Source organism: Numenius arquata, chromosome 9 (assembly GCF_964106895.1).
Source record: "Numenius arquata chromosome 9, bNumArq3.hap1.1, whole genome shotgun sequence".
Classification (NCBI taxonomy): Eukaryota; Metazoa; Chordata; class Aves; order Charadriiformes; family Scolopacidae; genus Numenius; species Numenius arquata.
The window spans coordinates 9101031-9172114 of record NC_133584.1 but is presented as its reverse complement, the minus strand read 5'-3'; the positions used below and the strand labels follow the sequence as shown (position 1 = coordinate 9172114).

General features: G+C 44.4%; 1 protein-coding gene across 1 annotated transcript; it reads left to right on the top strand.

The window, feature by feature from the left end:
• The first annotated feature begins 15053 nt into the window (after positions 1-15053).
• TIPARP (TCDD inducible poly(ADP-ribose) polymerase) lies at positions 15054-41092 on the top strand. Its single transcript, XM_074153639.1, has 6 exons — positions 15054-15466; positions 17611-18611; positions 33151-33319; positions 34955-35136; positions 39030-39305; positions 40354-41092. Exons 2-6 carry the CDS (start codon positions 17674-17676, stop codon positions 40799-40801), a joined length of 2013 nt encoding a protein of 670 aa, XP_074009740.1. The 5' UTR covers positions 15054-15466; positions 17611-17673; the 3' UTR covers positions 40802-41092.
• The last annotated feature ends 29992 nt before the right edge of the window (positions 41093-71084 follow it).

Sequence of the window (71084 nt, the reverse complement as noted above, 5' to 3'; positions counted from 1 at the left end):
TCTTTTTAAAATTTAGTTAAATAATTCTTCCCATTTAACTTAGCCAATTACTCTTCTTACCTTACAAGAAAAGATACGAGGTGCATACAATAAGGAAATGCTAGCTGGAAATGAAGATAAATTTATATGATAAAAAGTCATAATTCATTATGATAGAGTTTTATAACGAGTTTAAGTGCAGTAAGACTCTGCTGTTTGACCTTGTAGTAAATTTCCAAGACCAAACTGAGAGTGGATTTTCATGATGCAAAGAGTATTGAGCATAGCGTGTTAGCAGAATGATATTGGTAATATGTCATCTACAGGCAACTATGGGAGTTACGCTTCTGCTAGCAAGACCTTCCTTCTTGGCTTGGAAACACACCTACAGCAGGGATTCCCAAGCTGGGTTATCCAACACATCAGCTGATCTGAAGTGCAGGAGCTCTGAATACCACCAGAAGCACCCGTGAGTACCGATCGATGGCAGCCGTGCCTGTGTGCAGCCGGGGAGCCAGCCGTCCCCCCCATCCATCCTCTGCTCCTCATTGCACGGGCAGTGGTACCCACCCACAGTCCGGAGCGATGCCACAGGTCATATACCAGCGATGGGTATTCCATCTCAAGATGCATGTGTGTATTTCACTGGACTTGCATACATGCCTGACTTCCACTGATTTATTTCTTTTTGATGAGTATCTGTTACATGAAACATACGGGTACCTCTTTGTTCTAATGCCTCTATTCCTTTTGCCCCACTTCTCTGGGTTATATCAACCTGTTCTGCTGTTTCTGGCCTCTACTGGTGGGAACTGCTGCTTGCCCGCTAGATGGCATTCTGAAATCTGTACCGGGGATGGTACTCACCCAGGAGTGGAGATCAGTCCTGTTTTCTCTGTAAAACGTAGTAAAAATAAATGCAATGGAGGTAACGCCACTATTTGATCAATGTTACCAGTCATAAGAATTTTGCTATTAAAGAACGTTGTTGGAGTTGTGTAAAGTAGTTGGAAGTCATAGGAAAGATTACGTTTAAGTTTGTTTCAAGATTCAGATGTAATCATTGACTCTGTTTTTGCACAGATTTCTTCCTTCCGCTTGTCTGGGTAAACTTGATTTGTGTTGTGGTGTAATTAAACCTAACTTTTTGTTCTTGGTTTGGGTTTATATGGGAAGGATGCTGTCGTTTTGGAACAAAATCTTCCTGGTGACCATCTGTCTTTCCATTAAGATGAAGTATGGCATTGTTCTACGCCGTGAAATGATGAAAGATTTTCTTGAAAAAACAAATGAGCAGTTCGCTTTTTTAAAAATCCTGGCACTGGCAAACTGTAGCTTTAAGCAGAACCCAGCATACAACAAAACTGTCACTGAAGCTTCATACTCACTTTAAGTATGTCATAGTTGCTTCCCCAAAAGTAAATTGGGCCACTGATTTTTGTCAAAATAATTCAAGGTTTTGTTTAAGTGCCTAAATCTGCACTGTGCTGACTGCATCTTGTCTGAATCCTCATTCAGAAGCCGTTGGGAACATCAGGCATCAAAATCAGAGGAACAATGGCTCCATGACCCAAAAGCAAAAGTTCTGATAATATTAGTGCTGTTATTTTGTAACTTATGAAGTACGTTTCTTACCAAATTTCTTTTTAAAACACAAAAGCAGTGATAAATATTCTGGAAATGAGAGGGTTATCTTTACTGTAGTTGCTTTTTCTCTAAATCTCTAAGCTGGACCAAGCTTAAAATTTTAAATGAGGGCAGTGCATTTCCTAGCAGGACTTTTTTTGGTCTATTTTATTGTTGCCACTTACCTGTGTGAGGTGTAGATTCCAAAACACATTTGTGTTGGATTGAAAAGTAGAATCTTCAAAGCAGGTGATTAACAGTAAATAAGTCTGCTCTTCATCAAGGTTCTATTGGTCATCTTCTGTGCTAATATTAATCTTAATGTCCCAAGGTCTAAAATGGTTTTCATTAGTATGTTTATCTTACAAAAGAACAGACCGAACCACAATCCTAATGAGTCTATAACTTATTACTAGGGGGTTTTCAGTTGGTTAATTTGTGCCATCTCTTCCTTTAGGTGTTGAAATCCTGAAAGAATCCCTTGTGTGCAGAAGGGGAAACTCTTGTAAGAGAGCACAGATAGGGAGCAACGTCAGGTGGGTCAAGAACAGAACCAGGAAGCTGTTGTGGTGGCTCTTTCTGTCACCGTAACAGTGCCTGGAATATGTGCTCTGGGACTGAAGAGCCGTGAGTCATTGGAACTCCAGTAGCAAATGGCAATACAGTGATATGGAGTTGTTCTGACCAGGTAATGGTTCCTTTTCTCCCGTGTGTCTCCAGGAAGTGCAGGAATACCATGGATGTAACTGATATCTGGGCTGTGTGGTGGGAGGAGTTGGGTATTCCCAAGGTGGGTGCCAGAGGTTATGTAGCTGTACTTATGTAGCTAACAGTCTTGAACATCTTGATTGTTATGGGTCATTGGTTAGTAACTTTCTGAACGTCTGTTTATTTCTCTCTCTCCCTCTTTTTATTTATGCATTCCATCAAATTAACATAGTACAGAATCTTGTGTAGCAGTTCTTGCAGACTACATTTGCTATGTTTCTTCACGTTGCATACAGTGACCTTTCTGGCAGATTCTGATTACGCTTGCCCAGCTATGCCTGCCTAAACCCTTGGGAAGACACAGAGATTGTTTCCGCGAGTAAAACTTCTCAACTGTATTGAAAATTCTGTGTTGCTTTGAGCTACGGTTCTTTCTTGGCATTGCTCTGCTGAAAAGTTTGCAACCTCTTACAGCTTGGTGGTGTATACAGTCCTCCTAATCTAATTCAAAGGCTCTTGATAACTGGCTTTTAGCTTGCAAAACCTGTGGAAAAAACTCCCTTGAGATTAATACATTGTGTGTGAAAGACCGTTTTTGCTGTCATCTAGTGTTAATACTAGGACATTCCAGTATTTCCTATGGCTAAGTGAATTGCTCTGTTGTTAGTTACTGTAGTAGCTGACATCTTGTTTAACAGAAGAATTCTTAAAAACCTTCAGACAGAAATGTGTCTTTTTCAAGACAGTGATCACTATCACATTCCAACAGTACCAGTTGTATCAAAAAGAAGTACTAACTGGCAAGAATCTTCTCCGAGTCCCACAGAAAATAATATTTGTAATTAAAATACATGTCACCCAGTGGTGATTATAACTGATCTCTGTGTTCCTGTACAATTCATGTTCGTAAAAGTAATGTAGAACATTCTGTGCTGTGTGGAATTACAGTGCACGCCCTTAATATCTCTATAACAAAACAAATGTTCTCAACATGGACTTTGATACACCCTCTCTGCTCTTTGCTTTTGTAACATTAGTTTGTCAGAGTAAATCTTCAGAGATACATTTGAGATACCTGATATTTTAAAATTGTTTATTTCAGCCGGTTATAGTATGTAAGACAGCAATGAGTCCAGCTGTCTTTCAGAAAAGGAGAGTCTCATTTCTTTGATGTTGTGTCTAGATGCTTGTACATGTTTTTTTTCAATAGTACTTGTGGTGTATATTCTATTATACTTGGGGGGTGTATATGTTTCCCTCTTTTTAAGTTAGCCCAAAAAGGATTTTGTGCCTTTGGCCTTATGTTGGTATTTACCCTGGATTTGATGTTTTACTGTGGCGTTGAAGTATCTGTGGAGTTTCTTGCATGTTTTTCAGTTCATTATCTATATGCTAGTACTATATGGATTTTAGTTTAAATCATACCACGGCCAAGGGAATGACCCCACTCATATGAAATTCCCTTTTCATGTTCCATGTCCAACTACATTGTGAATCTACATCCAAAGCTAAAGCATAAACTTGGCTGACCTTGCAGCCATTAATTTTACTGCCTACTCACCAACATTCCGGTTTTGTTTGCTTCTCTAAAAGGGTTTTTGTTAAGTATAGAAGCAATATCTATTATTTGCTTTCGGTAACTATTTCACTGCCAAGTCCTCTGGGGGTGATCATTTCCTTTTGCCCTTACTTAATTATTCTAGGTGAACCATTTCACTTCACATATCTGGATGACCTCTGTTTACTCTGTTGTTTTACCTTAAGTAATTCACTGAAATTGAGAACACTTCCTAGTAGTGTAGATACAGTCTAAAAAGTTTGTGACTGCAACTTAATCTTGCAGCTGTCTATGGCAATTATTGGGGAAAATTGTGTATTCTCCTCATTCATTCCAGAAGAAATCTGGACAGATTTCTTTCCATGTTTCCTCTTACATGGAGGAAACCTCCTTCTCCTTCCCAACACCTGTTAGTAGGGAATAAATTCCATAGTTTTGAAAACTGCTAGGTTTTCATGTTCACATCTAAATCTAAATTCAAACTAACTTTCTCAGTGGCATTCGTTCTAGAGTCAGTGGAGTAAAACTATGTCCAAGAATTAAATTAGAACAGAGCAAAAGCTTCACTGTAGTTAAGATTGAAAAACCCCTCTTTGTTCAAAATTGAACTCTTCTGGTATTCTGAAATCCCTGTGTTTACTTGGGTGTTTTGAAATGTATCATGCAGTAAGGAATTAGTGTTCTGAATTTTGGATCAGCTGATCGGAGATTGTTGAAGTACAAAAGAAAAACCTTCTTTGAATAAACATGCGTGACGCTCATAAACTGAGCAGCTTCTGCTGTCTTAGTGTGAACTAGGTGGATGAGAAGCTTTTAAATTCTTCTATGTGCTCTGCTTTTTTTTGAAGCATTCTGTGGTGTCTGAGGTTTAAAATTGGAGACATAATCTGGCTATATTATTTTTCAGCCAAATCAGTTCGTTGATCTGTTTTAGAACGTAGCCCCCAAAAGAGCACAGCTATGACAGCTGGAGGGGCAATCTGGGGGCTGGAAAGGAATGGCACTGTCTTGAACCAGTGTTGTTTCCACACACAGTTTTGAGAGGATAGCTTTCTTATCTGGGTGTGAATCTGTGACTCTCTAAGGGGAGAACGTCTGAGTTATCCTTCTCTGTGTTGGGAAAAGGAAAGATAGGTGCAATTGTCACTGAGGTGAACAAAGCAGAGTACATTATCCAGTGCTGTTGCTTCATGAGCTGTTCTCTTTTACCTGCTGAGAGCACCACACTGAAAAAATGGATTGCTATGCTCACCTTTAATTTCTAAAAGCTGGAAATTGCTGGATTTCTGTGACACTTACTGTATCTGAAGGGAGCTCAGTGTAGCATATGTGACCCATTTTTGGTGCCTTGAAATGGTCTCATCTGCTCCAGTTTCCTCCTTTAGCATTTTCAGAGTTTTGGTTTATAGGTTCTTCTGTGTGTAGGCCAAATGAGTGAAATAATGTCTATTAATAGATTCTCAGGGGGCAGACTTGCTCAGCATTTATCCCAGATAGGGTATGGAACTGACCGCATGTTTGAAAAGAAGTATCAAATGCAATATTTGGAAAATAACTAAACTCTACAGGTAAGAGTGAATCTAATATTCAAGATTTGGGGCATCTGTTTCTCAAACATCAAGGCCTGGTTCCCAGGTTGCTTTGAGATCTGCAGGCATATCCTGCAGGTAATCCAAATAAAAGCATCTGAAAGCAGGAAATACAAAATTAAGGTATTTTATTTCATCTTTTTGCACATCTTTCACTTTTTGTTCTGGTCAAGCACAGAATCCCCTGTTTTGGGTGCTGTGGAGGTTTGTGCAAGTTGAGGCTGCACATGTATGTGACAGCTGTGATCCAAGGATGGCAGTCAAGCCTTTTGTTGTGTGGAGGCCACTGGGGAACTGTAACTTTCACCTGCTCAGGAGTACTCTTCTAGATGCGCAGCTCTGAGTGTGCCACCTAACATGGAGATGCTGTAAGTTTTCTTACAGGTGACACTGGCGTTTTGTGATGTGGTGGAGAAATACAGGGTGAAAGTCCCTCTGGGAGCTGTGTCTTTAATGCTTCAGCACAAGGGCTGCACGAGGGGAGGCTGAGGAAGTTGAATGAACGAGCCTTTAATATAAGCAGACCTACCACGTTGTGTTTTGTTTCTGTGAAGAAGATCAGTAGGCAGGAGGATGGCAAAATGAGCTAAGGGCGTGACTTGAGGCGGTGAAGCACTGGTGTAGGGCCCAGGTTTGTTGCTGGTTTCATAGTGAAGTCTGGAACCATCCATTTAGTTGCTGCCTGTGATTATATATTTACGCACAAAGGATGCCAGGCAATCAGAAACAATCATTTAAGTGTGGGATAGTCAGCTTGTGTCTCTTACACAGCAAGCAGATTATAAGCGGTTCACATGTAGTCCCCACACTAGGGATATATCAGGTGATCTGCAGTGGGATTATGCCAGTCCAGTTCAGCAGTCAGAATCCCTGTTAGTGGGAGGAAGTCAGCCAGATGGGATTTCTGAGTCTGAAATGTGTCATCCTGGCACCCATCCACCCACTACTGCTCCATCCTTTAGCAGCGTGGGAGGAGCTCATGGTGGTTGGTGTCACTTTCCACCTGTGAGTTATCTCTGGGGTTTCACATTCCTGTACCCTTGAGTTCAGCAAACGTCTTCTGGATCTTAGCTGTAGGAAAATTTTAGCCTATAATGTGTAGTCAGAAAAGTTGGCCATCCATGTGTTGACGGCTCCTAAAATGCTAGTATCTAAAGTAAGAAGGATGAACTAGAAACTGAAGTAGGTGAGTGAATAAAAGCGGCTATTTGTGACTACTTCATCTTCTGAATGTTTATTTGTAATCATATGTAGCACAGACTAGCCTTGAACATAGCAAACATTTGAAATCATCGTGGTAATACCCATTTCACTGTAATGTTTTCTACAGAATGAAGTATATAGGAATCATATCCAGCCAGCTTTAGAGCTTTAGGTAGTGATTGAGCTCACGTATACTTAATAAAAAGTCTGGAGGTAAGAGGAAATCCAATTAATACTAATACTGAGGATTCTGTATGAGTCAGGCTGGGTGTAGCAGTGCTAGCACTGAGAAGAACATCCCTTCCTAGCTGGGACAGCAATCTCACCCAGCCTGGCCCTCACAGGTATCTGTCGCAGGGAAGCAGGTCCACGTACGTGCAGGTGTGCTCTGCAGCAGCAGCATTGGATCCAGGGAGCCTGGTGTGGAGCTAGACCTAATGAGTAGGACAGGAGCCAGGCTAACTACGGACAGCCAGTCAGGTGTCTGCAGTGGTCTGCTTCTTCTCCAGGTTGGATCTACTGGGCTAATGTAAAGCCCATGCTATGGGAAAGCAATTCAAAACTTTTGCACAGCTGTATGGAACTCTCTCAGCAGCAGCATAGCTACATGGCCATGGTGATCTTGCTCATAGTGCAGATTTGAGCTAGCTTTGGGTAGAATTGATCCAGGTTCATCTATTTCATGCCATATTGGTGTCGATTGGAGATAAATCCATCCACAGAAAACAGAATTAGCTTTGTGTTTTCTAGCTAGCCAATCATGGCTAGACTCAACCTGGACCTATACAGTAGAGGAAATTCTTCCAAGTAATGTTTTTTTTCCTAAGTTAAAAAACCTTAGGTACCTTCATGAACAGAATTAATATAGCAAGGCAGTATCCTATATCCTTCTGGAATGCTGAATTCAGCAACACGCAGATTGCTGAATTCTAGAAATAAAGCATTTATAGTGTACTCTCGCACAAGAATTCTTCAGTAATGGTCTTTCAAATGCATATACTCGTTCTAAAACATAGAGCATCTCTCCTACTTATAGTCACTTAAGGCTATTTTAGACAAAGAACATTTGCTGAATATAGCAATCATTTTTCTGTTTTCTGCATATTATCTAACGCTGTGGTTTTATTTATGTGTTCTGCAGACTATCCATCCAGCTGCTCACAATACCCACATCAGGGAGGCTTTGGGAGTCAGCACTGAGACAGCCTGAATGCCATGCAGTACCAAAGGAAGACATGCAGGATTTCTAAGGCAATGTGTGCATCTCTTCTGGCTGGTTGATTACCTATGTATTAGGCAAAATGAAGGACTCATCCCATTTTCTTCCAGGTAGTTTTATATCATTAATCAGGGTTAGAAATTTACTGTGTTGCTACAGCTGATCTGGAACTCTGCCTAGCTCCTTGGATGCACATGATATGTTTGTGAATAATTTCCATTATTATTGCCATTTTCAAGAGGCACAATTAAGTTTGAGGATTTGAACATTAACAGTATTTCCTCAGTTTCAGATTTTTGTTCATTTCCTGCATCTTTAGAAGAAAAATGTTATGTTGAATTTGCTGTTAATTGCTTCCATTCATTTATTTTACTTTTAATTTAAGCTGTGAAGGAACTATTTTTCTCCTTGCTGTTTGAATCATGCAGAGAAAGGGAAGTCAAATTTATAATACTTCTCCCTTTTGTATTATAAGACTTGACCTTTTCAAGAGACGTCTACTGAGATCTTTATTCACACCTTCAGCTTTTCAAGGGTATTGCAGGTTTTTGTAGAATCAGTGTTTTACTGGCTAACTAAAGGTTTGCTATAGTGAGCAGTTCTTAGGTGTTTTCAAATGTAAAATATTATGGTACTGTTACCTTCCAGGTGTCTCTTTATAATTTATTGGAATTTTTGGTTGAAGATTGGACATTATTTGCATGTAGGTACTGAACTACCCATGTGTTAGATAGAACTAGCTGTTCATTTTAGAACTGTTGAAATTTTAGTTGGCCAACAATGTATTATAAAGGAACATTCCCATTCTGTTTAGTTTAAATAGGACTCAGTGTAAGGAGTTAAACCAGCACTGCCATCCGTACATCACTACTTACCTTGTGGCGGGATCCATGTGTTCCAGAATCATCAAAGTTTTAGAACTAACCTTCAAAAAAATCTCAAAATGTATATGGTATTATATGAATCAGTTTGTATTGCTCGTGTTAGTTAAGGAAGGATGCTAAGTGTTGCCTTGGCCTTAACTAAGCCTACATGGCTTACACTGATTTAAGAGATTTCCACAAGAGGGTGCACCAGTTCAACAAAACTCCATATAAACCAAATGAGCGTGTCCCCATTGTGTACCTATTTACTATCATTTTATGTATTAACTCATTTATCTAAATCAGCTTCAAAATTGGATGGATGCTGTGATCGGTTTAATGTCCCAGAGCGTCTCCCCGGTCTGTAAGAGATACATGAATGGATGCATGATACTCTCTGGGTGAGCAAGTCAGGAAGTTTAATTTTGTTTGCAGAAGTCACGTTCACACTGATAAAAGGCTGTTTTCAGACCCCAGTCACAAGATGCTGTTTAGACGTCTGGAGTTTTTTAGTGAAATATGTTACCTGTTCTAATTTATGCCTGATGCCCTGCAAATGCTCACTACATGCATTTTAAGAATAAGGGGTTGGAATTTTTTTTTTTTTTTTAGTTTTAGTTTTGAAGCATCATTAATTTTCCTCTCAAACTGGTACAACACTGGATAATACAGCTGCAGAAGAAAACTCCATCTAGAAAGATGAGTTCTTGAGAGACTGCTGACTGATACAATGCATGACTGATACAATGTTTTTCTGTTTCTATTTTGTGATAAAATTATTTCTTGTTTCATAAGGTGGACGGGAACTCTTAGTAATGCTTCAGCTAAAGATGTATAATGTTACTGTACTGATATGCTAAAAGCATTCAAGTGTTCTGCTGCATGTGTAGGCCAAAGTTCTAGGTTTGTTCCTCTGAGACTGCAGTCCTAGAATAGTAAGATATCTCTGCAGAAATGATTAACAAGTTTTCCAGGAAAAAGGCCTGCTTTCGAATCACGCAGTTCCTGTCTGAATACATGAATTATAAATCACTTAGAGTGATTACAGAGATAAGATTTATCTGATAGTCAGCCAAATAACTAAAGTGTGGTGATATTCAGATATGTAGTATATGATTTTCTTTTCTGAGAAATGTGTGTTTTGTTAAACTTTCAGGCTTTACTAAAGAAGAGAAATATAATGATGTACTTTAAAACCTTTAATTACTAGTACAAGATACTAAAAGAAGGTGAATTTGAGACCAAATTGAGATATTACTGTTTTTTGTTACTGCTGGCCACAAATGTAAAAGTTGGGTCTGGATTCAAAAAGTTTCATTTACTAATATTGATAAATTGGAACTACTCTACTTTTGATACTTTTCTTTTGAGCAGTGTAAAAGGGAAGGATATCAGGTTTTACTAAAAAATCACCACTGCACAGCGAATATGTCATTTAACTAGGAAGATGATTTTTATTTTAAAGACTATAAACTACCAGCCTTCTTCCCTTTACACCAGGTCTAGATTGTCATGTGTAAGCAGATGAGGGTTTGGTTTTTTACTTGCTTATGGATAGTACTAGAAGAATGATCTGTGTTTATATTTTTCTTAAAAAACACTGTAGTTTTAAGTTATTGTTCTCCTTCAAAGAGCCAAATGCACCTACCAGTCAGATAGGCGATACTGCCTAGTCATCTAAGATTCCTGGCTATATCTGATAGCAATAGGGAACAAGGAGGAATAGTAATTACTGTAGTTATTTACTTACCGATCATCTTGCTCTGACTATAATGGCGTTTTCAGAAGCAATTCTTCATTCTGACAGTGTATGGAAATGAGCCATTTTTAAAAACATAGATACACAACACAGATGTCCTCCTCTGTGTTCCCCAGCAAAGTAGGCTCCCAGCTTCTTTCCCGGGCTCTGGCATGGAGCATTTTCCTCCTCCTGACCTGAAGTTACAAGCACCAGCCTGGCTGAAGTTTGATCACAGAATCACAGCATGATATGGGGTTGGAAGGGACCTCTGGAGATCATCTAGTCCATCCCCCCTGCCAAAGCACATCCTCCTAGAGCAGGTTACACAGGAACTTGTCCTGGCGGGTTTTGAACGTCTCCAGAGATGGAGACAACATAAATACAAAATTTAATACAAAATTTCATCTCAGAACGTTTGGACCTTGGCATTTCTGCCCTCCTAATCTTCAGGAGAGACCAAAGCAAGATGTGGCCCACTAGGTGTCACTCTAGAAAAGGCTACCCGAATTTAGGTGTTGACTCAACCTTTGCTGCCCTCCTCTCTCTTCATTAGTGAGACTGGCTTGCATTATTTCACCTTCATGTAAACACAGCAAGCACTTTTTTCACTTCTAAAAAAAAAAACAAACCAAATAATTAAAATTACAAGTCTTAGCATTAAAAGGGAGGATAGAAATAAGCACAAGAGAGTAAAAAATATAAATATTTTATTTATGCAACTCATAAGGGAGAAAAAAGAAATTATATATAATAGGTTGACATATCATATTACAAAAAATGGATGATTGCAAAAGTCTAATAGGTACGGAAGAGTTAGCACATCTTGATAATAGAGTGAACTGATCAGAGATTCTCTGTTCCCATCTGTTAACTTTTAAAAAATGCCTGCATCATTGACATTTCTTTTCCCTTGGTACTTCCCAAACCTGACTTGCACATGTCCATGGCAGAACAAGGGTAGGGCTTGAAACGTTATTTGAAAGTGATTAGCATTTGTCATCAAGCATTGGAATGGAAAAGAACCGTCTCTTTGGTTAATTTTAAAGCATTACAGTAAAAATTAGCTACATAAATGAATTCCTGAATTTCATACTGATTTCTGTAATAAACATACATCTTTGTTCAGTGCTGTAAACATTAATAGAGTGACACTGCTAAATCAAAGTCAGAAGTTTAGTATTTTTACTAAAATAAAGGCGGTATAACTGTAGTCTGTTTCAAACTGCAAATAACGATAATGATTCAGTAGCTTAAGAATAACAACTTTGATTCCTTTTTATTATTTTCAGCATTTGTGCCTGCTGTTACATAGCAAAGAAAGAGGCCTGCACGTTTGTATGTTCCCTTTGACTTTGAAGTGCTACATGGTTGATCCAATGTGTGAAGTCCTGTTGTAGGAGTCAAGGGACCTGTGTCCTCTTCCAATCACCACTGACTTGTTGCTTAGCCTTGTATACGTCTCATTTGGTATTTTGGCTTAATTCTTATAGCAGACAATTAAGATTAAGAAAATGTAATTACATTACATAGTAATGATAATATTAAGAAAAAAAGCCTGGAACTGTGTATTTCAGTATTTTATGTAGTAATAATATGTACTGATTTCCTTACTTGTATGTAGTGAAAAATCCAGTGCTAAAAAGCAATTTTTTAAAAAAGGTAAAATGTTAAATAATGATTGGTTAAATTGGAGAAATGATAGAGAAATTTTTGAAGGAAATTCTTGTACTACTGAAATCAGCTTCATTCTTTTCTTGATTTGCTGTGTAAAGTGAGGTAGGTTATTTTAGACATACAGAATATAAGCACTTTGGGAACAGTTGCACTGAGATTCCTCACACGAGGAATTTTTTGATGCCTTGTAATCGATGAGGACCACCTAAGAACTCTTACGCGTAACCTCCAAACAAATTCACTTCCAACCAATAGAACTTTCTGTAAGCATGAGTTTCAGTCAAGCAACTTCTGTGTTGAGTAGCAAGAACTTGGAATAATAGCAGTGGTTTTGTGATTATCATACTATCAATGAAAAGTAATCTTGCAGTACTGATGGTTTTGCATGATTACCTTGAATCATTTTTTCCTGGAAAGGCTGCCTTATTTTCTGGAAAGGCCACCTTAGATACTATGGAAAGGTGTGTGCCACATAACGCCACATAACCTCCTGCCTTTTCTTATCAGTAGTTTCAATGTTCACCTGCTCCATAATTGAGAAAATGAAAATGTAAACACATTACAAGTTTTGGACAGTTGGCTGAACTAGATAATGCAGTTTAGAAATATCCTGAAGGCAGGGATTTTTAATTCATTAACTTCTTTTCCCGGTTACAAAGAATCAGGAGAAAAAGGCTGTGAAATATGTTGGTCTATATACTGCATTGGTTTTGCTCCCAAAGATGTCAACCCACAACACCCACAAAACTGCATCTTCAGGGATTCTTGATCTTTAGTGAGAGGGCTTTCCCACACCCACTGCCACCACCGTTGAGGTAGAAAAGGAGGTCTTGTTTCTGTCATAGGAAAAAATGTGTTGGAGCCTGAGAACTTTTTTTTTTAGCTTGCACATTTAAGTCAAAGACATTTCCCTTCTTTCATGAGCAAGTAAGTGAAGTGTGCATACTGATTATTCCATTATTTGCAAGTCAGAATTGTAAATTACTGCATTCACTCTGATGCAGTTTACCATCTGAAAGAAATAATTAAAGCTTTCTTTCTCTTGCCTAAGATTTAAACGTGTATTTAAAAATGAGATCATACTTTCATGGTGGTCATAATTTCTTTATATATTTGTGTGGGGTAGCCTCAGAAATGGGTGTATGATCTGCTGGTGTGCCGTGATGTATTTCCTTTAATTATACATTTTGTTTTGAGAACGATGGTTATTCCAGGCCTCCGTCTTTCCTCAGTTACACCCTTACAGTCCCACTGCAGTGGGAGCTGTGCCTACCTCGCTGTGTCGTTCAGCCGTATGTGCTACTTATTTATATCTCATGCGTGAAATAAGCTATTCCAAACAGATAATTTCTGTTCTGGTAATGGAAGATAAATGCAAGCGTGTCTACAGTTCTCTCTCGGTAATTGAGGATATGACACATTGCCAGTCACCGTGCTTGGTAAAGCTCTTGTTTTGTTGAGTCCAGACAGTGGAAGGCTGAGCCCGTCTGATGTTTCAGACACTCAAGAGTTCAATTAATTTACAGATGATAATTTGTTTTCAGCTCCTGTAGATATGGATGCCTTCTTTACTCAGCCTCTATTGTGTCATTCTATAAGAAGTCAGCTCCCACTGCACGAAGCTCAATTTTTGTAATTTGTTTGTAGAAATGGCATGTTCTCCCTGCATTATAAACGCAGCTGTGCAGCTCTTTCAAAAAACGCACTGCAAAGCTCGTGCCATCTTGAAATGACAGTTTCTTTCCAGATGCCTGTGTTTTCTGTATACGTAATTCCATAAAATCACTGAGCATAAGGGACGAAAGACTGGCTTTATTTGAAAAGAAAACAGTAACACAAATAATACAATGGGCGTTGCATCAACAGAAATTTTAGCTTCTGAAGTTATTTACCTCTTTATAAGTTATCTGGCCAAGTTAGCGATGCAGGTGTAGTTAATTTTGGAGGCGTGGGGTCGGTGTGAGTTGACGGCCGTGTCCTGTGGCAGTGGGGTGCAGCATTCCGGGCGTGTGTCTTGCCAGGGACGTGTCCCCGGCTGTCACGCACACAGGCAGCCTGCAGCCAGGAGGGGACAGCACGCTCGTGGTTTTGGGACAGAAGTTAACTATGCTTTTAATGAAGTCCACCGATAGGCGTGTGAATAAGTAGTAACTTGCTGTAATGCGTTGTATTTGCTGCGCTTTGTGCGTTCTTTTCCCGAGCGTGTCCGGGACGGCAGCGAGCACCGGGCGGGTCCTGGCAGCCGGGACGGGGCCTGAGCTCACGCCGTGCGGGCACAGAGACTGAGTCACCGTGACTTTGTTCCACGATGGGCTTCTGGTTCGCTTCTTAGTCATTAATTAGCGATCTCCGAGCGAGTTACGCAGCGAAACTCAGTACTGTTTAGAAGCCGAAGGTGCTGTCTCTGGCCTTCGTGCGGACCGTCCGCCCCCGGTGCCGTCTGACCCCCGAGGGCCGAGGTGCCGGCGTGTTCCGGACCCGCCGGTCCGCCACACTCGGGCCGGCCTCGGCCCCCGGGACGGGGATATTCTGCCAGAGGAACCCTCCCCGGTGAGACGCCGGGGCGCGGGAGGTGAAACGAAACGCTTAACGCGTGGTGAATCGAACGCCAAGGGATTTCTTATCCCTCTGCTGTTGGGAACGGTCGGGGTCACGCTTTCAGTTTGCTCCGGTATCGATACGGGGACTTTAGATAGAGAGGGGAAAGGACCCGAGTGGCCGTCGGGGTTGCGGGACGGGGCTGGCTACAGCCCGGCCGCCTTTGTCTGCCGCCGGCGGGGGGCGGGCCGGTTCCCGGCAGGGGCGGTGGGGAGCCCAGCTCCGCCCCGGGCCGCGCAGCTGCCGCCGGGCGCTGCGGGGAAGCGATATTTAAAACAGCCGGGAGAAGATGTGAGGAGCAGAGGGAGCGGCGGGGCGGGATGGGATGGGCGGCCTGAGGGGCAGCGCTGGGCGGGCGGGGCGGCGGTGAGCCTGGCGGAGCTCCCGCCGTGCAGGGGCTCGGCTCCGGCCTTCCTCCTGCCGTCTTCTCTCCCTGGCCTTCCTTCCTCCCTCCCTCCCTGCCTCCTCTCCCTCCCCACCGTCTCTTGGTAACCCCGAAGGTAACTCGAGAAACAGCCCGGGACCTGCGACGCCGGCGTTTCTGCATTTTTAAGGTGGAAATACCGGCGTGCCAGCAGCCGGCTGCAGCAGACAATCTTTTTTTTTTTTTATTATTATTTTTCCCCCACCAGAAGGCTAATCTTGTTTAGGTGACGTTCTTAAATTGGGACAAAACGCAGGAACGTCACTGGAGGGGAGCAAAAACCGGTAGGTTTCAGCGGGGGGGAAGTTGCCCGGCGGTCTGTCCGTCGGGCTCTGCTCGCTCCTGGTGCCAGGGTTTGCGTTTGGGCTGTTGCTTTTCTTTTTTTTTTTTAATTATTTTAGGACTACTAGACCTGCTTTCTTCAGCAGAGGGAAAGGAGGTGTGGTTCGCGTGAGAAGGCTGGTACTTAGGGACAGAAATCTCCCACCGAGAGAGCTTCCTCTGTTGAAATGTATTGTGCAAATATAGCATTGCTCTTGGTGATTTGTTGATGTTGTTTCTAAATAATAGCGACCGGTTTGGCATGTTAAAGTGCTGAAGTAGAAATGCCAGCGAATTCTGATATTCTTCGTTCCCGCTGCTTTCTATGTTTAGAGTTGTTGGGGGATTCAATTCTATACAGTAAGGCAGCTCTTTAAAAATAGCAGCGAAATTTGAATGATAGTCAAGTGAGCAATACCAATATTGAAATAGCATTAAAGGTATGGCTGGAAAATAACCATAAGTTACTTATTTAGCTCCTTGGCACAGCAGGACTCCTTGAACTCTGGCAGATCCTCTTGCATGTCACAGGGCTGTTAAACCTGGGCACGATGATTTGAAGCATCTGATTCTTTTTGGAGCTGAGGATTCTTAAACCTTTGAAGTTACTTGAAGGTTTAAGGTACCCTTGGTGGTTTAGAAAGAGAATTGCCTGGTATGTCTGTAGAAGAATAACAGAGATACCAATAATTTTGGAGTTTGTTTTAACTGTCAAACAAATATACTGTTTCCTTTAAATTTAATCTAAAACTGGGAAACTGGAGAGGTACAACTTCTTTTCTTTTTCCTGGCAATCCTGCCGTGCTGTTTCCCAGGGTAATGCAAAAGCCTTATAAATGAATGTTCCAAAATAAGGAAGACTCAGTGAGAAATTTTCCAGAGCAAATCATCAGTAGTGAGAAATTATTGCCAAATTTTATCTGGTTTCTGGGATTTTGTTTTGTAATGGGAAGTTACTTTGCTTGGAATGTATTTATCCAGGAAATAATCCTTAATGTGCTCCACTCTGAGCTTTGAGGCTATGTGTGGGGAGATTGAAGAGGGTTTAATTAAATGTAATCAAATATTGCAAGATCCCTGATTAAAAGGTGTAGAGCTTGCTTTCTGGTGACGTATGAGACACAGTATTTGTTTGTACTTTAGAAAAAAATAATTTTCATCTTGCAAACAGTTTTTTTTTTTTTTTCCCTGTTCCTGGGTAACTAGCACCCCTTTGTTTTCTTCACTGCCTGGTTTTAATTCTTGTTGACTCGCCTGGCGAGAGGCGAGCGAGCTTGGTGTGTCAGAGCAGGGTGAGGGAGTGCAGCCTGCGCGTCTGAGTCAGTGCGGGAGTGTGTGGGCATGTGAGGATGGCTGTGTGTGAGGTGGGAGTGTCTGGACGTGGCCCAGACTGTCACCGTCAGATGCCTCGCAGGAGGAACAGGGTGTAAGCGCTTGAATTCCCGTGTCTAAAAAACCGAGCGTGAAATCCTGGCCCCTGCTGAAGTCAGTATGAAGTTGGCTCTTCGTTTAAGTGAAGGCAGCGGTTCTGTGGTGATGCTTCTGGGTGGATGCGTGAGACAGTATGAGGGAAGATCAGTGTGAGCAGAACGGGAACGGGTACGTCTGCCCCTTTAGCTGGTGGGAGAAGAAATGGTGCGTGAATGTTGTTGCAGTGGGGGGGGAACCTTTGGAGTCGTATGTCTGCTAATGCTTCTGTTCTCAGGTCTGTGTGTGAGGGAGGCATAAAAATGAACAATGCAATGTTCACTTCTGTGGAATATAATGAACTAAAGTGCTGTTTAATAATAAACATCATCACGAGGAGGAGGGCATGAGACCATCCCCCTTTCCTGCCCCCTCCCCCTCCACCCCCTCCCGGGGACTGTGCGTGCGTGCCTGAGTGTCTCTGAGATTTCATGTGTGAGAAGACGATGAGTGTGTGTTTGGGATTAATTAGCCTGAGTTTAGCTGGTTTCATGCTTTACGTGCCTAGGGGCTACCCACAGTCACAGAGAGGGGAGGAGCTAGCTGTTGCTGGCTCAAAATCCTCTCCAGGGGTGATCTTGTTCGTGTCAACCATGAGCAATTAGAGAGATTAACTGTCTTGTTTTCCTTTCTGCCCTAGATTGATTCTTGTGAGGCTCTGGGACATTTGAAAGTGATTTGGAGAGAGCAAAGTCTGTGTCTGATGGACACCGAACCAAAGCCAGCGTGTGTTGTGCAGCAGGCTCGCTGCCCAGGAATGAAGTGCCCTCCTTCGGAGGACTTTCCTCCTCAGATAAGACTGTCTGAAAAGATACCACCAGTGAAGCCTTGCTTCAAGAAGAAGCAGCAAGTGCAGAAGAGGCTGGACACAGAAACTCTCCGGGCTTTGCGGCCGATTTTTACCAGTTTGCTGGGAGCTGGGACCTTGGATAGGGTCTTTGTGCCCCGTGGCCAAGGTGGTGGTCACAATGATTTATGTGAACCTGCTGTGAAAAAGTCTCTGGATGTTGGTACTTCTTGCCCCCAACCAGAAAGTAACGTGACTGTGCTGATGCCAACAGCTCCAGATGTGCAGAGTCAATTGCAAGGAGTTCATCCTTCTTCTGGGCATTCTGAGCAGGATGTCCAGTCTGGAGAGCAGGGCTTCTCACCAGAAACTACTCCTGGAACTGCTGCTGATAATAGTAATGAATCATTCCAGGATCATCCTTTGCACCCAACTGCTGGTGATGGTGCAGCTTGTCCTTTGTTCCCAGACAAGATTCTGGAAAGCTACACATCTGGCTTATTCCACGAGAATAGCTGTCCTGTGCAATACAACTTGAACCCAAGCAATAAATTCAGTGCTGGGATATTCCAGGATAAAAGTGAAGAAGCTTCTCTTGATCTGGTATTTGAGCTCTTGAACCAGCTGCAATATCACACCCATCAGGAAGACGGGATAGAAATCTGTGTGGATTTTCTCCAGGGCACTTGTGTTTATGGCAGTGATTGTCCCAAACATCACACCGTCTTGCCTTATCATTGGCAAGTGAGAAGGACAGCAACCCAGAGTTGGCAAAGTGTGACCAATGATTCCCAGGAGCATCTGGAAAGACTCTACTGCAACCCTGACAATGATAGGATCAAAGTGAAATATCGGTAGGTAACTGAATTTACTCCCTTACTAGCAAGGGTGCTTAACCGAGCAGCGGTCCAGAAATGTAACAGAATGTGCATTCTTTTTTCCTGATGTTTTGTATACAAGTGTTTTACAAATCCTGTGGTGTTTGTCACAACAGAAGATTCCTGCACACCTATTAAAACTACTATTTATCATTTGGAAAGTATTCTTTGAAGCTGAAGGACTTCGAAGTTTGTGAAGTAAGAAAACTTCAGTTCTGTAGAAATTCAGAGAGCTGACAGAAACTGTTGTGTAACATTGTACTTGTTCTTGACATTCCTAATTAGTCTTTTCTCTGTATTAGAAAAAGCGGCAGCATGACTGAGCCTTTGCAGGTATCGAAACAGGAATGATACAGCTGTTGCTTTCTGTCACTGTGAATCCAGATTGACTGTATGCGCTCCAAGCACAGCTTTCGTAATTACATTCTAAGCAACTAAAATCAGATAGGTGCTTTGTCAAGTCCTTTGATCTGAAATTTCATATAGTTGCTAGTACATGGTGATGTTTCAGCTGATTCACTATGAGCAACCCGAGTGATGCCTTCAGAAATGCTGATCATCTATTTAAATTGTCATCTAAACATGTTAAACTAGTCATTAGAAGTTATTGTTTCCTCTATACATAGTAGTGTTTATCTACTCATTCTCTGAAATTAGAAAACAACATTTCAGTTTCCCTGGTTATGTTATCAATTTAGGCTTGATCCTGTACCCTGAGATTTAAACCCAAAACTTCTTCAACTTTTATAATGCAGGCTCCATTTTGAGTAGTAGTGGGGAGTGCTGATGTTTACAAGTTCATTGGGTCTACATAGTCCATGTTTGTATGAAAGCAAGGTGTACACTGCTTTTTTTTTTTTTTTTTTTTTTTTTTCCCCCTGGAGGAAGCATACAATGCAGATTTCCCCTATCTTATCTGCCCTGCCATAGTCTGTGAGCCTGGTGCAGTTCAGAGTGACATTTCAGTAGTTGTGTTGTAAAAACTTCAAATTGCCTTTGCCATCTGAGTCCTTGTGGATTTGTTCTCACGGACTCTTCTTCCTTCTGCTTCCTGAAGAAGTACATCCCTTCTTCCTTAATGTTTTGATTTTCATTTACTATGCTGAGATTTCTCATTAGGTACCAGAGACTCAATCTAACGCTTAAACTCTATGCGAGTCTTTACTTTCACCTCACTGGATGTTGGATTAGGCACTAAAACTCAGGCTCTATCAGCCTACAGATTCATCCTTTCTACTGAAGGCAATAGCAGAGTATTTATACCCCACAGTGAAAATGAAAGTGAAGTAGGAAATAATAATTATATGTAATAGGGATCATATTTTACAGAATTGTCTTGAAAAAATGTGCCAGTCTGTTTAAAAAAAAAAAAAAAAAAATCTTGAAACTGCATAACAGATAAAATGTGCTGTATGTTACAACAGAAAAACTTCCATTTTTCCCAAGAATTTTAAATGATTTCTGGAAACAAAACAGCAAATGTAGAAATAAGACAAGCCCATGCAAGTAATTTAAATTTGACCTCTGAGCAAATGAGCAAAATGTTTTCTTTTTGAAGCCTGTATCACAGAATCCATTGCTACACACATGATCTATGTGTTGTAAATGATGGAGTTAAGAATGATTAATTTTAAAAGAAACAATGCTTCGTAATTGCTTAGTCATCTCCAGCCTGTAAAATTGGCTGCACAGCGTAGTCCGCCTTTGCACTTACTTTGCAGGTTTCCAGTCTGGTGGGTATTTTGGTCTCTCGGTACACAGAGTTTCTGTCTGAGCCGTAGCGGGTGCGCTGCCAGACCCGTGATGTTCTGTGAGCGTGAGGGAGGTGGGAGAGGCAGTGTGGTCTCAGAAAGCCCAGGTGTGCTGGGTCACAGCTCCGCTGCGGGGTCTGCAGCAGCACGAAACTCTGCTCTCAAAGCGGAGGCGGATTCTTTGAATACAAACTAGACTTCATCTCACTGAGCTGGCTGCCCAGCGAGGGTCTGCCTAACTGTTTTCTTCAGCTAGAAGTGCTCTACCGAGACTTATTTTAAACATCAGTATTTTCTAACTAAATTCTGTTTCCAGCTGCTAATTCTAAAGCCTGTACTCATATTCCTTCTCTTAAAAGACGTTGAGAAGATCCTTGCTTCAGTCAGTGCTGCAAAATCATGTCCCAGTGCAAAGCTGGATGGCTGTTGTAAATTTATAACATGCTTACCATGGAATGACAAACTGGTGGTTTCTGCAACTCTTGTACGTATTTCATCCCTTGGAAGAGCTTTGTGTTTGTGGATAAGTATCAGCGAGAACCTAGGAGTGAAACTTTTAAGACTAGAGCTTCTGATTTTGAACATTGAATCTGATATGCCTTAAAACTCAGTCTTAACATGGTTTTGAGTTAGATTTTGAATCATGGGGTAAATGCTATGGGGTTTTTCTATGTATCGTCACTAGTTTCTTCTTTCACAATGTCATCTTGTATCAGAAGAACCTGCTGAACCTTTAGCTGTGGACTTGGTGTGACTCTTCATGGAGTTCACTGGTGGTCACTGCAACCTGCCTTCCCTCGTGTTCCTGGGCGATGTTGTGTCTCCTGGCAACAAGATGCAGATAGCAGCGTGTTGAACCTTGCTGAGAGGCTCGCAAACATGCTAGAACAGCTCATCGTTCACATGGTTACCGCATTATTTGGCTAAAGCTATTAATCTCTTGTGGTCAGACTAGCTTTGCAGGCCTATCTATACAGATTGCGTACAACAGGGAAACGTCCGTTCAGCAGTTTGCATGTCCAAGAAAGGCCCTGCAGAAGCCGGCCTGACAACCGGTGGGTGGTAGCTGTTTATTCCCCTTTGTTTTAAACACAGTTTGTAGGGCATAATAAGTAATCGTTACAGTCTGCATGCATAATATTGCCATTGTGTACTGCTCCAAGAAAGTTGGGCCGTGCAAGAAAGTGTTGGGTTGTTGGCTTAATTGGAGAATAAGCTCTAAATTCAAATATGATGTTCTTCAAGTTGCTATTTATATAGATCTTTCTTCATCTCTGTGTTACTGAGATGAGTAATGTTAAAATATACGTTTAGTTGTTGTCTTTCACCTAAGGGAACATGATCTTAAAGTAGAAGTGGTGAACTTTGTTTAGTTACTTTTTTGTAATACGACTGCCTCAGATAGTCATTGCAATTTGGCCTCAAACTGAATATAAAACTTATGAAAAAGTTGTTTATATTTTTGTTTTCTTAAGTCGATCAAGTATGTAGAGCCAAATACCAAGCTCTCTAAACAAAGGGGGGGAATATGAACTTAAGCAGGTTAAAATACTTAGAAGCACTTGGTTTTCTTCATATGTGTGAGGAGAGGCCCTGGAGAAGTTCCAGCTTGCAGCTAAGTGTTTGAGAGCCCTGCCAAGTGCTGCTTTCCAGCCTCAGAGTACCCAAGCAGGGATATTTTAAGATGCTCTTTAGTAAGGGGAAATACTTGGCTGCAGAACCGAGCAGGTTTTCCCCACACACACACCTGTCCAATCATGCTTATGTTGCTTTTAAAAATAAGCAACATCATTACTGATTACATGAGGATTTGTTTAAAACAACTCTGCGATTCCTGACCCATCAGTTCCCCCTGCTTGGCTGAAAATTCCACCTTTTCCCTTGGCACAGAGACATTCCTGTGTGCCATGGGAACTGCAGCGTCTGTTCACCTGTGTGTACCCCGGCATATCCCAACTCATGTGAAACAACACCTGCTCATAGTTGCTTTGATTTCTTTTTTTTGTTTTTTGTTGTTTGTTTGTAATTTCTGTAAGATTTATGAAATGGCTTCTTCTAGCTGGAAGACAAAGGCCAAAATGAAATGGCCCCAGTCAGGGAAAAGTGAGTGAGCCTCCAATGGTACGTTCTTCCTGGGAGCTAATTACTCGGTATACATGCATGATTCTTGGATGAAGTCAAAGTAAATATTGTGTATTTCCCCAATGGGCATATGGAGGCACCTGGGAAGGTAAATACAAAAGGTAAATACAAAAATAAATGTAAAGGAAACTAGTTTTCCTTTGTTGTGTTCACGGGATAACTTGTTTCTCTCATGTTGTTAGGATATGCTTATATGATTTTAAAATCATATAGAGCACAGTGGAAGCCCTTCAGTCATTGAAGGACTTCTGCAGGTTGTCTGACCAGTTGAATAGTTAAATTTCAGAAGTTATCCTTCTGATCCTCACAGCTGCCACGGTGTGTGAGAGAACTCATGTGTTATTGATAACACCCGAGAGGAGAAAACAGCTGAAATTCACCATGCCTGGCGATTTTGTGTGTGGTGTTTCTTGAGTATACACAGCTGAATGGTTTTGAACTTCCTTTAATTCCTTGCTAGAAGGAATGCAAGACAGAGATTCTAAATAAAAAGCATATGAAGTGATTTTTAGAAGTGTTTGCCTTGTGCTTTATAATAATGCACTTCAATGAATTCCTGTTTGCTCCACTTTATAGTATCATTTACATATGAAATAAAACTAATTGGCTTCTAGCTATACAAATCTAGGGAAGTTAGAATTGTTATGTTGAGCTGCCGTAGGAATCGGCAGCCACTCATGTATCCCTCTTCTTGTTTCACGTCAATAAACAGATTACAGTTTTGGAAACAGCTGTCACCTGGCTTCAGGTTGAGGTCAGTCTGTTCCCTGTGTACTTATGGTAATAAAACAGCCCTTTCTGAAACAAAGATTTATAATTGGTGAAGCAGATTGCTCAGAAGAGTTGGTTGCAGGTAATCCAGCAGGCAGGGTGGCGCGGCATTGTCTGCCCTGCCCGGCTCCCTGCGGGAGAGGAACAGAAAAGAGTCTGTTACAATTATTTGCTTAGCAAAAGCAGCGGTCATGAAGTTCCTTCCTAGTCGGTACGTGTATTTGTTGAAATCAGTAGGGATTTGAGCTGAGTAATAATTGCAAAATTTGGTATTTGTCGTCAAATGTATAAAGGAGTCCTTTTTTGGGAAGCTGGACATGGAGGGTGTGACATGAAAACACTGGATGGAACATCCAGAAACGGAAACATGCAGAATTAGTGGTCACTCCTGAGTGTTAGCTTTGTATATCTCCATCTTACATAAAGCATTGATGAAATTAATGCAGTTTCATTATTTATCATAAGTCTCGGAAGTATTTTAAGTCCTAAAATTGGATAGAGTTCTAAAAAAAAAAGCAGCAGGCCTGCCTGTGCAGAACATTTTTGAAAAATGGGGCTTTGAAAATGGGGTTCCATCAAAGCGCTTTGGAAAGTGTTCATATTGCAGCTTTGTGAAAGTAAATGTCTCTCGTGATTTGAAACCCTGTCTTCCATCAGCTCTGTTGCTGCTCAGAGCTGGGCTTGTGCTATCTCTAGAACATCTACGGATATAAAAATTAAAGCTAACAAAACTCTCTTTAAAACATATCCCCGACCGGTGTGGGTAGGAGACCTTTGATACTAGCAGTCTCCACCTCGGATAAGCACATCCACATTTATCCTCCACTGGAAACAGAAAATGTAGCTTGGATTTGAATTATGAAATATGGTACATGCAGTGATCCTTGGAAGAATTGTATGTGTTTGACATTCTTATTGCTACAGATTTTTGAATCTTAAAAGTACTTCACACCAAAGGACCGTTTTAACCCAGTACCTTATGTCCAAAAGTGGCCAATGGTGGATTTCTTGGGAAGAGCAGAACAGAACAAACATACTTCTCAGTATACTCTCTTGACTTCCAGAAGTCAGTGCCTTCATGATCCAGAGATGGTATCTGTGTGTCAAGACAGCTTGCTGGAGACTTTATTTGTTGGGTTTTTTTTTTTTTTCTCCTGCCAGAAAAAGATCTGGGGCCAGACTTTCGTCTAAGCTGTGTATGTATCTGGACCAATATCCAAATAGTTGTCTCAGATTTACAAATATGCAGGTCAGGCCAGAACATCACTTTTCAAGCATCCCCAGTCATCAGTTGTAAAGACAAGAAAACCTGCCTTTTAAATTACCAGGAAAGCAGTAAAGCTACTACATTGATAGATTTTTATTATTTTTTGTTTTCCTCTCTGATGGAGCCTTTAAGTGTAGAGGTAAATCTTTTTGTATCGCCTTTCTCTTTTCTGAATCTTTCTTGCTCTACACCTCTGGCTTGGTTTACAGTCGCAGCAGAGAGCAGCTGTGTGACAAGATGAGGGAACAAATTAAGCAAAATATGAAACTAATTTCCTGCCCTGTCACCAGCTGCCCCTCTCTTCAGTTTAAGACTGATGAGATACTGAGAAGATCAAGACTGTGGGATCATGTTTACCGGCTTGTTTTTGTCCTTGCCCTGATGCAAAGTATTGCTTCTGTCAGGGAAGGTTCCTGTTTTCCTTTCACGCTCCTTGTAGCGATTAGGATTTGGCTGCATTTTTATCGCTGTGCTGTGAAGAGCTGTTTGAAGAATGTCCCATTGTGTTACCTGGGCCTGTGCTGTTACTTCCTGTGGAATCGATAGTGGTTTCGACGGGAGCAAATTTTGGCTGCTGTTGTCTAAGATCTGACATTCTTATTGCAGTACCTTTGCTTAAAAAGAAAGATCTTATGAAGAGGATATATTTTAAGTGAAGTTCAGTTTCATACAGTGAAGTTTAAACGCTTGGTCTCTCACCCAAAGCTGGACTACAGCCTGCAACTTCAAACAACTATTTGCTGCAAATAAGATGAAATATTGATGATTTTGGGTCACCAGAAGGTGTAAATGCCTGACTTACACCTCCTACAGTAGCTGAGTTCGATTTGACTAATCTTTTAACCTTAAGTACAAAAGGGTTTTGTACCTGTTTGGATCTTTTAAGCTCATTTGTTCCCCCGAGTGGCTTTCAGGTAGTTGCTATTGCAGAGAGGAACTGGTTTAGTCATAGGGAGAAAATCAACAGTTTCATCATCTAAGTGGTGCTTAACTCTCAGTCTTGCTCTGCATCACAGCTGTTCTGATGGGAACTGAGTTTCATTTCCTGTACAGACCTTTGTTGATCGCTAGGTTTCTTTTTTTTTCTGAACCCTGTTTGCGGTAAGACTCATGACATATAACTGAACTTAGGAGAAGAGTATGAAACCACATGTGTTTTCACAGCATTTACAAAAAATATTTCTCCTAGTCATCTGTTTGTACATAACATCTAGAGAACATTTGTCTTATTGAATGGAAAGAGCACAGAAGATTCACACGCCAGGCTGAAGTTCTTCAGAAGGATGCAAGGAAGAGTGAGCCCAAATGTCCTTATTTTAGCAGGCCATGATCACCTCGCAAAAGACTTCAATGTTGTAACTTGCTGGCACCTACTCAGTTCAGTGTCCTGAAGAGGCTATGTCTTTTTTTTTTTTTTTATGATTTTTATAGTTAGGGTACAGAGAAAATGTAATTTATTCAAGGAACCAGGTTCTGCTATTGAGAGCTACATAAAATTCCGACTTGCAGAATTTTATTTTGAACTGTGCTGGTGTACCACACCAAATTTGGGGTTGTGTGCTGTGTTCTTAAGAGAGTTCAATATGCTTATTCCTCTAGTGCAAATAATTCCATTGAACTGCTTTATTTTATAAATAGATACCTTTATTTGGTTAGCTAGTGAGGAGAAGTTCTTAAGAAATCTCTGTTCCCACCTCTGTCACAGTTTCTCTCTGGGACTTTGGAGAAGCTGTTTTAGTCTCTCTCTGCATCTGTTTTTTTCCAGGGAAAAATGGGGATATAATATTCTACCTCAGAAGCAAGATAAGACAAAATTTTGTGGTGTTTGCAGAGAGGTTTAATAAATTTTTCTGTAGAAAAAGACAGCATTGTTTTTATTACTGGTTTCAAGCCGTGCTGAAGGCTGTTCCTGCTGCATGATGCAGAGAGGCAGTGGGAGTAATGCTGTGCCCCACCAAGGTATTTGAGTACATTCCTTGCTTTCCCAAACGTCTGACAAAATGTAGCCTTCATCATCTCCTTCCCACTCTTCTCCAGACGGATATTTCTGGGTATTTCCAGACTGAGACTTCAGAGTCTATGGGTAACAACACTAGATTATTATTTTTTTTTTTATTATGTTAGCTACAAAACTCTCCCTTAACACAAAACTGCCCAAGGAAAGCATGAAGAGCAATGAACACCATTCATGGAGCTCGTTTTGGGAGGCAGTGTTGGGATGGCTCCATTTCACCCCTGCACACAAGAAAGGATTTTAATTGCTGGGTTTGTGTGTGTTCTGCCTCTGTCATCGTCGTAGTACGGAGTGTTTCATCGCCAGTGCATGTGAGCATCTCCCGGCGGTGGTTGGGTGGCAATCACATGCCCGGGATGTGGTATGTGCTTTCTCATCCTCCCTTTGGGCACAAAACAAGGCAATGTGTGCCTTGCTGCTTTATTGTTGGATTTTCCCTCTCCCAATCTATATGTTATCCGTATTCTATTCATTATGGAGGGTACCCTTTATATAGTGGATGCTGCACCTCAGGAGTAGCTGTACTGAAGATAAAGGGATGTTATGCTAAAGAACATATCAGACATAACCTTGAGGATCTCACATTCTTACTGTTCTTGAACCCTAAATTTGGGGTCTGTCGCCTATATTTAGGCCTCAGGCAGTTGAGAAGTGCAGTTGTCGCATTTGCTTTCATCACTGGCGTCTTAAAGCTAAAGCCAGGAATGTAATCACGCAATTACTTGCTGTAATCGCAATTCATTTTTTTTCATGGCTTTGCATTATGTAAGCTGGTAATAGGCTTTTTAATATACAGAGGAAGTGCTTTAACTGAAGAGCTATTATTAAACAACTTTGCTAAATATATTTTAGGATTTCAGAGCTTAGAAGCCATAAATGTTGTCACTTGAAAAAGTCAATACTTCTGAATAGAGAAATACACCGTTAAAGAATATGAATGTAAAGAATGAGCATTGGAGTAATACATACTTTATGTGAATCAAGGTTTTTTGCAAAAGAGTATCTTTCCTTATTCTCAATGTTACAATTGGGAAAAAAATATCAGGTAGGCTTTTGGGCATATAGTGTGTTTTTCAGATGCGGTCACTTAAATAAATGCATTTGTCTAAAATTTTCAGCTCTATACAATAATGCATTGTTATTCCAAATAATATATTGTTAGGTAGAAAACCTGTGTGGAGTTTAAAAGTTTTCAGTTAATGTATTTTTGGGTTCTGAGGTGCAACTCTTACTCTGAGAGAAACTTTAAGTAAACCCAGGTAGCAACTGCCCAGAGCTGGTGTCCCATGGAGGGGAGGGATGCCATCCAGAGGGACCTGGACAGGCTTGAGACGCGGGCCCACGTGAACCTCATGAAGTTCAACAAGGCCAAATGCAAAGTCCTGCATGTGAGTTGGGGAAAGCCTGAGCACAAATCCAGGCTGGCGGAGAATGGGTTGAGGACCCATTCTCAACCCTCCCGCTGAGGAGAGGACTTGGGGCTGTTGGTTGATGAGAAGCTCAACATAAGCAGGCAATGTGCGCTGGCAGCCCAGAAAGCCAACTGCATCCTGGGCTGCATCCCCAGCAGTGGGGCCAGCAGGGCAAGGGAGTTGATTCTGCCCCTCTGCTCAGCTGTGGTGAGATCCCTGTCTGCAGTGCTGTGTCCAGGTCTGGGGTCCCCAATGTAAGAAGGACATGGACGTGTTGGAGCGGGTCTAGAGGAGGAGCATGAAGATGATCAGAGGGTTGGAGCCACCTCTGCTGTGAGGACAGGCTGAGAGAGTTGGGGTTGTTCAGCCTGGAGAAGAGAAGGCTCCAGGGAGACCTTAGAGCCCCTTCCAGTCCCTAAAGGGGCTACAGGAAAGATGGGGAGCAATAGGACAGGGAGTAGAGCAATAGGACAAAGGGTGATGGTTTTAAACTGGAAGAGGGGAGATTTAGATTAGATATTAGGAAGAAATTCTTTACTGTGAGAGTGGTGAGACACTGGAACACTGGACACTCACCACCAGTTGCCCAGAGAAGCTGTGGATACCCCATCCCTGGAGGTGTTCGAGGCCAGGCTGGATGGTTTGAGCAACTTGCTCTAGTGGGAGGTGTCCCTGCCCATGGCAGTGGGGTTGGACTAGATGGTCTTTAAGGTCCCTTTCAACACTAATCATTCTATAATCAGGATCTTGACTTGAAGAGCGATGAAGTTGTATTAACCAAGCTGAAAGGCAGTGGTAGGTGCGTGGGAGCTGAGCTCTGCTCTTTGGCATGGGCAAGCACCAAACGCGGGGCGCTCAGAAGCGCTGTGACCTTCACAGTCAGACAGACCGAGCAGTTCTATTTAGGAATGGGAAAACAAGAACACTTAATGTGTTGTATCGTACATCGGCTCTCAGAAAGAGTGCTTGAAGGGGTGGCAATCAGCTGTTTTGGTGCTTGATGCCTGCACTCTTGTTACCATGAATTGTCAGCATAAGTCAGTGAGCGATGACCATCATGTCCTTCTCCGTTTGCTTACAAGGGAGGGGAATCTGATCCAGAAGAGGCAGAAGCATTGAGCTACAAAAATGTAAACAATTCTGAGCAGCAGACAATCATTACATTTTTCCGTACTGAGAAATAATTTGGCACGTTCTATGCAGGTTTTGCAAAAAAATGTTTAGCTTTCAGAGAAGTTATTTTCATTGTAAGCTGCCGTTAGCTGTCAGCCCTATCAATCTTTAAAATAGAGTCTTAGGAGATACATAGATGCACACTTAGCTGTGCACAGATTTTGTTTGTTGTAGGAAAAAACCACAATTTGTTTTACTGGAGTTGTATGTGAAGTTTTGATGTTGTTATAGCACGACTCAAAGAAAGCCATGTAAAAACCCGACCGTTCCCCACCTGTTTTGCATTAGAACATGTCTGCACACAAATACCCTTTTTTGCATATGCACTGTTAACCCCGAGTTTTAGGAGTTCATCCTGAAGATCTGCTTGCTCTGCATGAAAAGCACGAGGCAAAGCAGTCTCACGCTGTGTTCATCTCGGAACGTGTTTGTCCTTCCGCAGGGTCCCCCCCGTTGCAGCCCTTTGATTCTCCCTGCCGCGCTGCAGAGCCGTGGGGCTGTTGGAGACTGCATTTTAACACAGTTAAGCCCATATTAGAAATACCCAAGTCACGTATTGGAAGCCAGACGTGTTTCAGGTGCCTATGGAATTTGTTTTGCAGTCTTCAAAATTTCACAGACCTTTAACTTCTTAGGATATTAACCCATAGGTGATTACTTTTAGAAAAGCTCAGCAGGCTAATGGATAATCTTTATCACGTTTGGAGTGTATGTTGATTTTCAGATCCTCTTTACTTTGCACTGCATTAGCATAGGACTTCTGCAAACATTTTTGCATTATCAGTTTCCACTGTAACACGTGTAGCATACAAAGTTATAATAAAATTAAATAATCCTCTGGGTTTTACCACCTTTAGAAGAGAACAATTTACTCATGAAGGAAAGGTTTTCCATTTCTTTGCACTTTCTTGGAGGTCACAGATCTTTGGAGTAGGGAGAACTGTGTACGGTATTTGACTTGAAAAGAGATCAAAGTGAGAATTAATGCTCAAATTGTGAGGTTTTGTATTGAGAAATATCTTTTTGGGTATTTGTTTCATACAATGTGTAGCACGGTGTCCGGGGGGCTTGATTCAGGATTTGGATTTGTAGGTACAACATAACCCCAAAACAGTGAGTCTAACTCCTCAATCCAAAAGGATAATATAAACAATATCAATTACTAAATACAGTATTCTCAAAAATAACAGCTGCTTTAGGTACTGAAATTCAGAATTTTGGGACTATGTTTTGGTAAGAAAAAGCAAATGTCCCTAAAGCAGCATTAAAAATACATTAATGAAGAAATTCACTGAAAAAATCATGTTCGTGGTGCTGCCTGCAAATCCTACAAATAATAACACAGCTTGGTATTTCAGAGAGATGATTTCCTCATGATTTCACACATTGTTTTCAAATAAAGTAGATTGTAGCTTGTTGTTAGGGAACAAAATGACTACATACCAGAAAGGTGGGGTGATGTCTTATTTGTTTTTTCACTCCAGAAAGCGTGTGTGTTTTTTCAAGTCCTACATTGAATTTCAGTCCCTTGGTACTGGTGATTTATTCTGGTTAGTGCTAGTTTTCCTTCTGACTAGATCTGTCTTGTATCCAATGTTTGTCTTGCCGGGCTATTGTTATGTGTGTTTCCCGGAGTCGCGTGGGTGCCCTGCACCAGCCCCTGATGCCGTAGTGGGCTGAGGAATGTCAGCTTTAATTACTATATCCAGCTCCTCGCGGTGGGCTGCAGCTACGGTGGGAAGACACAGGTTATTAGAAGACACCTCCTACGCAGAATAGCTGGGTTCCTCCTGTACTTGTCTTCTACCCGTAATGATTTTGCATGCCGTTGACGCAAGTAGGGAACACGCTGTTAAACCTTCGACGGATTTGGTGTGATAGTGTCATCCTGACAAAATTTTCATCTTAATTAGTGGGGCTCTATGACAGTTTGCAGAGAAGCACGTGCAGGAAACTGGCAAGGTGTTCCTTTTGGGTAGTAAGTTCTCGGTGTGAAGGGGCAGAAAACTTGCTGGAGCCATCCCTGTGGGGACGGGGACAGGGACAGTAGCCCTCCGGGGGAGTCGTCCCTGAAATGGGTTGGACAAAACCCATGCTGGTTGGGGCTTGGGCTGGGGGGGCTGCCAAAAGAATGCTTTTGTGTCCAAAGAATTTTAAAAGTAGCTCATGGAGTTGCATTTTTAAGACATTTGATTTGACTTTTGGGACTAGTCTCTATCTTTAAATCTATATGAAAGCTTATTGAAAACAAAGAGAGCAATCTAAATCTACCCAGGGCGTCGATCCCCTGATGGTGAACCCATAGGAACAGACACGTTGTCCTTTTGTCTATGTGAGGAAATAATACTTAACTATAATTTCATACTTTAAATGGTGCTTAGCACTTCACAGACCCAAATGCAGTTAGTTGATGATGATAATCACTAAGAACAGCTACGCACCTGTACTTCCTATTGAGAAATAAAGGATCATTCCAGCTGATTGTCATTTTTTAAGGTGGGAACTCTCCAGTAGTTTTCTCTAAAAGTAGCATAAGAAAATTCTTTGGCAACTGTACCAGTAAGAATGTGAAATAGCGAGCAAAATTGCAGCCATTCTCAAGCAAATCTGTACTCATAAAATCATATAGATGTTTAGAATGGCTGCCACTTCATGTGGCAAATTTCATGCACAGTACTTTGATCTCTATGGTATTAATGTGCCAAAGTTTTTAAAATAAACTGTAGATTTCAAGTATCAGCTTGATTTATGTTTACTCTTAAGAATTCAAAGAAAATACTTTATGTAAACTCAAAAGCTGCATTTCCAGTTGCCAAAGATTAGTAGCTTTTAATGAATAACAGTAAACTGACAACTTGTAAAGAGATTATAAAAGTAGAAAACTAATTATATAAACAGCATTATTGTGGAAATATGTTAATCCCGGTTCTTAAAAAATGGCTTTTTTAGGGAATGAATATTACTGACATTTCTTCCAATTTCTATGGATTTCTTAAGTTCTTGATTGCTAATGAACCAGTGATTGTCTAATGATCAGCAGAGCTTTAGAACTCCATGCTTTACTTGAAAATGTTCTTTAATTTAATGTCTCTCTCTTAACATTGACTAATGAAACAGCGTTAGGAACTGTTTGCTGAGGCATTCCACAGTCACCATTAAACATGGCTTTGTAAAGTGTAAAGGAAATGCACTTTTATCTTCTCCTTTCAATAAAGGGTGTACTCTGCTTCTTAATTTGTAGCACCCTGTTGTCATTAGGTCCTTTTCAAAGCACCAGTCACTTTAAGTGAAGTTGCATACTGGCGTTGATTTTTGTAGCAGCAATATAGCTACTCCAAAAAAACCCCAAAAATGCAGTATTCCTCAGTGTAGGCTCCATAATTGTGAAATTATGTTTCCTTTTCATATTATGCGAGTTCTCTTCTGCTGCACGTGATGAAAGATACTCGAACTCTCTGGTGGATTGGCAGCAGATGCTCCTCATCTGGAGCCATTTACATTTTCTTTTCTTCCCTGAAGCACTAACTTTCACAAGAATAACCTTTTGAATAGTATAGGGCTGCTTCATCAATATGGTTGTGTGTTGTATTTACTTAGTATGCTCAAAATGTCAAGGATATGTATATTGATTTTTGTACCATTCATGCATACTGAATAAATGCCACGGGACTAGGAAGACTGCTGGGTTTGGATTTTTTTGTCTTTCTGTGCTAAAGACCATGTTTTTTCCACCACTGTCCATGGAAATTGTTGAAGAGTTCCTTTGCCCTCACAGCTCTTCGCACTTGCTCCTGTGTGGTGCCCACTTGTAGCTCAGGGGACATCCTCATGGTCACCAGGTGACATGAGGACAGCCAGAGCGAGGGTCTCTCTCTGAGGAGGACTATGCCAACTGTAGTTCCGACTGTCTGTTCTGTTACTTATGAATGGTCTTTTCAATGGCTTACAAAAGCTGAGAATTCTTTGTTTTTCTTGTTCTTTCCAGGGGACATGAGTTTTGGGTGGATTTGAATGTTATGAAATTATATGAAACTGTTGAGTTTGACCAAATGCGGCGGCTGTCCACACCTTCCTGCCCCAGCTCCAGCTCCAACTACTACACTGTCTGGAAATACTTCTGCAGGGACCACTTTGGCTGGAGAGAATACTCGGAGGTATTTAACATCTTTCAGAATCCTGCTTTTGTGTTATAACCCAAAACTCTGTGTACAGTAGATACTATAAACTCTATATATGTTTCTAGTCTGTTTCCTCTTCAAACAACCTGGTCTAGTGGGAGGTGTCCCTGCCCATGACAAGGGGGTTGGAACTCGATGATCATTAAGGTCCTTTCCAACCCAAACCATTCTATGATTCTGAGATTCAGGAGAGTTACTTAGAGCTATTGTTGAAGAAGATAATCAAGATGGTCAGTGTTGAACAGAAAAAGCAGTAAAAGGAGAATTCTGCTCTGCTGGGCTGCACCTTGAATTATCCCTGAAAACATCAGAGATGCACAGGCTGACCGAATTGTCAAGTTTGGGAGCAATCTGGCCTATGTCAGTACCAAGAAAGTCCTTTCTAATCCCTAGAAATCTGGTTGTAAGATGGAGGGACAGTTTTCTGCAGCCTTTTAAATACCACTACCTTTTAGCTTTGCAGTTTTTAATTTATTTACCCGTCTCCAAAGATACCTCAAGGCAGGATGTGAGCCTCCAGCGTGGCTGGATCTGGCCCCTCGCTGTCTGGGAGGCTGCACTGCACAGCGCTGCAGCTGGACAGGCCCTGCTCCTTAGGGACCTCTTCCTAAACATCTCCTTTAAATCTGTCCACCCATGGTTTATGCACACTCGTTCCAGTGTCACCACTGCCCTTTGGTCTTTAACAGCCACAGTTTTCCATATCAGGTTTTAAATAGGCCTTGTCTCTTCGAGCTCTTAACTCCAGTGATAGGCACAGAAGTCACGTCCACTGTCAACCAGGGTTGTGCTAGACAAAACCAGAATACTTCTGTTCCTTCAAATAAGCTCTCCAGTAAGCCTTGTAAATGCCTGTGGTAGTTAAGAGCTCATCTTTGGCTAACCAGAGCTGTACGTAATATTTTGAATAAAACCTCATCAGTGTTTTACAATTTTGGCAGTACCAGAAATACCTCCACCAGTGGAAACTAGATCACGTTCATCTTTTTCATGCGTCAGGCTGACTTTGTAAGTGTGGTAGGAAGCTTAAGGCAGAGCACTGTATACAGTTTGGGGCTTTCCAAATGAAAAAAAACATAATTATGCAAGAACTGGACAGAGTCTGGAAGAAAGCACCGCAAATAACAAGAAGTTTAGGATGTTTGACCTGGGAGGAAAAGTTAAAAGAACTGGGTTTCTCTTGTGTAGAAAACAAAGCTTTTCTTTTGTGTAGAAAAGAAAAAAAATATTTATGAGAATATATTAATATATAAGAGATTGTTCTACAGCAGACTTTGCTTTTTATATTCAGTGAGCAAAGGCAATAAGTAATTTCTGTCCAGGGAGTTTTAAGTCAGATATTGGGAATAACACTGGACATGTAAAAAATGTAAAAATACGATAGCACCAACAGCAGTTGTGTAGGGAAGCTGTGAAACCTGCCTTGTTGGAGATCTTACAGATCTTACAAACAGGTAATGGAACATTTCTCAGTGGTCTAAGTGTACTTGTGCCTCAGAGCAGGGGAAAGAGGAGAGGGGAAGGGAGTAGAGAGAGGTCTCTGGCAAAAATATTAATTTTTAAGCATGTAGTTTTTCATGTGTATGTTTTTGTTGTAATTTCTTGAAACAGCCTGTTGTAAGACTGATAGAAGAAGCCAGCTGCCGGGGTCTGAAAGAGGTTCGGTTTGTTACCTGGCATAATCAGTATATCTTAAACATCAAAGATGGATTCCAACAAAATGCGTGTTTCAGAAGAGAAATCAAGAGGAGACCCCTTCTTCGCTCATGCATTGTGCTGATGCCGTTTTTACAGTATGTATCCCAGCAAAGTGGAAACGTGATGTTTGTTGTGTCCATGGGAATTGTATTCCTTAAGATGTGGCAAGGAAATAGGCATCATTGGGTAGAAAAATCAGAAGAAATAATAAAAAATCTTGGTCATATTGGCAGCTCTCGCTTGTCATTTTTCAAGATAAATATTATCTGAGGAACTCCGTACTGCTAGGATCTGTTTGTTATTTAAAGGTTAGAATGTACCTTGTGGATTGCAGAACATCAGAAGCACAGAGGTACTTCGTGTTTGCCAAAGTATTGTCCAGCTTGCAGCATCTCACTGGGTATAGTGATTGCTGGCCTACCAGTTCTAGGTCCCATAAAAATGAGCATTCAAAAACACTTCACAGTTCTCAAGTACAATTAAAGCATGCCTTGTTTTTATTGTCATCTGAACCAGGGGTGAACACGCTCACCCATCAAAGGCCGAGTGAGGAAGGTGTTGCATTGTAGTCATTTTTGATTAGATCTCATAAAAATGCCATTTTTGTGATCTCACCAGCACAGCTGGAAATATTATTGTCAGAGTTCAGTAGTTAGGAACATATTGTCCTGTTAGCAAAGGGGTGGAAGTCATTAGTCTGACTGGCAGCTTGGCATGCTGGGCCCATCAAAGGAGCTTTAACTGCTGCAGTGGGTCTAGAATGCTCATTAGCTTGCAGAGTTGTTACTGCTTCTAATTGCGAGGTGAATGTGAATTTGGTCAGAGCCTCAAAACACGTGGCTGTTAGAAACATTTTTAGATACGGTTTTACAGGAAGGAAACGCAAAATTATTAGAGGGAGGATGCTGGTAAAAAGACCGAGCGTGGACTTGCTGGTTATAGCGATTCTGATTATCATCTTAATGAAAAATAAGGATTTTGCGTGTTCTCCTGATGTTTTGCTGCCAGAGACTATTTTACTACAGTGTAAGTCTATAATTTTGAGATATGCTAAAATTATGCAATTCCCACTAATTGTAGTGGACTCTTGAGGGTTCTACACTCATGAGGGCTTGACCCTAACTATTTGTGCCAGCCACCAAATCTATAAACTAAGCTTTGAAATGTATGTTGTTCTGGAGTGAACCTCATTCTTTTCTTTATCTTAAGACCTTGTAATGCTTACTTTAAAATCCACCAATTCTTAGCAAGGAACAAAAGAGTATTTTAAATATTTATGGGAGCTATCCTTAAGAAGTCAGTATTTGCCTCCACTTACCACACACCGCTGAGATTTTTTTGTCTCCCCCCTACTACCTGCTAAAATTGGGAAAGAATACTTGAATAGAAACTGTGGGAAGTGGGTGATAGTGATTGACAAATGTTGACTTTTTAATGGCTTCCCCTGTATAATAAATGCTTACAAATAATTTACACTAGTCAGAAGAAATGAGCAAAGTACACCAAAGGATTGCAGTTATTTTTATTGTGTTTGATGTCTTACTCATTAATCCATAACTTATTGTTAATTTGTGTTTGGTCTTCCAGTCCCAGTGTGAATGAATGAGGTTCTACAGTAACACATTTTACCCATTGATTGTAGGAGGGGAAAAAAATTATTAAATGCAGACTGTAATACCGCAGACTGCTATTTTGATAACCGTTCTTAGAAAAATCCATCTTCTGAGTTTCTGTTAAACTATTAATAAACAGCGAGAAGAATTTTCAGTTGAGTCAAATCCATGCAAATAAAGTGGGGTCCCTTTTTAGCTTTGAAGAGCAGGTGAAAGCCACGTGAACACTTTTTTTAAAGAGTATCTCTGCTCTGAAAAGTGTGAGTGCTGTTACAGTTTACCGTCTCTCTGATCCAAATTAAATGTATCATTTTAAAAATGGGCTTTTTTTCCCCCAATTTTTTTTTTCTACATCTGAAAAACTCAACCCACAATTAGGAAATCACAATAAATTATTTCTGGGTCATGCAAAAAATCACACAGTTCTCTCAGGCTCATGTATCACTGGCGTTAAATATTCTGAAAGGCAACCTTGATTGACATTGCTGTAGGTAAGATGTGAATAGCAGTAGAATTCTTATTTCTTGAGATAATTATGTTGGCTCTGCAGAGAAAAGCAGGCTAACGAGCAGGGACAATCAGCAGTTGCTGTGTGGCTGTGCCGCGAGAGCAGACTGGCCGGGTGCAGAAGTCACGGGTCCACGGCTCTTCAGGCAGCGTCACACGGGAACAAAAGAAGATTCATTCCTGAAGAGTCACTCGGGAGAAAATGGCTTTGCCTTTAGCAAAGCCTGGAGAGTTTGTTTGCTCCCCAGTAAACTCTCTTTTTACAAAGAGAGTTTGTAGGGAATCGAGTGTGCCTTGTCGCTCCTGTGTGCGAAATCCAACTGCGTATGTGCTGGGAGGCAGGATTTGGCCTTGGCTGTTGTGAATCCTCAGCTTGCCCAAGATGAATAGACAAAGGATTCACTTTCCCCATTTCCTCCTAGGCAGAACAGGTTTCCTCTTTAGGCTTTGGCAGTGATACGTTATCAAAACACAAGTGACCTGAAAAATTTCATGAACTTTAATGTTCATTAAACTTTAATTTAATTAAATTTAATTTAAGGTCGTCTGTGGGGTTTAGAGATAAGATTCACCTTGGGTCTTTCCAGCCACGCAGTGGGTACCTCTGCCTTCCGAGTGCACCTCACCTGCTTGCATTCACTGTGGGATGGTCCTGGAGTCAATAGCAGCTTTTCATAAAAAAATACTTTAGTAAAATACTCATCTGGTGAAACGTTGAGATAGTTCCACGTATTGTTGCAACTGAAAGGGAACCTCAGCAGCTTGCAGGAGCTGAAGAGCTTTGAAAACCAGAGCCTGAACCTGCAAGCTTTACATGTTCCAAGTATTTTCCTTGACGTAAGAGGGAGACTCCAGTAAGCAAGGATTATTCAGCTGGGTAAGGCTTGCTTGTTCAGATTATAATCAGGTGAACATAAGCCACAAATGCCACACTCTCTATCTAAATTTAGCAGCTTCGAGAGTGTGAAAAAATCTGCAGAGGTGCAGGTATTTACTGAGAACTAAGTCTTGCTGCACCAGAATTGGTGTCCTTAACTGGAATTTACTGGTGTCTGTTCTTTTTCTGACATCTGTGCTACTTGCCTGCCATGGCCGTTGCAGGCAGCAGCTCCCCTCCTTTGCCCCTTCCTGGCTCCGTCCCTGGCAGCATTCCCAACAGGAGGGGCTGGGCTGTCACATGGAAATAAGCAACTGCAAATGCAAATCTACCTAGAATCATACATCTGGCCTCTGCAAATGAAAATAAGAGACCCTTCCTCAGCGCAATACTGGGTAGTACTGAAAACACAGCATCTCCTCTTCCACATAATGCAGTGAAATACGGGCAGGTTTTGCCTATAAAATATTATTAGTTGAGGTTATTCATTGTTCATGTTGTACAAGAAAGTATATGTTTCTACTCTTTGTATTGTATTCTAAGGAAATCAGGTCAAATGTTGCCACATTATTAATATTTTCTTATTCTGTATGTCCTATTTGCTATGTTAAAATCACAAATACTTTATAGCCAACAGACAAAATAGTTGTATTTGGTAGCATTCTGCCTGTCTGTAGTTTATAACCCCACCCCAGAACGTGAATAATGATGACAGGAGGCTTTTAAACACCACCAAGCAGAAAAATTTCCCTACGTGGAACAGAATCCCTGAAAGCCAAGGTTTTGTTATTCCTTTCTGTCGATGGGGGAGTTATTAAAATAGCAGAAATAGTTGGCATGCTTGTTTCAAACAAGCATTAAAGATATGTGAATTGGGACAGAACTGAAGAGCAGCAATTGCTTAAGATGTGTTGGTGGTGAAATAAATGTGATTTGAAGCTCTTCTGTTTGTGAGTGTTTAAGCACAACCTTTTTCTCCTTTCCCAACTAGGACCTTAGGTGGGAACTCTCCGGTGCCCTCTCCATCAGCCGAACCAGCTTCCTCACATGTCTTGTCTCCTGCTGCTGTTACCTCTCCAAACTTCTATCCTGAAACCTGGATTAGTATGGATCCATCTCAGGACTTTATCCAAGTGCCTGTTCTGAAGGAAGATAAAAGCTATAGAACCATTTATAACCTGTTTCACAAGACTGTGCCAGAGACCAAATATAAAATTTTGAAAATTCTGAGGGTGCAGAATCAGTTTCTTTGGGAGAAATACAAAAGGTAAGGTAATGCAAATGCCATTCTTTTACAATACTGGAAAAAATACTTTAAAATATGTAATTTGGGCCGCAAAATATAAATTGATCGTTAAGTAGAATACATAAACTCCAGATTTTTCTGAAGAAAAGGAGCATCTTCAGTTGAACAACTTTATCTGCAAAATACTGAGATATCTTACCCTGAAATTTCCTGTGTCGATGGTTTAATATACTGTCTACTGATAACTTCCGTAAAATACATCTTCGCAGAAATTTCGAAATAAATCTAAGATATCTAGTTGAAAAATCTTTCAGTTCACTTTTAAGCTGAACTAGGAGGAATTGTTTTCATCAGATAATCTCTGTGTTGAAGATAGCTATTCTTGCCTTGGTTCCCCAGAACGCAGTGACCCAGGGTCTTGCAGTGGTCTCGCAAAGACAACCCCCGTGTCAGTCACTCCCATTCAAACCAAAGATACTGTGTCTGAAAGTTACCATCCATTGACCCCCTCAGAACGGATATGAAATTAGATTTGTGGGTTCTCTCCCCCTTTTTGAGAAATGCAGAATCTCAGGAGAAGTGGAGGGATGGGCTGGGGGAACAGAGACTGACTTTCTTACAGTGCTCATGCTGTCCCAGAGCATCTTCACCCACCCTGCCTCAGTAATTCCTCTCTGTGGCCTCTTCTGAAGCTGTAGTGGGATTTAATTTTTGCACAGCCCTTGTTTTCATTCTGGAGAAGATTTCCTTCCACATCCAAGTTGGAATATAGGCAAAGATAAGCATGCGCTTGTCCAGCTGTTTTGCCTTTGCTGCTGCACAAGCGAGAGAGCTCTGCCTCCAGCAGTTAGCAGCTCAGGACCTTTAAAACATACTTATTTCACACAAAAGCTTTATGTGAAAGAGGAAAACACACTCTGGTATCCATACAGAAATGTTTTCATATCTCCTCTTACAGCTCTACTATTCCAGAGGATAATACTGGTACTTTAAGAGCTGTAGTGAAAACTGCTTTTCCCTTACAGATCTGCAGTGAATACTCATCTTCACTTTCCATTTTCTATTCCAGGAAAAAGGAATATATGTCAAAAAAAATGACTGGGCTTGACAGGATAATGAACGAAAGGCATTTGTTCCATGGCACCTCCCAGGACGTGGTGGATGGAATCTGCAAGCACAACTTCGACCCGCGCGTCTGCGGGAAGCATGCCACCATGTTTGGACAGGGCAGTTACTTTGCCAGAAAGGCAAGCTATTCCCATAATTTTTCCAAAAGGTCACCCAAAGGAGTTCATTACATGTTCCTGGCCAAAGTCCTGACGGGAAGGTACACGGTGGGTAACCACACCATGAGGAGACCTCCACCGGTGAACCCCGGCAGCATTACCAGCGACCTCTATGACTCTTGCGTGGACAATTACTTTGAGCCTCAGATATTTGTCATTTTTAATGATGATCAGAGCTACCCTTATTTTATTATCCAGTATGAAGAAGTTAGCAACACTGTCTCCATTTGATAACCTGTGCTGCTAAATTACTCATTTTAATAAACTCTCTTACCTGGCATTGGTAGCAGTTTTTGTGGAAAAAAAAAATATAAAATTGGACATTGCAGAACTGATTAAATTACTTGCTTGGAAGGAAGTAAATCTCAAAATATAGAAAGGAAGATCTGAAGTGACCAATTGTGCACTTGCTGTTTGATTATGTATGTGCAAATTGTAAATATTTTTCCATTGTTTATAGTTGAAAATCTGTGCCTTTTGTTATAAAACACTGTTTATTTATGTTAGTAAATATTCATGTTTAAAAATGTGTGTGTGTATAATTTCAGTTGCGTTCTGTGCATATGAGAGCAGCTAGAAAATTGCATATGCCCTCGTCTCGAAATCTTGTGGATGGCCATTTCTAGGTAACCAGAACCAGATACAGATTTTCATCCCAGGTATATTAAATAAGAAATTCTCCCAACCACTATTTTTTATTACTCTATTTGAGAAAGACTGGGGGAGATTACAAAACTAACATTCTGCTCATACTTTGGATTGTTAAACAGGACAGCACAAATAAATACATCATTTTCTCAAATCAGCCCTAAGTAAAATTAGGAAGAGGTTATTCTGGCATGCAGTCTGTGAGGGTTTAAAGCTTCCCAGCAGCTTACGGGACATCCAGTTTATCACTTTTTGTGGCTGTGGCGGGGATGGGAAGACCACTGGGGCAGCACCCAGCTGCCAAGGGCCAGGTCTGTGCCATCAAACCCGTGGACAGTCAGGTACGTGCCACCAGTCCCCGTCACTGGCAGACGCCCCAGTTTAAGCAGGGTAGCTTTGGGGAGCAGGTTTCTTGGAAAAGAAACCCCAAACAAAGCCTGGTTTTGATGAGGCTTGAAATCTGATCAAGGGTGAAAATCTGTGTTAATGTCACTTAGTGAGGCTGATATTAAATGAATTTAAAAATGATTGGTACATTAAAATAATTGTTAACACATAATCCTCATTTAATCAGGGTATTTTTGGTGTTTTCCAGGCAGCTATGCTTGGCTCAGTGCTCTTCAGTACCTTTGGCAGGGATACGGAAAAAGTAACAGAAAACAGTGGCTGATGTTTGCAGCTGGCCCAAACCAGCCAGGGTAGATGGTGGAATATTGGATATAAGGAAAAAATTCTTCACCAAAAGGGTTGTCGAGCATTGGAATAGGCTGCCAACTATTGGGGGAAGTGGTTGACTCACCATCCCTGGAGGTACTTAAAAGACATGTAGATGTGATGCTGAGGGACATGGCTTAGTGGTGGACTTGGCAGCGTTAGGTTGATGGCTAGACTCTATGATCTTAAAGGTCTCTTCAAATCAAATTGATTCTATGATTTGAAAGGCCGGTCGGTCATTCCCAGCTCCCGTGTTGCTTGGGATGCCGCGCTCTTCCAAAGGATGGGTGCTACAATGCACCCTGGGGCAAGTTCACGTGTTTGTATCTCAAAGAGGGGGAAGAGGGACAGCGCGTTGGGCAGAAACCCAAACTGGGGTGACGTTACATGGAAAGACCCAGCAGTTAACAGAAGGGACCCCAGCAGTGACACTGTGGGCTCATGGCACTGCTCGCTGGAGCTGGCGCCTGCAGGGGTTTGGAGGGGCTCCCATCTGCTACACCACACACTGCAGTGGAACAGCTGAAACCATTGCACAGGGCTTTTTATCTAAGTATGCTTTATGAAAAAAAAAACCCAACCTCTTATGTGGGATCAGAATAATTTCAGAACTATGATTTGAAACTCAGGAAAGGTTAAGTAAATAGAATCATAGAGTGGTTTGGGTTGGAAGAAAACTTTAAAGGCCATCTAGTTCCAACCCCCCTGCCATGGGCAGGGACGCCTCCCTCTAGACTGGCTTGCTCAAAGCTCCATCCAGCCTGGCTTTGAATATTTCCAGGGATGGGGCATCCACAACTTCTCTGGGCAACCCATGCCAATGTCTCATCACCCTCACAGTAGAGAATTTCTTCCTGATATCTAGTCTAAATCTCCCCTCTTCCAGTTTAAAACCATTCCCCCTTGTCCTATCGCTCCACTCCCTGATAAAGAGTCCCTCCCCATCTCTCCTGTAGCCCCTTTAGGGACTGGAAGGGGCTCTAAGGTCTCCCCGGAGCCTTCTCTTCTCCAGGCTGAACAACCCAACTCTCTCAGCCTGGCCTCTTCTGGACTTTCTCCAACAGGTCCATGTCCTTCTTGTGTTGGGGGCCCCAGAGCTGGACACAGCACTGCAGGGGGGTCTCACCAGAGTGGGGCAGAGGGGCAGAATCCCCTTCCTCGCACTGCTGGCCACTCTGCTGGGGATGCAGCCCAGGATGCAGTTGGCTTTCTGGGCTGTGAGTGCGCATTGTTGGCTCATGTCCAGCTTTCTACTGACCAGTACCCCCAAAGTCCTTCTCAGCAGGGCTAACAACTACCTCCATGCCAAACCTTGGCATAGTTTGTGTTCTCAGCTCAGTCTGGTTTTCTCTGAAGCACCATGGCACGGCAGAGCCCATGGCACGTGCTCACCAGCCATTGGGCCACCCTGGGAGCCAGTTTGCCTACTGACTCTTGCCTGGGCTTGTTCTACCAGAGTCATTAGGAGTTTGTCGCAAGCACGCTCAGATCCCTGCTACCTTACCAGAGCTGCAACAGGCTGGTTAGCATTACAAAATTTTAGATATATGGCGGGTGACATAGTTTATAGCCCAGTGAGATTAGCTTTATAGTTGTTCACCTCAAGCACCCTGAGTTAGATGTACCCGAGATGCCCTGTCCTCATTAGGATCTTTACAAAGTGTTACTATCTCATTATAAAAGCTACATCTCCTTTATTAGCACAGGTGTGGCTGAGGAGCACTCACCTCATATCTGGGAAGCTTGGATGGCCCCAGTGCCTCTGCCAGCCCAAGGAGCAGGTCTGGTGGGTCTCTGGGATGGGAAGGAAGCTTCAGACTCAGTGTTCTGCAGCTCAGCAGCAAACCTTCTTCAGCTGAGCCTGGAGCTGTACTTTTGGGATAACCTGCTCAGTGTCCACTTTCTCGGGTGTAATAAAAACCGTGTTTTGCCATGGGAGAGCATTATTTACTCCCACCAGTGCTCCCACTTGTTTTTGTCCCTCTGGGTCACTCCTGGAGCAGCTGGTTGCCTGTAGTAGGTCAAACCAGCTGCTAGGTGAGAAGAAGGGGAAGATGCAAGCAGCTGGTTCCACTTAACTCCCAGTTTCTTCTGAGGCTCTTGGCAGTACAGGGGAGAGCTCAAATTTGAGGGTGTCTGCCTTGGAGGAGGAGACATAGGTATCCTGGGATGGGAGCTACTAGCTGGGATGTGGAACACTGAGGAGCTGGTCCTGGCTGTAGCTTGTCTCCCCAAGAGATGCCTTCAGAAAGGTAAGGTGGTTCATGGAGGAAGGACTATAGCTGATGCTGAAGTAAAGCTGAGGTTGTCTCCCTTTAAAAGCTGCTAAAACTTCTGGCTTGCCTTCGCTTCTTTCTGGTGATGATCAGACTTTCCTGCAGCAGCTTAGCGGCTGCTGGGAGGTGGTGGAGGTATGCTCTTATGCCAGTTTGCTCCAGCCATAGTAGAACTGGGACGGATGGAAAAGTGGAACTCTCTCCAATTGCTTGCATGCCCTGTAGACACCTCGCTGGGGAACATTGCCTGCTGAGCCCTGTCTGCACCGGAGCTGCTGCTGCCCGTGGCATGGGGGATGCTCAGAGCCTGTCCTTGGCCTTGCCAGAAGCCTGGGGCGACTGGGGCCAGGGGCTGCTCCAGCAGCACCAGCTGGTTGTCTGAGACTGTTATGTTACACCTACAGCTGTATCTGCATGTTTTAGAAGTGTCTTTGCGTTGGGATCTGAAGTTACTTCAGAAGGGAGATTTAAGATTTACTTAAGAGATAAAGACTTTGAATAAGGGTTGATGTTCTCACGGCTTTTGCATTCAGTGGTTCCCCTCCATCAAAGGCTTCTGGCCAGTTTGGGCCTTGGATAAGCAGGATCTGTGCAGGAAGTGGGACTGCTGCTGGGAGCGGGGAAATGTGTCTGTCACGGAGGGTGTGCTGGGGGCTACAAAGCCTCAGGATGGGCATCAGAGACTTCCCTCTGTTCCCAAGCCATCACTGAGGAAATTGGTCGTATTTTTTCCTTGGATGTCATAATGGGATTTTGGCCTTCTGGGACCTTCTCCTCATCCTCACTGCTGGTTTGCTGCCACCTGCTTGCTCCCGCAGCCCCGTGCTCGCTGATGCTCCCAGGATGGTTTTCCTGAGCTTTCACCTCCTTAGACTTTCTTGTTGAGATGGCTGTGGGGATCGGTGATAACTGGTGACACACTGCTGTCAATGTCTTGAAAATATTTATATTGCTTCCATGCCAACCCGTTCCAAGTGTATAAACCATCCCACAAAGGCTTATCGAATCAGCAGCTCCTCAGCATGTGCCATGGAGTGGGGTAGTGCTCCATGAAGGATGCAGGACCCAATTTCCCCTTTTGTGCCCATGTAAGTTTGATCCTGTAGTTTGTGTGGCTGCCGCTGTCAGCAGCCCAGCTGGTCACAGGGATCTGCTGGCCAAAATTCATCACGGCTGGACCACAGCAGCAGAGGATGGGCAGAGGTGTGCCATGTCACCACGTGCTGTCAATGTCCACCTTGCTGTTCATTGATAACCCTCCAGTCCATCGCTCTCCCGGGGCTAGTGGAGGATCACTCTTGGCTTCCAACCTGCCCTGGGGCTACCTGTGGGGCAGGACCTGGGCAGGAGCCAGGGAGATGTGTGGGTATCGAGGCAGAGCCTAGCAGGAACAGAGCGTGCCCCTAATCGCCGAGCAGGCTGTTAATTGCCTCCTATGTGCATCATCGCAGCTCCTCCCATAGCACCAGTTGCTCAAGGGGTGTCTGAGCAGAATACGCTGAGAAACCAGCTGTTACTAAATCCGGCTCTGGAGCCACCCATAAGAGGAACATCAGGAGAGAATGGGCCTGATCCCAACCTCACTAATGGGAGTCCTCCTGCTCACTTATGGGGGCTGCTGCAACTGTGTTTATCTCTCTAAAAAACATACAGAAATATAACTGCAGTGAAACCCTCACACAGCCCTCGCAGCTGGTCTATTTAAACGCCTGTCACCAGATTTCCCACCCCTCCCACTTCCCCCTTGCTGTTTGTTATTGAACTCGGTGTTTGCCTATATCCGTGCACAAGGTTTCTGGGCAGGATCTGTCCCTGTCCGTGGATCCACCCCACCCTGTGCAGCAGCCAGTGGGGCCTGGGGGTTTGCTGTCGTATGAATAAATAATAGTGTTTTCTTGCCTTGGTTTTTGGTGGTGTCACTTGTCAAGAATTCGAAGATGAAACTAGGTGAAAATGAGTGTTTGTGATAAAGATCTCAGTATGTCGTTATTGAAATTGTAGGTGATGACACATGCTTTGGGCAAAGCCATGTCATTAGGAAAAGCCGATCAGGGCAACTGGTGGGTGGTGGTGGGGTGGCAGTGAGGATCGCATGTGCCGAGAGGGACCTTCTGGGCTCTGCTTAGTGTTTGCAGACCCGTGGGAAACCAGCAAGGGCTGAAAAATGGGGTGTGCACCTTGGGCATCCCAGGGGGCTCCTCTAACTTACACGTGTACATGGGGACCCTGTCAGGGTCACGTTCTCAGCTTCTGGAGGTGGCAGTTTAAGCACTGACTTGTGCGACAGTGAAAGATGGGGTCACATCTGTTTCAGTCGCTGGTGGTGCCTGGGCACGGCGAGTGACGACGGAAGGCTTTGTCATGAAACAAACTGTTCTGGACAGCAGGATAAAGGCGTCTCGGTGGCTGGGAGGAAAGAACAGTTCGAGCGTGTACTGACTTGGGAGCTGGGCAGAAGGTCAGGAGGCTGCTCCTCAAGGAGACATTTAAGTGCCAGTTGCCCAAGAGGTCGCGTGAGAACAGGCAGAGCGTTGTAATTCCCGTCCACTCTTCCTACGCGTGCAGGAACGCTGCTCACTGAGAGCAACTGCTCTCCTAATGGTGGCTTGAGCCTGGCTGGGCTGTAAAACACCCTGTCAGGGACCCCAGCTGTGTGTCTGCTTTGGCCTCTATCTTGTACTAGTGATGTTCGTGGTTGTCAAGCTTCTAGGTTTCTTCAGAGAATAATAATCTCGGAGCAGGAGATGCTCCCTGTGCCTCCCTCCCACCTTACAGGCTCTAAAGGACTGCTGTGCAGTCCTTGCACCTCAGTGTAGCAGCTGTTGGGACAGCTCTGCAGGAGGTGTTTAGGGAAGTGGTTTGACAAAACGTGGAAGCAATGGGTGATTGTCATGGGAAGGTTCCTTAGGAGGTGTCCTTCAAGTCTAGACCAACCTGCTGTTCAAAGCAGGGTCAGCTCTGAGGTCAGACCAGGTCAGTTCAGGGCTTCACTGAGCCTGCTCTTTGAAACCCGCAAGGGTGGAGGCTGCACAGCTTCCTGGGCAACCTGCTCCACCACCCACAGCATCCTCCTTGTGGGGTCAAAAAATCCCCTGGTATCCATGATTACACTACCCTGTGATTACATGCTCCAGCTTCTGGTGTCCATACGTTGCAAATGGTTTATATAACTTCTAAATTTGGTGCAGGGGGGACTAGAAGTGGTTGTGGTGATGAGTGAGACCCTAAATTGATGCAGTGAAACACTTCTTGGCAACAGGCTGCAAGAACTCATGCTGGTTGGATCTCCCAGGGACTTCCATAGGAATTCCGCAGCGCTCTCAGAGATTGCTAAAGCCATTCTTTTCTCAGCCCAGGAAAAAAACCCTCTTTCCTCTCAACTTTGCTGGGAAAGGTAGAGCCAGGAGAATACTTTGCCATCAGTGTCACAGCAGGATGGTCATGATCAGGCCCAGGGTTTCCTTCTGCTGGAGAGGAATTCAATGCTGTTGGCTCCAAGGGCTGAGACCTCATGCGAGGGGCTACTGAAAAATGGGCTTTGGCTCATGAGGCTTTGACAAAGCATAATGCACGATGAGTCTTTTTGCTTCCTGGTATCAAGCCCCTTAGTAGCTCACACAACTTGGGGGTTGAGATTTTTATTTTTATTTTATTTTTAATGTGGAAATCTGAGGTTCTCGCATAGAAGCAAGAACTGGATTATGGAAGTAAGGAGCTTCTCTGGCTGCTGCTGGGGTTTCTCTATTGCTGGTAGTCCACGGTGTCATCGCCACACTTAACATCACCGTGACCAAAAACATCTCTCCATTAAATTTTTCTTCTCTCATGGCTACAAAGTCTGTTTTTAGGAGAATATTTTCCCATAGACTGGACAACAAATGTCAGGTTGACCTAAGGATTGTTCTTTCCTCAATTTCCTTTGAGCTCCCTTTTCTCCAGCTAGCTGGGTACAAGTTGTTTCCAGCATAATTAGACTATTATAAATCATCTTCTGCCCCTTTTTTTTCCCCTTCCACAAGGAACATGTTCTCACACATTGATATGCGCTCGGGTTTGTTTTGTCTGTCAGACTTCGTGCAATCCTCATACCTCTGCAGCTGACCAGCACAAAAGTGTTTACCAAACCTCACCAAGAAGGAATCTGCAATCTCTCTCCCAGCAGTGTGTTGAAGAGGCATCAATCACACAACTCAACATCACAGGTGCCTGGGCCTGCAGCCGCTCTGGGATGGGCTCATGGTAGAACACAGGTTCAGGCTAGTGGAGGTGACCTACTGCTATCCAGGGGATAGAGAGGACAGGGGATGGACCTGTTCTGAGGCCAGGTCATGGATCAGCTTGGAGACTTCTCTTTTTGTTCATCCCAGTTGCCAGTGGGGAAGTCCCTGACCATTTTCACTTCTGTTATCCACAGCGCAGTATCCCAAGGCCGTGCCTGGCTGTATATCCATGCTGTGGTGGCTTCTCAAGGGACTCCCGGCTGGGTTCCCCCACTGCTGCCCAAGCAGATGAATGGGAAAGCAGTTTTCCTCTGCCCAAGCAGACATGGGGTACCAAAGCAGGCTCAGCCCGTGGCTCCTGCTGGCACACTGTTAAATACAGGGCTTCTTTCATAACTCCACCCTCATCCCAGATGAGAGGAGAGGGTTACGAGAGAGAGAGAACTGAACTGAAAATGTGTCCAGGACCTTCTGGATACCAGAGGGAAAGATGCTGTCCCTGATTACTTGCACAGAAATATCCTCTTGGCATTGCCTGACTGAATATCCAAAGCCAGGTTGGATGGGGCTTTGAGCAACCTGGTCTAGTGGGAGGTGTCCCTGCCCATGGCAGGGGGCGTGGAACTGGGTGGTCTTTAAGGTCCCTTCCAACTTTAACCATTTTGTGATTCTCTTAGTAGATGAAAGTACAAAGCTGCAGTCAACAGAGCTCAACACAGAGCCGTTGCTAGCGGGGAGCAAAGCAAAGGAGATGAATGAGTGAGAAGGAAAGGAGGAAGTGATTTAAGAAAAGTGAGAATTGATTTCTTGTGAGGAGGAAGGGAGAGTGAAAGGAACAGGAACAGAAACAGGGGAAGGGATCACAAGAAGTACTCAAGGAAATGTCCAGTGGGGGGGAAAAACACAAATAGAAAGTGAGAGAGGGAGAGAGGAAACATAAGGAAATGGAAAGGAAGGTACCAGTGGCAAGAAACCGTCAACAGTCAGAAAAATAAGGGTACGCAAAACTGCAGAAATCCAGCCCCCGGGTGCAGTTACAGGTGCTCTGTCAGGAGTGGGTGCCTCTGTGACACCAGGCGCTGCTTTACATGTTCCCCTGTGCTTTGGGGTCTCTCCCATCCGCCTGCCAGTGAGGGGATGCTGGGACTGGGGGCGTGTGGGGGGTCTCGTGGGGGCCAGGTTGCCCTTGATGCTCCTGCAAGGACTTTAGCGCATGCTCTAGCAAGTATTTAATTGCTCTGTTGGATGTTTTGCAGTCAGAACCTGCTTGGTGTCCCCTCCTGGGGAGCCCGGCTGCTGGTGGGACCTGCTGGGTTGTGCAGGAGTGTGGGACTGTAAAAACGCTCCGCTGAGCGAGGGAGGGCAGGTAGTTTCTTTTCTCTTGTGTTTGTTTTTTTTTTTTTCCCCCGTTAAATTTCCACTTAACTTTTGGTGTCGTGTTGTCCCTTAGCAGCAGGGAATTAAATGAAATACAGTTTGGTAAAGCTAGAAGTCCATCACCCAAGTTGCTTTGTGTTGTCCGAGCTGATTGCTCCTGTTGTTCCCTCTTGGGGCTACTCCTGAAACAAAAATGTAAATGACTGTTTTGAAAAAGCTATACATTTCCTGTTAGTTGGAAAATAAGCCTAAAAAACTCACTAGTGATGAGTATGTGATCTGAGCACAGAGCCTGGCCGCACTGAGCCTCGAACGAAGCCCTTGCCTGTGGGCTGGCTGCGATTGATTCCCAACAAAAAACGTTAGTGGGCTTGTAACAGAAATAAAACCAGGCTGAGGTGGCACTGTCTCGGTTCCACAGCTGCTCAGGGTGCTTGGGGCTCCCCTTTCGTTAGTGTTCATCTTAAATGAAGGCTCTCATGGGGCATGCTTGCCGTGGGGTTGGTTTTGGAGGGCCAGCTCCTGCTCCCCTTTGTGCCAGCAGCGAGTTTCCATGCGGGAGGCCCTGGGATGCTCTCAGCTGGTGCCAGGTAGCTGTGCTCCCAAGAGGCTTCCCAGTGCCCCTCCAGCAAAGGGGAGGCAGGCAAACTCTTGTTTGGGTGTGTTTTGGTTTATTATCTTCGCTTCTCTCTCAGCCCTAGCTAATCCTATAAAATGACACAGAAGTATAAAAATTGAGGCTGTAAGTTTTCCAGGAGCAGTCACCGATTCCCTCTGCACATCCTCCCCTGCTTTTACAATACCCGCTTGGTGCAAAACACCAGCCCTCCTTCATGCCTTGAACGGGACATGCTGAGATGCATCTAAACACAACAAAAACATATGCCAGGTCTGTAAAAGCAGTGGAATGAAGGAATTGCTCAATTCCCTGGTTTCCACCAAGGGCTGCAGTGGGGATGTGGCCCCGGCTGACCCTGGGTAAAGCACGTACCCAGAGCACGCATCGACTCCCTCCCTGGCAGGAGCTATAGACCTGGGCTGGGGTTTGCCGGGAGCAGGGGGAGGACATTGTGCAGAAAGGAGCTCTCCTGTCCGGCCAGTTTTGAGGATCCCTCCACTGAGGGTCTGAGGTCTTTACTGCACCTGGTCCAGGCTGGCACAGAACCCTAACCCAGCGAGTGGCAAATCTGCGTGTGGGATACGCAGATATCTCTGTTCCTGCTTCTTTTTGGAAGGCCAGGCCTTCTGCAAGAGGAAATGGAAATGGTGAAGCCACCGCCTGGAGAGGTTCCTGCTAATATTTTTCCATAGAGTGAAACTGGAAATGACTTTTTAGAAAAATATAGGGTGATTTGCCAAAGTATTTTTGTTCTGCAAAAACACCTCATTGTAATCCACAGCATCCTTGGTAGGGAACAAAAATAAGTGCATTGCTAAGGATGAGCTGATGTTTGTTCCTCCTTGCATAGCAATAGAAAGCTGACTGGGTTCCAGTCACTGACATTGCACAGATCCAGAGAATTTTGTTAATGTTGTTACGGCTGTCTCTTGCTTAGCAGAACACTACAGGTAAAAGGAGTAAAGGAGAGGGCTGGGCGCTGTTTAACTGTGAGCATTTGCAGGGGCAGCTGCTTGCAGTGGTGCTGGGGGTGGGTCCTGATGCTGGTTTGATGGCTGGGGATCCGCTGATACCCAGAGCCTGTCCAGCGCCGCCTTCAGCAGTCTCATTAAATTATGGTTATTCCTCCCCCCTTCCTTACCTGGAAGATGGCTTCAGGCTTGTACCGAGCCTTCATCTAGCTTGCTTGGCAGTGCACTGTCTGGGTCACAACTCTTCCCTGCTCAGGAGCAGTAAGAGAATGCTTCGTGTGTCACAAAAAACCCTCTGTGCCTGTCCTGAGGCAGGACTCACTTCTGACTTCACCCTGATTAAAGTCAGTCCAGCACACTTCTGAAATCCTTCAGAGCTGGGAAATGCAGAAGCCTCCCGAATGCCTGAGCCCGACGATGAGCCTAACTTTTCTTTGCTGAAAGGTAAACCTGTTATTACACGTCCTTCCCACAGCAGCCACAGGCAGTTTGGACCCTTCCCTCTGCATCAGCTTCTTACATACTTTGAGAGTGCTGTCATGTCGTGCCTCCAGCTTATCTGCTGCCACCAAACCAAACCAGGGGCTCCCTCAGGCCTTGCTCAGTCTGTCCTCCTGTTACTCGTCCAGCCTCCTTTAGGGTCTTCCTGCCCCAAACCAGGCTGTGCCTTCAGTCGTGGATGGTGCCTTTGGTCACATCCTTCTGCAATGTTTATACAGAACCAGGTTGACATTTGCTATTTTGGGGGCTTCTTTTTTTCCTTCTGAGAGCTGTCATTATCGACTTAATTGGCCGGGGACCGCTTTTCCAGCCAGTGGCAGGCTCCCTGGCACCTGACGTGCCAGATCTGTGGTGCTTAGGGATGAGGTGGGCTCAGGCACGTGGGTCATCGCACTCAGGAGGGTATCTGCTCATCCAGAGCCGTGCTTCAAATGCATTCTGAATTTAAATTTAATAAGCGTCCTCATTAATTAAATATCAACAGGTTGTTAAAACCAGCTTTATTGGAGACTAGTAGCTGAGAAGGAGTGACATTGCCATTTAAATAAGCTGGAGCTGCTTGGGTTGTGGTTTTTGGTTGGTTTAGGGTTTGGTTTTGTTTGTTTGTTTTTGTTTTTTTTTTTAAAAGCTTGTTTAGCAGTGTGGACTCTGCTAAAGACATACGATCTCATGGCTCTGCCTTTTTCTTGCTTACCCTCAGCCAGAGCACAGCAATGGAAGGATGGCGTGTCTCCCAGAGACCCCTGCCCTGCTTGTGGACATGTCCCTCAGCACTAGGCAGCCTTTGCATCCAATCCATTGCTCTCCAGTTAAACCTGACATCCAGGAAAGGGCTGGAGATGACGTGTTGAGGATGCTGCCAGCCACGCGCACGCCCTGCTCCATCCCCCTCCCTCCATCCCCACCTCATCGAGGTTCTAGCCCAGTGCTCACAAATGGCACCAAACTGGACTCTGAGACTTGCCTCTTTCCATGAGCGGCTCTGCCAAACCCAGAGAGTGCTCAGTAGCAAGGGTCCTGCTTTTGGGCCTGCCCTTCTACTGCTGGGCAGCTGCTCACCCGAGTCCTTCCAGTGAGCCAAGGCACCTCCTGGCTCATGCAGTGGATTTGTGCTGGGAGGAGGGGACCCACAACCCATGCTGCCTGCCTGGGACACATACACACCAGGAATCCAGGTCTGCCTTCAACTCTATCCACAAATCGGCTCCGTGACACATCACTCAGATTTAGGTGGGATGAGGCTTAGAGCAACCTGGTCTGGTAGAAGGTGTCCCTGCCCGTGTCAGGGGGGTTGCGACTAGATGATCTTTAAGGTTCCTTCCAACTTAAACCATTCTGTGATTTAATCCACTACAGCAGGACGAAAGCCCAGCCAGCCCTGAAGAAACTCTGTCCCATAATTGCTCTCCTGCAGATTGCACCCTGCGCCTTGTTTACTCTTCTATAAATAGCTCCTGTTGAACACTGCTCACAGAGAAAAACCCAAAGGGGGTATTACCAAAGAGCTGTCAAAACAGTTCTCAAATTGAAATATATGTATATGGAGTAGTTCTGCTGCCAGTCCCTTTAAATTACAGCTTCCACACCTGCAATTTTTTTTGGTAAATATTTTAATGTATTTCTCTACGCAGGGGCGTTAGAGCAGCAAAACCTGCCTTAGCACTATGTACCGATGTCTTGTTCTCATCTTGGCTTGCATGTCCAAAGCAGTCCCTGGCCTCAGCACCTGATGCCTCGTACGGATGGCTGTGCTGGATTGTGGCAGGGGTCCAGCTGGGGCTGTTTTCTGCCCCCACCAGCAGAAAGGTGGGAGGGTACACCAGTTCAGAGGAGGGTAGAAAAACACAGAAGAGTATAAAACCTTCTTGAAACAGGTCATGTCTAGTGAAGGATCTCTGTGTCTTCTGTGGTCTGTTATGGCTCACCCTCCCATGGTCCAAACAGCAGCCACAAAGGACTAGTGTGCCTTTGCTGGTGGCAGAAAGCAGGGTAGCACGGGATCTTCCCAGCCTCCGAGCATCTTCTACCCATGCAAGTATAGGTGGCCAAAGTACAGTGAGCTTTGACACTGGGCACCTCACTTCTCTCGTGCTGGTTTTTTGTGTTTTGGTTTTTTTTTTTTTGAATGATGCATTTTTTTTTTTCCTATGTTTCCTCATGGAAAGCCACGGGAAGCAGTGTGCTAGCAGGCAGGCTCCATCAATTTCCTGCAGAACCTTGTCAAATCCTCTCTGCAGGGACTTTTCCCTTCTCTGCTCCATGTCAGATATGCTGGGCTACATGACTCTGTGCACGTTTCCATCTCTCCTCTCTGCCTTTATAGTTTTCCAACTTTTGCAGTATCTCAGCTATGGGAAATAAAAGACTGGCTGTCTTATTTGATTGAAAAAATTGATTCTGTATTTTTCAGATGGCTGAATACCCAGAGCCTGTGACAGTGCCTCCCCCTCCTACCAGCCACCAGTTCAGCCATGCACAAACTTTTTACAGTAACTTGCCTGCTTAATCAAAAGAGTTGGAGCAAGTGGCCCTGGGGATCTGCAGTGCCCTCCTAAGTGCAACTCTCCTCACTCAAAGGAACGTTTGCAGAAAAAAGGGGAGATTTTGAATTAGGGTCATGATGGCAGGACCAGATTTTGCTCACTGTGTTCATGTGAGTAGCTGCAATGAAATCAGAGTCCTGTCATACGTGTGATTGATAGATAATTTTGGATTAGTTGGAGGGAGGGAGCAGGTATGCAATATTTAAAGTTAACAGGGCCTAAACTGGCTTTGATAAAAACATCACAGTCCAGCAATGTGCAGACTGCCCCAAAGCCACTCGGTGTTTTGAGGCTGGGCTGAGAAAGATGCGAGTTTACAGCCTCCCAAACGCTGCAGCCGAGCAGCCACACAGAACCTTGACAAACATGCCGGTAGGTTTACGGGATCCCTTGAGGCTACCCCGCAGGGCTGTGATTAGGCTTGGCAGCCACTCCAATGTTAAGCACCGATTCTCATGGCCTCCAGAGAGCAGGGAGCTCATCTCCTGATGCTGCGCCCTGCCCTGCACCGGAGAGCGGCAGAGTTGATGTGCACTATGGTGGCAGGGCCAAGGAGAACGAGAGCAATGGCTCCGTCTCCAGGAAAGAAAAGCAGTTCATTTGCCACCTGTGCAGAGGGTTTGGCTGCTTCAGCAGAGCCTGAGCTCTCTGCTGAAGCTGGGCTGGGAGCTTTTATCTGACAAGCATCGCTCTGCAGGGTGCTGGCTGTTCCCTGCGTGACGGGTGTGCTCCTGCCGACGTGTGGTTTTGCTCCTCTGATGTCCAGAAAAGCCTGAGTTCCCAGGACTGCACTGCCCGACACAAAAGGCTCTGCTTTGTTGGTCCTCCTTGTTCTGGACAGAAATGGCTGGAGAGAGGGAAGAGACAGTGCTAGAAAAGGAGCAGGGAACAAAGCTGCATTGACAAAAGTCTAACACCCAGGGGCTCCAGGACACGGGCTCCCCAGGGCAGCCAGGATGTGCTTTGCAAATGTCTTTATCATTAGCTCTTCTCTTTTTGCTCCAAAGATTGTTCTTCATGTTGAAAGGCCTTTCCCAATCCCCAGCTTTTGCAAAGATGATGCATCCCTCCCAGCACCCAGCATGGCTTTGCCCATGTGGTCATTGTGGAGACGGGGGTCTCCCAGTTCAGGTCTGACTGGGCAGGTCAGATGTGCCTGGAACAAGGCTTACAGATCACTGTGACCCTTCTTATTTAAAAGCACCACAGTCTTGATGACGCTGCTAACCTTTAGTAGCAAATCCTCTTCTGCAATGGTCCTCCCAGTGGGCACAGACAACATGGGGTAACTGCGCTCCCGTCTCCAAGATTATTCTTACCAGAGCAGTTTTCCAGCTCTCTGCTTCCAGCCCCTGGGCTCTTCTGGCCTGACTTGTGTACATCATGCAATTATTGTGTACATCACGCATTCATTTTGTACATCTGCTAAGCCGTTTCTGCCTGTGGTAAATACAGCATGTCTCCAACCACCAGACTATCACCAGCCCCTCAAACCTTGCTGTATTCAAGCTGCAAGAGATCTGGTAAGGAAGATGGAAAACAGAGGTCCAGAGAGCATAAATAGCTTCTTACGTGATCATATGTATTTTTTTGTCCAGTGCAAGAGATCAAACTCCATTATTAAACTATTGTCCTTGTCAGTGGACTGTCCTGCCCTCTCTGGGGCTGTGAATGCTCAGTTCTTAGAAGAATTCAATCCCAGATGTTTAGATCTGGAAGAGGAATATGTGACTACAGTCCCTCATTAGGGATGGCTGTTGTCACACCATTCTAGGGTAGAGTTTTGTGATCCACTCCTTATTTTTCTTTTGGTCGTTGGGGCAATTTCTTTATGGACCTGTGCAAAGAAACTCTCCTTCCCTGTCCCATCTATAGTTCATTCCTGTTTGGAAGATGTTAGTATGTCACCCCAAAAAAGGCTCTGGGATAAAAATGTAATGGCTGGCTGTTGGTGCCTGAAGCTCTTATACTGCCAGTGTCAAAGTGTGCTTGAGCTTTCACTGAACTTGAAGAACTTGCCCACGTGGCCAGACTTTGGCGTACAGGCCACCTCTGTTCTCAGCAGTGTCTCTGCTCATTGCCCACCAGTGAAATTCTTGCTTCTCTTTTTAGAAAGAGCATTCTTATTGTCTGGCTGCACAGATGTCCAAGGAGCACCAGAAATTCACTCCCTGGTGGGCAATATTAATTTGCCTTCATCCAAATGATAGAAAAAAAAAAAACAACCCCAAACGCTGGTGCTTCAGAAAGATGGAGCGGTGCCAATACCTCCAGAAACAGCCATTTGGGAGCTGCTGTCCTCTTGCATGAACTTGTATGCGTAGTAAAATTTCCCAGGAAAACAGCCTGGAGGAAGAGTATCTGGGCTTGTGGTACCTAAATGTGAGTGTGTAGTATCAGTCTTACGGCAGAAAATAGGTAATCTGATGTACTGACACTACTGACAGCAAGTTGGATTCACGCCTGCCAAAAATAACTTCACGAAGCTGAAGTCACTGTAAAACGAGATTAGCATGAATAATTGTATACCTTCACAGAGCTTGTGTGCTCATCCGTATGAACAGCAGGCCACTGGAAACAAGGCTTTGTAATAAACTCAGGGGAAGAGGTCTTGGCCAGACTGTTGCACAATATCATTCTTTGATGCTTGTTACCTGCAGCTTCGGTTGTGACTGGTCCTATCACAGCCATAAAGAAGCAATAGCAGCAATTTTATCAGCACTAAGAAAGGGTATCTCTCAGGGAGCACAGAGAGGAGGCACAGACCCCTAGAAATCCAGATCTAGCCTCCAAACCTAAAGCGTTCACCAAACTTGGGATCTTCAGTTCTAGAGCTACTTTGTATGGGCACAGACTGGACTGCCTTCTGCCGGTTTGTTTTAGGAGCTGAGATGCAGGGTAAGAATTTAAACAGCTGTGATAATGTTGTGGATCAGGCCTAGGTTTGTAAGGCATTTTATGTTCTTCTCTCATGGAAAAAGTAAAGCCTGATATTTAAATGCAATGATATTTCAATACTATAGAGTTACAGGATTTCTTTTGTTTCGCATGCCAAGACAAACCATCTACAGATGTGTAAGAACCAGGATCTCCTTCAGAAAAATCCTAAACAACTAAGTTTTATACAAGAGTTCACACTGTTGCCCACCAGGACAGGTTTTTATTGAAAATACCATTAGAGAAAGCCTGTTGTGCCAGGTTGCATGAAGGACTGGGTGAGGAAATTTTGCAGTAAATACCACTATGGAATCATATTCCTGTTTATTTCCCATGAACTCATTATTTGCATAGTCAGACTAAATGGCTCTAATTTTCCCTCGGATATAACGATGAGGCCAACACACCAACTGACACCTTTTCCAGATAATCTCTAGCTGTGATCTGCTGAAGTCAGAAGACTCCTGCTGACGGACACGCTTCAGGTGCTTTCTCTCTCACTCCTGCACATTTTCCAGAACATTAAGCATGTGAAGCAGATTTTAGAAACATTTGATAAAACCACAGAAGTATTTATAGGAGTCTACATTTTTTTACCATGTTCTGGAGGCCATTATAATACACAAAACTGAACAATTATTGCAAGCAGCACACCAGTTAAATGAGGAATATTGTTTTGCATTAAAAGCACGCCATGTGTCTCAGCCTGGCTTGCTGGCCGGTCCCAAGCACCAGTTGGTCGTGACAAGGCATTCAACGCTCGCAACAGTTAGAAGAGCAGCACCGTTGGCAACATACCTCCATAACAGTGACCAGCTGTACCTACCAAACATTGCCGCTCAGTTTTCACCACCTCAGATCTTCAACATAAGCCCTAAAATGCTGAGACAGCCGAATACACAGTGAGCCATGGAGTGAGCTCCACTTCACGTCCCTTGGTTTGCTCACTGCCATCTCTGACCTCTGTGCTGGAGGTGCTCCGGAGGGAGAAGGCGAATTCTTCCTATGGCCCTGCTCTGGTACAGGACTTCCTTGTGAACGAGCTATTAGGGGGGCAGGTTTAATTTACTGCTTGAGTTGTGAAGTCTTCTAAAGAAGTATTGAAGATTTCTTGTTCTGTCGCCACGGGATATTTATGCGGCTTGACAAAATTTCTCGAGCGTGCGGGAGGTGTGTGCTGGGACACCGAGTGTTGCATGGGGCAGGTGTTAATTAGCAGCGCTGTCAGGTCCTATATCAGCACCCAAATGGCTGATTGAAAGGAGAAGACAGGCGGTTGATGTTGCTCTTTCATAACTGGTCGTGCTTCTGGGAACGAGTTGTTCCCGCATTATCTCCTGCCCAGGCACAGTACGGGCAGGCACAGGATGGTGGCAGCTCCTCCTGGGGAGACAGCCCTGTCTTCTCCCCGTGCTCAGCACCGGGGTTCGCAAATGCCGCTGTGCTGCCAGGGCTGAGGAGGGGTTGTGAAACTCGGCTCACCAGTGATTTATATGTCTTTTGTTTTAAAAGAGGATGAATTGAGGCCTGAAACACAAGCGCTGGAAAGTCTTTTCAGTCACTGCGGTGGCTTTATGTAAATAAAAGCTCTACCTGTTTTATTCCAGCAGCTAGGGCTGTGTTGGGTGAGCCCTGCACACCCCAACATGTGTGTAAAGGAGAGGATTGCCTGCTTTTCCCCTTGCATATACAGCCTCCCAAACCTCAGATTGTTCTTCCTGCCTTTCTTCGAGCATTTTCTGGTTTTGATTGCCCTCAGAGAAGAGGCTGAAGCTATCTGCATATCCCTCTTAGAAGGTGTGTGGTCCAGCGCCCCTCTGCCCAGGTTGCTGGTGACGAGGCGTGGGACACGGGCGGTGGTGGCTGCAGCCGCTCGGAGACAGTTATAGTCTATGCTCACACAAAGGGAGAATGAAGAAGAAGCAACAGTTTTAGCTGAAAACAGAAGCACCAAAAAGGCTCCTTAATGCTCCCATCCTCCTGTTTTCCTCCCCTGGTTGGGAGGAACAGACGCTCGAACGTTTCTCTTTAGCTGGTTCTAAAAATCTATCCTGAAGGAAGACTAAAACTGTTGCTGGCTGCACCCAGGCAAGGGTTTGCTATAATCCCAGTGCTCCTACGGACCCGCTGTTAATTCTATCTTAATATCCAGGGGACCCAGCTCGTGTGCATTGAATGGAGCTACCTCGAGGAGGAACGTGGCCCTAAGCCTCCTCACTGTTGGGGTCAGAAGGTAAATAAACTCACTAGCTGTTGGCAGTGAGGGGCTGCAAGAGCCAGAGCCACGGCTCGCGCTTCAGGCTCACTTGACACCGCGCAGAGTTCATCCGCCCTCCCCAGATGTCTCTGTTTCTGCTCACGGAGGCTGTTACAACACGAGAACTCAGCGTGTGAGTCGTTCAGATTGTTCCCTCTGATATGCTGGGTCTTGCCTGTGTCTTCCCAGCCCTTCGTGCGCCGGAGTATTGCTCAATGAGCCCTCCTGCAGTCCTGCCGAGCTCCGGCTGAATCGCTCGTGGTACAGACAGAATTTGCTGTCTTGCTCTTCACTTCATTTCCGAGGTTGAGCATTAACAGAAGTGTGAGGGAACGCTGTCGTTAGGTTGGCTGATCTTTCCAGGGTTTCTTTTCCATGGCTCTTTCTCTTTCCCTCTCTGTCACGCACACAGCACTTATTTGGCAGCCAGGCTTTGCCTCTCCCCTACAGCTGGCATGTTTTGCTGAGAGCCTCTCACAAGGGGCTGTATCAAAAGCTGCAAGAGCTCTCAATAAATGACTTTTCACTGATAACACTTCAAAAGTGCGGTAACAGCTGAAGTAAGCACGACTAAATTTACAAATGCCGCAATAGGTTGTTCTTAACTCCTCTTCACTTGAAGTGTTGCCTGCTGTCCAGAGCATAAGCTGGGCTACAGACTCGGGCAGGATTACAGCCAATGCTGAATGCAAACCCTGGGGAGAATAGTGATAAGGTCCAAGCTGGGGCCAGGGAAGCTGAGCTCCCTTGCAGAGCCAGTCAATCCCACAGCCCAGGAGAGCAAAGCTCGGCGTGAGCTCGCTCTGCCGAGGGGCTGGCAGCATGGCGAGGCACAGAGGAGCACGGCTGCGGCTGCGAGACACCCTGGTGCCTCTAACAACTGAAATTCTCACCACCTCCAATCTCTCCCTGCAACGGGCAACTCCAGGATGCAAACATGGAACATGCAGTAGTATGTTGTCCTGGTTTGAGCGACATGGGAATAATTTATCTTTCAGTAATTTTACTTTTCAGTAAAGTCTCTTCTACTGCTTGGGAAAACTGCACTTCTAGAAGACTCTAGTGTCTGAGTTTGCGAAAATATTTACTTTATAGCTAGCTATGGGATGTGGGTTCCAAGGTCTTAATGTTTTTGAGCCTTGTCAGGTGCAGGATGAGGGGGAGCAAGACCTGGGCACTTGACCCAAGTCTTCATATTATTTCATACCATGCATGTCACATTCAATATAAATTAGAAAGTTTGCTGAGGAGTTTCTCTCTTCCTTGGTGGCTGTGATCCTGAGAACTTCTTGCCCTGGTGCTGGAGCCCTGAGCCCTTGTCTTCCTCCAAAAACCGTAGCGCTCGCAGTGTCCAACATTTGCTGTCTGGTGCTGGGAGTGCACAGCTTCCTGCTGATCTATTTGCCTGAGAATAATCCTTGTATGTTTTATATTGGTATCAGGATCAATACTGTTTTTTCAGTATTAGTAATGCTAATAATCTAGTCTTATTCTATTAAATCTGTTTACATTTCAACTCTTGGGTTGAATTCCCCTTCCAGGGTGAGGAGAAGTCATCAGGTGGTAGAATAATTGTCTAAAAGACAATAAATTGTTGTGAGATCCTCAAACCATAGCATAAGTCTACCTGACTCTAATGAATGCGGCATCAAAATACCGCACTCCTCCTTCAGCTACAAGCTTGGCAGCTTCTCCAGCCTGCCTTGGAAATGCAAGACAAGCATCAGCTTCTCCCTTGAGCTCTGTGTTCCTTAGGCTTGTGTTGCAAACATCTGGCAGGCTTTTGTTTGTTTGGTTTTCCGCACTTGCACGCATTTTAGTCATTTCTGCCATGCTCTTGAACGTGCTGCTGTGGACGCTGCTGGGGAAGCCTCAGTGCTCTGCAGGAAACACGTCTCGCCAGTGCAAATCTGTGCTTGCCTTGGGAGGGAAGTGGGGAAGAATGAATATTTGCCCTGTGGCATCAATTTCCTGTCCAGAATTCTCCAAAAAGCAGCTGGAAAACAGCCAGGAACACACAGATGTATATGCATGAGCCTGGCACCCTCCTGGCAGGGGTGAGAAGGAAAACCTTTGCTCTTTCCCTCTGCTTGTGGTAGATATCTTGCCTAGCCCCCGCCAGTGTCGTCCCCCCCCCCCCCCCGCCAAAATTCCCAGAATCATCACTTAGCCGGGGAGCTCCTCTCCTCCGGAAGTAGGAGTTCATTATTCAATTTAATGTACCATATGGGCCCATGTGGAAAAATGCAGATTCTGCCTCAAGAGACGGAGTGATGCAATCGACTGGGTCAGCAAGATGTGTGCGAAGGAGGTTGGCTGCGCGACAGCTCCCGGGCCAGTGCACAGCCAGCAGCTCCTCTGCCAACGCTTAAAGCGCCTCACTCAGCTCGTCAGGAGTGACAGGACACCTCCAAACTACTTGACCTTTTTAGTGATAGGGAATTTTAACGATTTCCTTTACGAGTCCGACGCGTGGTAATTCAGCGCCATGTCCCTTGCTGACATCTTTTTGCCGTAGTTGGTGGGATAGAGGACAGAGGAATATAATTCATTAGTCGTAGGGAATTGCCTCTTGTTGCCGTGTAGCTTCGATAATGACAAAAAACCCCAACCCAAAACCGATTGATTTTACATGGGCCTTACCTAAGAATGAGATTTTGTTGTGGATTTCATGTCAATGGCTTTTAATGGCTCAGGTTTTGCATATGTCAGGAGTACAGCATGAACTGCTTTAGCAGGCAGCTGCCGTGTGGGGAGACCCCGCCGGGCAGCCAGCACAGACCTGGTGCCCCCTGCACAGCTTGAGAAGACCCGTCTGTGTGCTCTGCTATCCAGGAGAGCTCACAGCACGTGCTGAGTCCACCTTCACAACAGGGTGCTGGGTTATAGCCCCTCGATTTATTGTTTCAATAGGTAGCATCTGAATCATGTTCTATTAAATGACGCTGCTTGTACACACGGTTTCTAATGAAACGCTGCATTGTCTTGGCCCTCGCAGATCAGAGAAGTATTGGGCCCTTCCCAGGCGTTTCTCGTGCCCCTCTGACGGTAAGGATCAGAAGGACATTGTCTCTTCCAGTTCCTTCCCACGCAGGCAAACATCAGCTAATGAAAGCTGGCTTCTTAATGTGACCTGAAACAAAACTTCTCAGTCCGTGTTTTCGCTTTCCTTCTCATGAAACTTATTCAAGAAAGACTTTCTTTGTCACTTCACAAATTGTTTACAGTTATTGGTTCTGGCTATGGAAATACTTTATTTGAATAGTTATGGGAACAAATTTCAGCCTACGGCTTGGTTCAGCTCCAATCACCTCCTAGCAGCACTGAGGCTGCCCTGGCTGGGTCTGGAGGCACTGGTTAGATCTCCAGCGCTGAAATAAAAGGTGAAAATCAACGGCTCATGAGGACAGGCTGAGAGAGTTGGGGTTGTTCAGCCTGGACAACAGAAGGCTTCGGGGAGACATTATAGACCCTTCCAGTCCCTAAAGGGCCTAAAGGAAAGATGGGCAGGGACTCTTTATCAGGGAGTGTAGCCATAACTTGAGGGGTAATGGCTTTAAACTAAAAGAGGGAAGATTTAGACTAGACATAAGGAAGAAATTCTTGACTGCAAGGGTGGTGAGACACTGGCCCAGGTTGCCCAGAGAGGTGGTAGTTGAAGATATCCCTGCTTACTGCAGAGGGGTTGGACTAGGTGGGCTTTAAAGGTCTTTTCTATGATTCCAAGATCTGTCCCTTTCAAGTAGAGGGAAAGGGAGGCTGAGAGGTCCTCTGAAGGTTCCACATTCACCCAGCAGCAAGGTCTCGGCTGCTGTTCAGTCCTACAGCCATGCACACACAGTCATTGCTGTCACGTTTGCGGTGAAGGGACTACAACAACAGCATGGCAGCAGTTCTTCTTGAGGAGGAAGGACAGGCAAGACTACGAAGGTTGTCTTGGGAAGGAGTAACAACTGAAAAGAGTTGTATTATGGTAACAGCCAGAGGTCAGCGAGCCTACAGCGGAAGGCAGCGTGCAAAGCAGTAGGATGATCTTTGCCCTAAGAGGCTCAGAGTCCAGCTGAGGGAAACCAGTGCAGAAGGAAGAGCACTCAGTGGACGTGTGAGCACGGGGGGAGGATTAGCTGGGTAACAGCAACAGATTGTACAGATTAGCTTCACTGGCAGTACAAGGCCACAGGAGCAGCAGGGGGGAGTGCCACATCCTCCAGGAGCCTTTCTGATAGCTCTTGACATTGCTCTCCCTCCTCTCTTGCCCTGGAGCAGCCCTGACTGTAGCTGGCCACCTCAGCCTGCATGCAAAGCAATGGGTGCCAAGACTGCAAGAGTCCCAACACCCTCCAGCATCTTGCATTGTAGCTGAGATTTTTTTTCTGATTTCATCAGTTGTGTAGGTCCCAGTCAGAAACGTATTTAAATCCTATTTACACTTCAAATGCACGCTGAAAGTTAAGCAGATGCTAAGGGTGCTAGTAGTGGGTTTTATTTTTCTTTTTGTATGAAATCATGTGCTGTCATAGGATAAAATAATGTGACTGAATTTATTTGGCAATCTTTTTGTCTGCAATGTATCTTGTGGCTTTTGAGAGGAGGCAAAGCAGAAATAGCTATAGCTATTGTACTAAATAAGGCTGTCACAAACCCCAACCATGAAACAGGGGATCACTGACAAATAAGTAGATTTTTTTCTGTCTTCTAGGGTACCTTTTCTTTTTGCTGTGCCTCTGTAAGGCCAATTAACATTAATGGGGGTTATACATATATACCCAGCAGAGAACAGACCCTTACAGGAGGACCTTGTTAGCTCTTTCTGGCTGTGGCTTTCATTCTGAGTTGCTAAATTTTATGGATTAACAAAAATGCTAAAAAATATGGAAAAGCAATCCTGGATATTGCCATACCAAAGTGCTTACTTAATGAATTTTAACAAGTCAGGTTTGAGAATGAGTTGGTAGGTCCATGTATAATTAGACCTCTGGAAAAACTATACAAAGGCAATCTGATCAGCCAGCTGCATAAATATCCCACTGCATGGTCCTGACCTCTCCCACTCAGACAGTGTAATTCCCTGAGAAACTCTGTTTCCAAGGGAAGAACACTAGAAATTCTCATAAACTTTGCTTTCCCAACCTGCCAAAGAAGAGGCGTTTGCAAAGGGAGTCATGTGTAGGAGAACACCCAGAGAATCTCCTTGGGACAACAATGCTACAAGGATTGCTCATCTCCAGGGACAGGGCTGTGAGTCCAACCCATCCTCCATCCTTGAGCAAACCAAGCCAGTATTTTTAAGGACAGTGTTTGTTGAAGACAACTATGAGAAACCTGCAGCCCATGACATCATCTCTCTGGCCTAGGGATGCTTGATTTTTCCCACGTTATGGTGGGATAACATTAGATGTGTTTTCATGTGTGGTTTCCCAATGGTATTTGAAGGGCCCTCAGCAAGAAAAGATTCTTCCCTGTTTCTTCTTCTCCCTGTGGGTTTGAGAGAATGTAACTGCAAGAGGAGGCAGGTTCAGCACTGAAGCTGTTTCTCATCCCTATGTTACCATACACACCCCACCCTGGGCCTGGGTTGTACTGGAACAGCTCTACATGTCAAACAGTGAAGCACCTGAATTCAACACGTATCCATGTGGATCCAATCATCAGGATGATGGGAAAAACGAGCAGTTGAAAAGGAATGACGAAACTGTGATAAAGCACATGGAAGTTGGGAAATCACCCTCCTTTTTAAACAAGCAACTTCTGAAAGTCTTAAAAAAATGTAAGATTTAAATAGAAAAATGTCCCTGTGCAGTAGCAATCATTTCATCCAGCTGGAATCCCACCACAAACTCTGCCTCCCGTTGCTGCTCACCAGCACGCAATGTGTTACCTTCTGCTACGTGTCATCTTCCTGCCGTCCCCTTGCAGAACCCCCACTTACAGAAGGCAATTGCTGGGGTACCTGAGGCAGTAAACAACCCCCCCTAAATTCAACCCATTACTTTTTTAAAATGAAAGCAAGCTGGCATTTGTGGGGAATTCTCAAAGGCCTGGAAAGTCTCAGGACTATCTGGATACTCTCCTTCCTTCCCTACAGTCATCTTCAAAAGTATTTCGGTTCTTTTCTGCTCCTCAGTGGAATATTTTTTCATTCTTAAATTGATGATTTGTCCTTTAAGATGTTTCTGTGTAAGGATTTACGTGTTCTCCAATGAGGCACATAAATAAAAAGCTGGATTCTGAAAGCCATGCAGCCTGGATTATGCATCTCTGAATTGCCATGATTTTTCTCCTGACTGCTCACCCTGAGCGCCCACTTATCTCCACCCACATCTCTGCTCTGCACCAGATAGGTCTCGTGGAGCCAGCCTCACACAGGACAAGACCTCATTCAGCGTGCTTCCTCCAAACAGCACACAGACTAAACACTGGCTCTGAGGGAACTGCACTGATTTCACTAATTTGCTTTTGAAACCCAGTTACCTTAAATTGTGCCATGCCCTGCCTGGGGCTGACTTGTGTTTGCACCTGCACTAGGCTGATTTAGCTTGGTAAAAGATCTAATTGATGTGTCAGCTGGTGCAAAGTGTAAGGGCTGAGGGCAGGGATGCCCAGAGAGATAGGAGACCGAAGCCTCCGAATACATCTGAATATGGAGGAAGGGGTGAGTTAGACCTCTGGGGGAAACTCTAAGCAGGGGGACAGGGAGATCCATGAGAAAACCCAGTGAAGAGACCTGGGGTTGTCTCCTTTCTCCTCAGACTGTCTGTGGCCCATCAGTCCTCTCCCTGCCTGTCCTCACTTCCCAAGTCAGTTGAGAGTGGCCCCGTCTATCCCACCATTTACCAAGGATGGGACTGCAGCAGAAGCCATGCCAAGCAGGGAGAAGAGGCTCCTGTGGCTGTCCCACATGAGCCACCTGGCTATTTTGATACTCTCATCTCAGCTTTCAGTCACTTTGAAATTAGCTCTTGGGGTTGAATCTTCTTACTTTCAAAAAAACATGCAAATAAAAAGACAAGGTTTTCTTTTTTGTTTTTATTGTTGTTTCCAGTCCAGCTCTTTAATGCTATTTTTAGAAGCCTGTGTTTTAATGCCGTGGCATGAATTGCTGGGATTTCCCTTTGCTAATATAAAATAGACGATCTGCACTTTGGTATTAGCAGTCAGCCAGGAAATCCTTGCCTGCTGCCAAAAACGGACCTTCTTTCATAAATCTGTGTTTGTTTTAATTTCCTTTTGCAGCAATGACACGCCAGATCAGCTGCGTTGGTTTCTTGACTTATTATGTAGTGCCATATAACATGACAGGCCTAACTGGAAATGAGAGACCAGATTTGTCTTTATTTGATTCACTGATGATACACACAGCTGGGAAAAGCTGGTTTGCAAGAAATCAGGGAAGGGACTATTTCCCATTCCTATAAAGAAGAAGTGGCAGAAGGCAGTTGCTCCACAGGGAGCTTTAAAAGTTTGAAAACATAAAGGATGAATCCTGTATGTTTAATTGCCTTTAACATCATGACAGGATTATCTTTTACTGATCATACTTTTATTACAAGGCAAAGAAGCTGTAATCAAGTAGGCTGAAATCAACTGAAGGATCTGTATCCTCTTCCAGCTCTGCCACTCTCTGAGCAACCCACCTCTGTCTTGCTGTGAAACAGGAATCATTCTCTTGATCCGCTTTTTGTGCAGCCTGTGAAGGAAAAAGGCTCTGTATAAATAACTCGTAATTATGCTTCTTTCTGGATCAGAGTTAATTTCCAAAACACTCATGTCCTGTTGCTACTGTGGCTGGTCTCTTCCTCTCAGCCAGGAAGGTATTACGTGGTAAGGATTACGTGAAGCAACTTTTTAAGTTCTATTTTTACAAGTTCTGAAAGGCGATACCTAAATGCTAGTCATTGCCATCCTTAAAATAAACAAAATGGCAGCTCCAGGCACTTTGACATTCATGGTTAGCAGGGAATGCACACAGCACGGGGAATGCCGAGCAGCAGCGTGCGTGGCGTGGCATCGCTCTGTACAGCTCGCTTTCAACTGGGGAAAGGTTCCCGGTGCATCGTACCGGAGCTTTGGCACAGTTCCCTCCGACTGCCTCACAAAAACACAGCTTGTGCAGATGTGGTCCAGCAAGGACTGTGACAGCCAGTTCCAGGAACAGGGGTCAAAAAGGGCTGCCGTTTATCTCCCCGGGATGAACTCCCTTCTCAGGGGGACAAAGTTCAGTAGAGCTGTTCAGAGCAGCCCTCTGCTCTGTGCTCGGGGGGAAGAGCTCACCAGTCACCCAGCAAGAGCTGGGATCTCTGGGGGAATCTGTTAAAACACACTGGCAAATCAAGCCAGGCCATTTGTGTACCACTCTCGATGCACACAGAGTGCGAGGCAGCAGCCTGTGAACAGATTAATATATTAGAGACCTAAATTCATCTCACAGGCAGGTCCCTGGAGGCTAATGAAGTCCCAGCGAGTACACTGGCACAAATGCCCGAGCCCTCCTCGCTGCTCTGTGCTGCCCCACGGTAAAGCACAGAACTGTGCACGTGAATAAGCAGGTCACACAGGAAGCGGTAACAGAAAACAAGGCACAAATGAGCAGTAGCAGCAGGTATTGTACTTGGTTTCCTCCTCCGCAGTTTGGCCCACAGCGATGAGCTGCATCTGGCTCTGCACCTTTGAGCTGCGACCAGTGCCTCACGTAGGATCTTCCCATGGCGTGTTGTGAGCCACAAGCCATGCTGGAGGGAAAGGTGAGCTCTGCCTCGCTCGCTTTGTTGTGCTAAAGCTGCCCGCTTCAGACACAGCAGGCACCATGGGGAGCAAGTGCTTTGAGCTGATAGAGGAAGAAGATGGTGGTTAGGGGCATGTTACACATGTTCTTGGATCGCTGAGTACTAGACCTTATTTACTCGCCAGGCTGTATTTCCACAGGCAGACTTGTATTAGGAGACAATGGGTGAGGCCCCATCTGGAGTACTGTGTCCAGTTCTGGGCTCCCCAGTTCAAGAAGGACAGACCCTCTCCAGGACTGCTGGAGAGGGTACAGCAGAGGGCTACAAAGATGATTAGGGGCCTGGAGCATCTCCCTTATGAGGAAAGGCTGAGGGACTTGGGTCTTTTTAGTCTGGAGAAGAGAAGGCTGAGGGGGGATCCGATCAATGCTTATAAATACTTCAAGGGTGGGTGTCAAGAGGACGGGGCTGGTCTTTTTTCAGTGGTGCCCAGGGATAGGACAAGAGGAAATGGGCACAAACTTGAATATAAGAAGTTCCACCTAGACATGAGGAGGAACTTCTTTACTTTGAGGGTGGCAGAGCACTGGAATAGGCTGCCCAGGGGGGTGGTGGAGTCTCCTTCTCTGGAGATGTTCAAAACACGCCTGGACAAATTCCTGTGCAACCTGCTCTAGGTGGACCTGCTTTGGCAGGGAGGCTGGACTAGATGATCTCTGGAGGTCCCTTCCAACCCCATGTGATCCTGTGATTCTGTGACAAGTCTTGTTAATGCCACTGCTGTCCCTGCCAGCAAGAGGTCCAAATCCCACCCCTGCATTTCTCTTTAATGTCACCTGGTCCCAGGCTTTCCTCTGCAGGCAATGCCAGGCTGCCCTCACCAGTAACTGCTGTTGTCACTCCATCCCCAGTGGCTTAGTCACTTCCAGCCACTGGTTCTGCTTCCTGCCCCGCTGCTGCCGAGGCCTCTTCCAATTGTGAAACCAACCGGTGGCTGACATCGTGCCCAGCACACAGTGAGCTCACTCACCCATCCCGCTGCCACGTGCAGGCCACCCACCCGAGGCAGGCTCGCCTCCTTGGCCCTGCTAACGCCTGCAACACGCCTGGGCGAAGCAGCAATACGTGACAGCTAAGGAGTTGCACAAGAAAGAAGCGGAGTCACTTGCCCGGGACGTCTGAGGAACAGAAATTGAATGCAGACCTCCCACAGTCAAGGGCTGTGCTGCTACCTACCAGAAATCCCCTTCTTGTAACGGGGACGTGGTTGTTCCATGAGAGGAGGTACTTCTCAATGCAGAAAGCATCCCCTGTGCTGTATGGTTTGGGTTTTTTTTCCCAGCTTCCATCCTGCTCGCTTCAGGAACGGTGCACCTTACAGCAGCCGGGCATTGCTAGTGGAGGGTCCTCGCCTGTAAAACAAAGGGGAGCCAGAACTCAGCATTAACACAAAGCCCCCACCCTTTAGTACCACCGGTAACGCGACTGGTCTTTCCGCACGCAGGAGGTTTATGAAATAGTCATGACAGGGCAGCTCGGGCAAACAGCCACCCCGGGGCAGTGGGTAAGCCCAAGCTGGGGCTGCATTCTTTTGGGGCAGGGACTGCTCTTATCGTAGGTTTTTAGAGCGCCGAGTACTGTGGACCTTAATCCTGATGGGGCCTCTAGGCGTGACAGCTATATAAATATTTAATGTGCCTTTAATCTCGGGGTGGGGAATGTGACTTGTATCCTCAATAGGAAGTGCTGATCCTCCGTTGGTGTGACTGTGTCATTGTTGTACTTAGTGGTACTATGCTGAGTATCTACTACAGTATCAACTGAGATACTGTAAAGTGTACTCAAAGGGATATTGCACAAAGAGCAAACAGCAGCATGGGAGCGCTTTTGTTCTGCAGGAACTAGTACCAGCTCAGCAAGCAAAACACAGAGAACTCCCAAAATTGCAGTCTTCGAGCCACATCTGACTTGGATCCTAGAATGGTGGGGTTCTGCTGTTTAGCGTGGTGCCCTCCACCGGAGGAATGGTAAGAAGGAAGAGTGCAAGGACAGCGGGACACACTCCGTCCTGATGAGCTGATCCCAGCCTGCTGGGCCACCAGGCACCTCAAACCCTGCTGAGGGAAGTGGCCTTCACCCATTCACCCGCAGCTGGTTGGTTTGGCTGGAGAGGGCTTTCTGCACACCTTGCGGAACAAAACCACAGCCTTTTCTCTCACATTTGGAAAGAAAGGTCATCAGGTAAAGGTCAGGAAGCTTACATTTTTGTGTACTTTTGTATTCTGTAAGGAAGAAAAACATTGACTGCGAAAGGAGCCTGTAAACTGTAGGATGCGAGATTTGCTCTTGGTGGCTTTGCTGTGGCTAAGGACACGACTAATCCCCTGTGACAGCCCCGTGCTTGGAGCCCGCTGCTCTTACCGGTGCAGCTGGGGACTCTGTCGCTTTTCACCATCACAACATGAAATGAAAACTCTTTTGCAATGAAATTGTTTGTACAATGAAATGGACGATTGCTAAAGCACTTGCCATAACCACTGGGAATAAATTAACTTTTACTTTATTCACAGCATTGGGAATAAATGGTGAATTACGTATTGCCAATGTCCCCTGTGTGGTCTGATGTGGGTGCGTATAGTCCTGAATGAAATGTGAATACCTTCGGTTTTAAGCCATGAGCTACTGCACTTTAAGATGGACCCAGAAAGTGTGGCAGCACCCTCTTAGT

Bases quoted from the DNA above. Each gene is read 5' to 3' on its own strand.
- TIPARP (XM_074153639.1), top strand. From the start codon at position 17,674: ATGGACACCGAACCAAAGCCAGCGTGTGTTGTGCAGCAGGCTCGCTGC. The intron at 18,612-33,150 runs GTAGGTAACTGA...TGTTCTTTCCAG, and splicing joins AGGATCAAAGTGAAATATCG to GGGACATGAGTTTTGGGTGG. The intron at 35,137-39,029 runs GTATGTATCCCA...TTTCCCAACTAG, and splicing joins GTGCTGATGCCGTTTTTACA to GACCTTAGGTGGGAACTCTC.